Raw genomic sequence first — 66,423 nt, 5'->3', positions numbered from 1 at the left:
CCTTTAAGAGACAAGCCACGCCCACTCCCCCCTCCACTAAGGCAAGCTGATCTTCAGCTTTCAGCCTGAGTACTTCTCTTTTTTGTCTCTCCCTCCGAGACAGCTTCTTCCTTGCTCCATTCTCCCCACTTTTCCCCTTCCCCCCTCTCTCTGTGTGTGTCTCTCTCTGCTCTTCCCCCTTCTTCCCTTACCCCCTCTCCCCTTACTCCTCACCCCTTCTCTTCCATAACAGACTAAATAAATATCCAACCTCATGCCTATCCATGTGTCTGTCTCATGCCTGCTGCATGGCTCCCCACCCGGGACCAGCCACCTTTGGAGACCTGCAGCATGGTCTCATGGCATGCCCATCTTTTGGTCTCTCCTCATGGGACTCGCTGCCCCTCATGGCCCACTACAGCCACTTGGGGAACTGCGCTGTCCCTGCCTGGGACTGGCTGCTCTAGGGACCCACTGCCCACTGCCGCCATTTGGACATCCACAGCATTTTTACATAATCCATTACACCTGGGTCTTAGTCTTGCCCACCAATCCCCAATAAGACAGTTATGCATACACTAATAGAAAATGTTCAAGAGGAGAGAGGTGTACGCAATGTGCTCATACTCCCAAATTCGTCTTGGGTCCTGATGATAAGTAGAAATGGAGAAAAGTGTATAGCAGAACAGTCATGGTCAAAGTGTGGTCTTACCATGATCTCTGCTTGTCTCCCCTGAAAGGTGATCTGACAACTTGACAGAACTGTATGGAATCTCTTTCTGGAAGACAAGTTTCTCCTCTGGTTGGCACCAGCCTTTGGCCTTTTTCTTCTCCCGGCATGGAATTCTTGGGGAAATTCCAATTTCCCAAGGACAATTGTTTCAATTGTCTGATGAGCCATAGGGAGAGGCACAAACATCTCATTAGAATATCTTCGTTCCACCAGAATAATTGCACCTGTCCATGCACTCCCCCATGCCCAGGCTGGTCCACTGCAACCCATGGCCTTCTGGCCATGACTGAAATACAGAGTACACTCTTACTGCTCCTCTGAAGAGGTCTGCCACTGCAAGTTCCCACATGTTATTCATTCCGTCCTTACCACCCCTTGTGTTTAAGATAGTTACCCTGCCTTCTCATAGTCTAGCACCACAGTCTCCCATCCCTCCTTAGCACTATTTGACACCACCTACTGTGTGCTAGTTTGGTTTGTAGCCTATTTCTTCTCCATCTCCTCTGCCTCTAAAAAGCTTTCCCTGAGAACAGAGGTTATTATTTATTTTGTTCACCAGTGTCTTCGAAGTTTGGAAAACAGAGCCTAGCACACTGTAAACATCCTATCAATATTTATTGAAGAAATGAATGCATAAGGAGAACATAGCTGATAAGATATTTAAATCATTTACTAGATCCAATAGTCTGAATCATAATTCTTACAATGTAGGAGAAATACTCTTAACATGCGCAGAAGGTCCGACAAAATGCTGGCCCATTTTCCTAGGAGAAGGGAAACCTTGGGATGCATAACTGCACATAGCACTAGCGAAGCAGGTAAACACTTGACCTCGTTAAAAATATCCCTGTTAGAAAATAAATTATAGTTTCAAAGATTTCATTCCTTTTTGATTGGTAGGAATTTCAAGGAGTGAGGCTAATAGTAGCTGTTATTGCATCATCAAAAATATCCATAGTTAATTAGGCAAAATATACTTGAAGATTCAACCCTTGCCAAAATGTAATTTAAGGTGTCATTCCAAAATAATTTTATGTATGCCTGTCAGTACTACTACTAAAATTATCTCTCTTAAAAGTAATTACTTGAGAAAATGTTACAAACCTACTGGCTGGTGAGGAACTCTTGATTAAAAGATGTTTTTTAAAAACATAAATACACACACATGTGTACACACAAACATGGTCATGATATTGAGGGGGACAGGCCTTCCTCTGTAGTAGACCCGTCTTCATCGCTCATTGCTCAAGCTCTAACAACACCCTGAATTTATACACCTTCCTCATTATACCCCAGTTTTCCTCTTTCACATTTAAAATGAGAACCAAATGAAATGTTGCAGTTATTTTTGTCCAGGCAAGCAGAGTGAAACGAATGACTTTGTTTGTGCCCCCTGCTCTGCAGTTAACATTTATTATTATTCTTCATTAATATAACACCAGAATACCAGACAGCTATGTGCTGTGCCAATGTTAACTTAATATTATTAATATAATACCAGAATACCAGACAGCTATGTGCTGTGCCAATGTTGACTTGCTTGTTCACTAAATAGTAAACTGGGTTTTTTTTTTTCTCTTTTTGAGCAGGGCCTCTTGCTCAGGTTGGTCCTCCTGCCTCAGTTTTCTAGGTGATGCAATTACATTATAAGCTACTAGTCTCTGACAGATATTTTTTGATGCTTCACTCCAACCATCCTAGCAAAAGCAAATACATTCTGAAGAGAGATGCTTGTACCCCTCTCTTGGCTATCATACTATAAGAACTGGAGTTTCTGTAGGATTTTATGCTGGGTCAAGGGAAAGGCTGAACCCTTTGTTCTAGCCAGAGGAGGAACGTACTTCCCAGGAAGAAGTGTCACACAGTTCTGACATTGCAGGACATCCAGAAACCAGGACATTGTGGGGGCCGGGTAGTGTTGGCACATACCTTTAATTCCAGCACTCAGGAGGCAGAGGCAGGTGGATCTCTGTGAGTTTGAAGGTCAGCCTGGTCTACCGGAACTAGTTCCAGGACAGGCTCCAAAGCTACAGAGAAACCCTGTCTCAAAAAAAAAAAAAAAGAAAGAAAGAAAGAAAGAAAGAAAGGGAGAAAGAGAGAGAGAGAGAGAGAGAGAGAGAGAGAGAAAGATGGATGGATGCCCCAACATTGCAGAAGAACTTAGGGTAATTGCCTAAGCAGCCAGATATCTCTGTTGTTAGGTAATATTTCACCCTTCTGGGGACTTTGACAGAGTTGAAGACTAGATAATCATAATTAAGGTTTTTCTTAGTTATGATAAAAAGATAAATTTTTGTATAAAACCTTAAAGGTCACAAAGATAAAATATATAATAGAATATTTTCTCTAATTTTGCTTAATACAAATGAACTAGATATTATAACTATAATTTTTACTTGATAACTGTTGTTTGTATAATTTTACTATGTTATAATTAAAACCCTTTTTAATTAGACAAAAAGGGTAAAATGCTGTGAAATAATCTTTCTGTACACTGTGAATATGTATTACTCTCATCACTAATAAGGAACTGATGGGCCAGTAGTCAAGCAGGAAGTAAAGGCAGGACAAGCAAACTAAAGATGCTGGAATGAAGAATGGCAAAGTCTTGGAAGTTTCCAGGAGATGGAGGGAGAAGCAAGGTGGGCATGTCGTGCTGAGAGAATGCACCAAGCCATGTGGCAAAACATAGATAAGAAATATAGGTGAAATTAAGGTGTTAGAGTTGGCTATCAACAAGCCTGAGCTATCAGAAGAGCATCTATAAATAATAGTAATTTCTGAGTGATTATTTGGGAGCTGCTAGAACACAGAAAATCTCTGTCTACCACAGTACCATGACTCATTCACATTTTCTGCTCCTGGTGAATCTTTTGTTGCTGTTGTTTTATTTTGGGTTTTTTGTTTGTTTGGATTTCCAAATTTGAGCTGTTATTAACAGAGCTGCTTGGTAGTTTTTTGTGTCTCTCCTCTATTCACAGTCCTGCCAGTACAGAATAACATTATTTTTCAGATGGTTAGGTTTTGATCACTTTTCTGTTCTCATAGCTGAGAACAGTGACTCTATCCCCATTGGGAATAATGAAAAAAATGAGATTTCACAGATAGAGGGAAAAGAATGTACAATGAATGCAGCATCAATTTGTAATGGCATAGGCCAACCTAGTGTGTGAGGAAATACCTGTAAGAATAACAATAGTAAACTCTGTAAATAACCAAGTTTTTAAAAGATAATGCAATGAATGCATTTGAAAGAGAGACTTTATAGCAGGAGAATGAGGGTAAGCCTTGTAGGGATGGTGTTATTTACACACAGGATTGTAGGCGGAGTTTTCCTGACCCAGCAGTGGCTCTCAAATAACCACTCAGAGTCTTAATATTAATTATAAATTTTTAGTCAACATATCAGGCTTGTTACTAGCTAACTCTTTCACTTAAATTAACCATATTTCTTTTCTCAGTACGGCTTGCCTACCTTACTTCCCTCTGCATCTCCTCGCTGTTCCTCTGGCTCCATTCTTCTTCATCCCAGCAACCTTAGTCTGCTTGTCTTGCTTATACTTCCTGTCAATTCAAGGGACAAATCTTTACAGTGTATAAAGGAGCATTTCACAGCACATGGTTATGGGTAGAAAGATGATTTATGAGGATGTGGTAAAGACATTCCAAATCAGGAGGAATAACTCAGAATACAACAGGAAGGAAGGCAGGAGTAGGCATGGGAACCTGTGGTAAATTCATTTGGGCAAGTGCATAGAAGACTCTAAAGAGGGCTCTTTCAGTAATCTATTCAATGAATGTTATTTAGCATCCAAAATGTAGGCTCAATACAATTTTAATATTATGGGTAATAAAGTGAGCGATTCCTGACTTCAGGGAAGTTATAAATTATTGGAGAACACTACCAACCAGTAATCACATTTAAAAAAATGCAAAATCTATCCTGGGAGAAATCTGTGGAAAAGATGTAAAATGCATATAAAGGCAACAAGACTGAGTCTCGTTTAGGAAAAAATAAGATTTTCTAAAGAAAAGATTAGTAGAAAAGTATAATGGACTAGCCACAGCAGAAGAATGAACATTCCAAGTAAAAGAAACAGAAGTGCAGTGTGGTGATGTCTTCAGAAGATAGCAAGGATGAGGTACATTGGGTCAGCTTTTGAAATATTTTTAAGTGCCAAACAAAGACAGTCCATCTCAGACATCTCCAGTTCCATGTAGTTGTAGACTATGTTGTATTTAATTCTTTATCAGATATGGAATAGTACCTCAAATGTAGGAGATGTTCAAATTGCTTGCTGAATTGAAGCAAAGATAGATTTTATTTTGTAGCCCATAGAATTCAAGGCAGAGATGGGGAAAAGGAATAGAGAGTGGAGTGAATCAAATTATAATAGAACCTGGGTAGTGGCACCAAGAAACACATGTGTGAGTGTGAGGAGAGATGTCGATGTCCTGGAGGACTGAATACCTTCCAAAAGCCTTGCAAGATGACGAGTGACTGATTATATGCTGAAGGTGGAGTAGAGAACAAAGGGCTTTGTAAATTCTTCAATAAGGAAGCGTGCGTCGCCAATTATACTGCTTCCTACAGCCATCTCCCACCCCATAATCAGACCAAGAAGGAGGAGAGCAGCTGGATTTGTGGACAAACATGTACATGATTTTAGTTTCAGAGAAATTTGGGGACCCCTGTCATAGAGAACATTCCAGGGGAGAGACAATGGCATGTGCAATGGATAGGCACACTAAAGAGCCCAAAAGTCTACTGGCCAGGAGGGAGACAGCGGAAGGAGACAGGGAAGGTTCCTGCACATTGTGAGGAACAGCTGGGGACACACCTGGAAATCTTTACTGAACAAACAAAAGAATTCTGTACCTAATGAGGAACTGAGGAAACATCTATCAGGCAAGAAAGTAACTTTCTACAAGGAAAAATAATCCAGAAAAATTGATATAGAAAGAATGAAACAATGTTTCTAAGGAAGACTCCATTGTGTTTGGTGGCTATTCCAGAACGCAGATAAGAAAGGGCAGGTGGAAAGTGGCTTCTTGGTCTGGTAGACCACTATAGTTAGGGAGGGAATGGCAGTGAAAAACAAACAAACAAAAACCTTCATCTTGCACTTAAGTTTTATTATGAAAGAACACAAAGCAGGTACTTAGGCTGCTAGAAATGGAGAGAGCATATTTCAAAGAATGTTGTCACAATTAAGTATACAGGCAGAGGAGTTTCTGATATAGAAACCATTGGAATTTCATCACTGTGAGGTTGTAGTTAATGAATGGGCCAAGCACAAAATTGGAGAAAATATATGGAGAAAATCGATTTCTGTAAATAATGTGTAAAGAATAATCAGAAAAGGAGACTCAGAGATAAGAGCAGTTGAATTTCGGTCTTAGCTATTCTAACCGTCTAATGCTCTGTGAGATCCTCAAGAACTGAGAAAAATATTTTCTTTTATAATTGGATTGATGAGTTATATATTTGTCACCCATTTAAAAATTTAGGTACAGTAATATTCTAGAAGGCTTGCTGTTGCTTGACTTCACCAGTAAAATAAAACACTAATAAAAACTCAGGTGAACTGTTGAGCCTTAGATTGAAGAAATCTTGAGGGCAGGGGAGGCGGTTTGGTGAGAAAACTGCTTGGTGTGCAAGCTTAAGTACCGACGCTCTCATACCCAGAACGCACTGAAAAAGCGTGGTGTGTGGCAATCATATCCTCCCCACTCTCCGGGAGAATATTGTTTGGGGAATCTCTGAAGTCACATGGGAGACAGTAAATACTTTTCAGATTCCTGTCATGAGAGCAGCTGATGGTCACTCATCCACTGAGTGGTGTCTGGTATCTTGTCAGTGGAATGACAGCCCTGCCTATCCCCACCTACAAGGAAGCGCCTCTTCTTCATAGTTGTTAAGTGGCTCATCGGGCACCAAAGAGCTCCCTTCCTCCTGGGTCATGGCAGCTTGCCTGGGTAGTGAGTGAGTGTGTGCTCTCTACACTGAGGAGCCCTAAGAACTTCACTATATGTATCTTTTTCCTATCAGAATTGAAAAAAAAAAAAACAAGACAAGAAAAAAAAACTTTAAAGTAAAAAACAAAAGTCTAATGCTTCCACTGTGGGAGCATTTACTTCAAACTGAGTCATCAAGACAATGGTAACCAGTGTCCAGGGATGTCCCCCTGATTCTTACATTTTGTGCCGGGTCTGTGCCGACTTCTGGGATTACTTCACTAAGAAAAGCAAGAAATCATCCTGAGGCTGTTGTCGAGTTGAAGGCTCAGCGCGGAGAATAGAGGGTACAGTTTCCAAAAGCGGAGCTGGGTTTTTCTAAAACGTGAGAGCCAGAACCAGGGCTCCAGGAACTGAGGGCTACCAGGTTTCGCCCCAACCTTAAGAAGGCTAGACCTCCTCAAAGCGTGAGACACTTCCGGTCCTCACCCAGGCCCCGCCCCTCCCGTGGGCTCAGCCCCTCAGCCCCGCCCCCGGGTCCTGCACGCTATGGGGTAGTGAACGCAGCGCTTCCCCGTCCCTCCTGTGAGCCCCGGCCCTCAGCCCCGCCCCCGGATTTTGCAAGCTTGTAGCACTGCCCCGCCCCTCCCATGGGCCCCGCCCTGAAGCCCCGCCTCGCTCCCGGGTCCTGCACGCCACGGGTTCGCGAACGCAGAGCTGCTCCGCCCCTCCCGTGGACCCCGCCCCAAGGCCCCGCCACGCCGCCACGCCTCCGAGTCCTGAACGCCACACGTTCGCGAACGCAGCGCTGCCCCGCCCCACCGTGGGAACCTCCCGCCCACAGCCCCTGGGTCCTGCTCGCGGCGCTGCCCCGACCCTCCTATAGGCCCCGCCCCAAAGCTCCGGCGCTCCGCCCCGCCCCCTGGTCCTGCGTGCTATGGTTTTGGAAACGCAGCGATGCCCCGCCCCCCCGTGGGCCCCGCCTCCCAGCCCCGCCCGCGGGTCCTTCACGTTACTGGGTGGTGAACACAGCTCTGCCCCGCTCCTCCCTTGAGCCCCGCCCCGCAGCCCCGTCCCTACCGTGGGCCCCGCCCCGTAGCCCTGCCTCGCCCTTTGGTCCGGCACGCCAGAGGTTCTTGAACTCAGCGCTGCCCCGCCTCTCCCATGGACCCCGCCCCAAGGCCCCGCCCGCAGCCACACCGCCGAGTTCTGCACGCCCGTCCCTACCGTGGACCCCGCCCCTCAGCACCAGTCCCGCCCCCGGGTCTTGCTCCCCTCGGGTTGGTGAACGCCGCGCTGCCCTGCCCCCCATGGACCCCGCCCTGAAGCCCCGCCCCGTTCCCGGGTCCTGCACGCCTCGGGTTGGTGAACGCCGCGCTGCCCCGCCCCCTCCCCCTTCCCCGCCTTTGCGGCGGTGGAAAGATGGCGGAGTTGGACATCGGGCAGCACTGCCAGGTGCAGCACTGCCGGCAGCGAGGTGACGCTGGAAACCCCATCCCCGCCCGCGGGAGAGCGGGGCCGGGTTCTGACGGCCGGGGCGGTGGCGGCGGGTGAGGGAGGACGCGGGGCGCGAGCAGCTCTCCGGGGTGGTGGTGGTGGTGCTTTGTTGCTGCCCCTCAGTTTCCACCCATCCAAAAGCTGACCTTGCAGACTTCTCAGGGCTTCCAAGTCGCTTTGCCCGAGGAGCGCTGGGCCAACGATGGCGTGGTTCAGGGCTCCAGTCCCCCTCGGTCCTTAGCACTACGACCTTGGCGCATCCACTCTCAGACTTTTTTTTAAGTAATTTTTTTTCTCAGACGAATGAGTTGAACAGATCAGTTTTCAACTGTGTTCGCAGGTTTTTAAAAATCTCTGGGTTTCTGACCCCCCCCCCCCCCCACTATTCCAGGAGATCCTTAGGTGCTCTCCCATTCAACCATTGTTTAATGTCACTGTTTGAACAAACAGAGCGTTGATTTTGGTGCCAGATTCACTTAAGTGGTTAGTGGCAGATTAGTACGCTGCATTTTAGAAAGGTTTAATAAATAATATGGAGATGGTCTCTCCATTAAACAGAGACCCCTGGTCATAAACATAAGACCCGTGGTGATCGGTGTTACAGTCCTGTAGCCAGCAAGTTCTTCAAGCCTTAGACTCACAGACTGTGCGGCCTTTGCCTACTGAAGTGCAGTCCAAATGTGTATATAGTTCTTCATCCTGCTGCAGCTTCAATTAGTAGCAAGTTCCTGAATGTTAGATTTGGCCTGGATCAGTGTGACCTGTGGTAAGCAAAGACAACAGTATTTATAGTCATCGTTACTTATGTGTTTACCATTAACTGTAGCTATGAACCACTCAGCAGATCAAAACTTGTTTCCGTGTAGTCCTTTCCTATGGAAACCTAGCCATTTGGCTTTGACTATTACGTTCATTTGGTCAGGCTGACTTATGTCTAAAATGTCTATCATTTGTGATATCCTTCCCAGTTTCACATATCTTTAGTGCCTATTAATTAAGATGAGATTTGTCTCTTGAAATAGCAGAAAAGGGTTAAAGTTAAGTGTGGATGGTAGGAAATTTTTTGATCATAACTTTTCCTCTCAGGCTTCCTTGAATGACATATAATATTTACTTGATCACTCTGTCTCAAAATAGCAAACATGCCTAGTTCTTCACACTGAGGAGTGACATAATGGGCTAGCAAGGTGGCTCCGTGAATAAAAGTTCCCTGGGAGACAGAGCTCGGCAGTGGAACAGGAGGCTCATATGCCGAGGGCACTGGCAGGAGTACGAGAGATCCTGCCTCAAAAACATGACGGAATACAGAGCTGGTTCCCAAAAAGTTATCCTCCGACCTCCACATGTGTGTCGAAGCACAAGAACACATACATGAAATAAATCCAAAGAAAGATACTGAAATTCTGCAGATTCTTCCGTTTCAGTTTCTCATATTGACACATGTATCTCTAACTGCTGGGTTTGGACTTGAAGCTCAAGGTATCATGCTTTGTTTAGTAACAGTAGTGATAGTTCATCAGACCTCAGTTCTGACTGCCCGAGAACTCCCTCTGCAGACCAGGCTGGTCTCGAACTCACAGAGATCCGCCTCTTGAGTGCTGGGATTAAGGGCATGTGCCACCACTGCCCAGCGAAAGAAAATTTTGTTATAGAATTGGCCAGGAGATTCTTTTTGCTTAAGAAAACTAAATCAGATACTCACCAGTACCTACCTTATTTTCCTCCAATTTTAGATTTTCTTCCATTTGTATGTGATGGTTGTTCAGGAATATTTTGGTAAGTTAAGTTTTTATGTAGGATTTGAAATGAATTTTGGTGTTTGTCAACATGGGGTTAATTTCTGAGAATTAGAATGATATGAAAATAGTTGTAACGTTAGCCATGGACAGTTGATATTCAGAATTGTAATCACTTGTGGGAAAGGCAAACTGACTAGTCATAGGTTCTAATTAGTTATGCATATATATCATTAATCTTTCAAGTTTCAAGAAATGCAGTCATAAATGTGGATTGGAAGATTAGGTATCATAATTTACAATGGGAAAATAATGTTCACATATAAAGAACTTAAGTTTTTAAAAATCCAGCCGTGATTGATTATTCTCTGTATTTTAATAAATGGATGAAAAGAGCCCGACCTATAACGATCTTAAAATGGATAGTGATTGACCGCACCGCTTGCGATGTGCGCTGTGCACCACTCAAGGGTTTGAGATACATGCCTTGGCATCGCAGTACTTCGTTCAGCTGATTGCTTTCAGCAGAGACTGAAGTTTGTGTGCACTTCAAAGCACTCGAAGTAAAGAGAACTCGATTGCAGGTGAACATTTCCGTTTGAGACGGTAGATAGTCCTTCTGTCTGTGGATTTCAGGTTCTTGCATGAAAGTCACTAGTGTAGTGACTTAAGGGACCTTAAGGAAGTGAGATACTAGAATAGCTCAAATTGTTTCAGTTATCATTAAGTGAATTAATTGATTGCTCTTAAATAAACTTTTTTGAAATTATTTAAGCCTTGAACACAGAAGCAAGGATGCTCATGGTTGTCCTGAGGTATGTTTATTTTCTCTTCTCTGATATAATTTATATATCTGTACTTGTGTACATTTAGAGTTGTTTAGATTTAAAGCTAGCCGATACGCCAGACATTTAGGTTTAGCATCCTAAATTAGTTCTGTAAAGAGCCTCTTGCTGCATTTCTGACATTGGTCTCTCCGTGAAGAAAATTTACTCCGTTTGGTATTGTCACATTTTTATCCTCAGAATATTTATTCCTACATTTCTGCTTGGGAAGCCCACTCATAGCATTAAGCTGTGTGTTTGTGATCCACATTGGCCTCAGTGCCCACGTCACACTGTCCTTCCAGGTCACTCTGTCCTTCACCGTAGTGTTCATTTTCACTGATGTCTGCTGGTAGGATTCTGTGGCAGTCACGTGTTTGGGCCCAGTCAGCCTTAGAGCACCAAGAGCAAACCCTTATCCGGATTCCAAACAGATGAATAGATTGAGAAGGGAAGCTGAAGATAGAGACCAGACTAACAGCCTTATCACTACTAATGAACGAAACTCAGTGCGGAGCCAGACATCTGGAACAGCTGTCCAAAGCCTCATGCCCAGATACTACCTGGCATTGCTTCTCCCCAAGGCAGACAGACAGGGAGTTAACTGAGAATTCCCCACATTAAATGGAAGCAGCAGCTTATATCTTGAGGTAACTTTCAGTTGGTTTATCCTGCCACCATTCGCCAAGCCCTATTGGAGAATTTTCACTTGTGTTCTCTCAATTATAAAAAAACTAAGGTTGCCTGGGTGTTAGCCCAAATCTTTTGTGTGGTCTATTTGAGGAAAAACAAAAATTACATATCTTGTTAATATTATATAAGACTGAATGGAAGGGATGTATTGTATTTAACATCATAGTAAAATTATTTATATTTCTTTTAAAACGTAAATCTGGCCCTCTATGATTTTTTTCTTATACTATCATTTGATTTTTATGAATAGCTCTTACATTTTCAGATACATATTCAAGTAAAAAATATTTCTATCTTTAGGTCATTGCAGCAAATTTTGGAAGAAAATTTAGGTTTTTTAATTATAATAGATGTTCCTACTGTTAATATAATGAATTTTCCTACGGTTACCAATTTCAAGTAATCCTTTTCTAAGGTTTACTTAACTCTAGGAATGGAATTACTCTATGCTCAATAACGTGGCTAATCTGTTTCTTTTTGTTTCCTTGCAAAAAAAATGTGTTCTGATGTAATGTTTTCCAATAATAAAATCTTTCACATAGCATGGGAACTAGCTTATGATTTTGAGAACTGCCTCATGTCACAGGTGTAATTTTTAAGGGTACTGTGTCCTGAATTGTCCAGTTTCTAAAACTGTCATAGGAAGTCATTGTGACTCCCCATTTGAGGGTTGATGAGTTGACCAGCTGGGCATCTTTGTGTAGCAGTGTTACAGAGCGGAGAGGAAAATTGTAGGCAGTAGACTAGGCACAGTGGTACACCCTAGGATCCCAGCAATCAGGAGGCCAAAATAGAAATCATGCAGCCTCAGAGCCAGCTGGGCTATTGCATAGTAAGACCGAGCCTCAATAAAAAGGCAGGGAAACTGAATAGTCATTTTAATTTTACTTTAAATATAATTACAACACATTAGAAAAAGTTATGCCAAAGTGGAACAATAAGCCTAGTAATCCTTTCTCATAATGGCATAATAGTATATGAGAATATATAACTTAATCTAATAAGTTTAAATCAAAATGATATGGACGATGTCCTCTAACACTGGCTCTTGTGTTATTGGAAATGGGAACTATAGTGCCGTTTCCCCCTCTTACTGCTTTAGGTGAATATCATCAAGGAGAGACCAAAGACAGATGAACACAAACCTTACCCATGCTCATTCAAGGACTGTACTGAAGTAGAGCTCGTGGCAGTTGTGTGTCCCTACTGTGAGAAGAACTTCTGCCTAAGGTAATCACCTAAGGCTTTCAAGCTTTGTGTACCTGCTTAGCTATACGTTAGTGAGTGCCAATTCCTCTGTTTCTTGTAGACACCGTCATCAGTCGGACCATGGGTGTGAAAAACTGGAGACCCCACAGCCTCGAATGACTGCCACACAGAAACTTGTCAAGGACATTATTGGTGAGTCCTAGCATCCTAGGAAGCATGTGGCTGCTGGGCTCCTAGTGTCCATCCCATACTCCACTGTTCCTGCCTCTTGCTTCAGATCGCCGCTTATGGAGGCTTGTTAGCAGCTCCACTGTAGGACTTGCCTTCTTTTCTACCATTTTATTTATTTTTAAATTATTTCTATGGGTATTTTGCCTCCTTGTATATCTGTTTACTGCTTGCATGCCTGATCTCCTTAGAGACCAGAGAGGGTGTCAGATCCCCTGGAACTGGAGTTATATATAGCCATGAGCCATGTGGGTGCTGGGAATTGAACCCAGGTGTTCTGGAAAAGTAGCCAGTACTCTTAACAGCTAACCCATCTCTACAATTTCAAGAACTTGCTTTTTAATGACCTAAGAGTATTTTGTACAAAGCCTTCTTAACCAGTGAAAATTAGAGCATTGTAAGGTTCCCATTGGATGGTCTCACTTGTCGGGCAGCTCAAATCTGGTGCTGACCCTAGCTAGGTGTGTTGATGAGCTGGCATGACGGATGGCTTTGTCTACAGAACACATTCTACTAAGGTTATTTGGCTGTGCTGTGAATGCCACAGATAACGAGGCACCAGGAAAGAGCATGGCCGTGACTTAGCCTAGTTTCTCTGGCAATATATTAGATCAGTAGAACTTTTATCCCACAGACAGAGTGGGGCCTTTGTTAAGACCGGAAGTGTTCTATGAAATCTCTCACCAGTGGCCACTGTAGATTAAATCGCTTATGTCAGAAGAAGCATGAGCCTGTGAAGTTTTCTGAGGTAGAAATTGCTTAGATTGACCATTAGTCAAGTAAATATACTTACTAGAGCTGCCCTGTGCAGTTTATGTAGGCTGATGGCCAGAACGGTAAAGCTGGGCATGCGGTGTACTTCTGTAATCCTATCAGAGCAGGTGGAGCTCAATGAGTTTCAGGCCAGCTAAGGTTACATGGGGAGACCTTGTCTCAGAACAAGAGAAAAGAAAAAGAAGAAAAAAGAAAAGAAAATCTGGAAATTGCAATAAGAAAGTACTTGCAGGGAGCTGGAGAGATGGCTCAGTGGTTAAGAGCATTGCCTGCTCTTCCAAAGGTCATGAGCACATGGTGGCTCATCTGTAATGAGGTCTGCTGCCCTTTTCTGGTCTGCAGACATACACAGACAGAATATCGTATACTGTATACATAATAAATAAATAAATATTTTTTTTTAAAAAAAGAAAGTACTTGCATGCTTTGACTTCTTCCTTAGACTCCAAGTCAGGAGGGGCAGTAAATAAAGGCCGGAAAGGCGCGAAGACCAGCGGCACAGCCGCGAAGGTGGCCCTGATGAAGCTGAAGATGCATGCTGACGGGGACAAGTCACTGCCGCAGGTGAAACAAGCAAGCCAAGCATGTCACATGTGCCGAGGTCTCCTCTCTCTTCCTCCCTCCCATCGAATACAAACGTGAACTTGACATGGGTCACTTCTGAAGACCACTGCTGCCTGTTTCCCCTGGAGGTGGCAGTGAACATGACCTTCCTTCCTGGCCCACTTTTCCTCTGTTTTTAGTATTTCTCTGTGCCCCAGTTATGGCCTAGTTCATTCAGTAACTACACTTTATTCTGTTGTATGCCTTTAACTGAGGATGGTAGAAATTTACCTGCTTCGAGTTGCTTATTTTAGAAGCCATTTTTTTAGCTTTTGTATTTCTTCTTGGGTATCTACACCTTGTTTTATTTCCAGTTGTTTTCATTTTATAACATGATCCTTTTTATGGGAAATGTTACATAATGTCTCTCACTGCATCTCAAATAAGTTTTCTTTAATGCCTTTTTAGATCTTTTAGGTTCCTTACTTCATTTTAAGATTTAAATTTATTGATTTCACAAGTTCATTTTGACTTTGAAGGGCTTCATTTTTCTCTCCCCTTACTTCCCAGCCCCTCCCTGGTAGTTTTCTGCTTTTCCTCTAACCCACCCACCCAGAGCATCGGTTTCAAGATCTCAGCTTGATCTAAATGATGCTTCTGCTCTAGAGAGATTCTGGGGTTGTTGCAGTTGCAGCCCCTGAGCTGGGAGAGCTCAGCTGTATTGTGAAGGAGGCACAGCTGTGCTTTGTGCCTGTCTCTGTGCTGACGTGTGAGCAGTTTCCAGGCCAGTGCTCGGCAGGCAGTCCCTCAGACTGCCCAGAGCCATATTTGTATCTGTTCTTTACTTCCCACTTAGCCACCGTAAGCTCTGCACTACCAGTTCTGAAGCCCTGACAGCCTGTTGTTTGCTTTTGTAGTTTTCTTTCTTATGTGTTCTGTTGTTACTTACTTATTTAGACACTGGGTCTCTCAGACTCTTCTTAAATTCACAGACTTGCAAACCTCCTGCTTCAGCTTCCTGTTGGCTTGTGTTTGATCTCAGACATATTGTTAGAGGCTCTAAGTTTTCCTTTTCCCGTCTCCTATTTGCATCTTGCTGCTTTCCTGTGGGAGCAGCGCTGGTGGTGATGAAGTGGGCCAGAGCTGAGGCTTCCAGCAGATCTCTTTGAAGGTTTTCATCTGTAATACACCCACTGACCTTCAGCGCATCTGAGTTCCTTTCTGCTGAGCTAGGCATCGATCTCACTGTTAGTGCCTAAGGTTGTTCTAGCTGTTCCCAGCATTTCCTGCTAGGCATGCTTCCCTGAGAGCAACACTGTTATTGTCCAGGAGGTGACCTGTGAGGACAATCTCCCTAAAGCAAATTTTAGCAATCAGGGAAGATTCTATTCCCCCTATTATTTTTTTAAAAAAAAATAAATAAAGTTAATTAAGTAACAAAATACAATCAAAGAACACAGTAAGGCACAGACTATAGTAGAGATCCCATCTCTGAAACACTGTTTTATCAATAAATATTTTTCTTTGTTCTCAAAAGTCTTGCTGCCTCCAATAAGCAGTAAAGTCATTCATGTAAAAACGGTGTTTTATATCAGAAGTCATTCACGTAAAAACAGGGTTTTATATCAGAAGCCTTGTTTCTCGGATGACAGGAACAGGGTTCCAAGGAGTACAGTAGAAACCAGTTTGTTTCTGAACAGAACAGATCAGTGGCCCATGTTTAAGGTTCTATGATCTTGAATGACCCATCAGCTTCCCCAATTTCTCTCTGTCTGTGTGGAACTCATTCTTAACTCAGGAGTGGCTGGGGGCTCTGAGGGGAAGCCTCAGTCCAGGTCTGAACCACTGGAACTCAACACAGAAGAGACAGAGCTCCTTCTGCCCCAGGCCCTGAACATAAAACAGGTCACACAACTGTCATAACACATGATCACCTAGCTAGAGTTTGGGATTGGGTCCTTGGGACATACAGTTAGTTAGATGGGCTACCCCGTTGGTTTGCTCACTGAAACTTGTATCATTATGGCGTTTTCCTACTTTGACGAAAAGAAGAAAGGAAAGGGACCACTAGCTGAAAGAAATGTCTTATCTCGTGTGTCTAATCTATATGTTAACTTTTGCTTACACAGACAGAGAGAATTTACTTTCAGGTTTACTTACCGAAGGGGAGCAAAGAGAAGAGCAAAGCCATGTTCTTTTGCCTCCGCTGGAGCATTGGGAAGGTGGTGGACTTCGCAGCCTCTCTAGCCGGTCTCAGAAATGAGAACAACAAGCTGATGGCAAAGGTAACGTGCAGCCACCACCCTTCCTTCCAGCTCTGGCCACAAGTGCGTGTCCCTACCACTGTGTGGTTTGTTTCTCTCTCGACAGAAGCTGCGGCTGTGTCACGTCCCTTCAGGAGAAGCCTTGCCCTTGGATCATACTTTGGAAACCTGGATCACCAAGGAGGATTGCCCTTTACATAATGGAGGAAATGTTATTTTGGAGTATCTTAACGATGAAGAGCAGTATTTAAAAAATGTTGACTCTTACTTGTAATAGTCATTCAAGGATTAGAGCCAGAATTTACAAGCAGAATTCATTCTTTTATGACAGATACTTTTGTAAAAACTCTGGAAGTTGCTTTTTTATAATTTATTTCTATTAGATCATAATTTACATCAGTTGTTTTCTACTAAGTTCCAGGTTTTGTGTTTTAAATTTGAACTATGTATTAGTAGTTATGGCAACGTATTATTTTTATTGCTGTTTTTCCATTCTTATGGCAGAGGAGGACGCAGGTGGCAGATTCTTCGGTACTTGTCGTCTTTGTTTTAACCAGGCCCTACGATTAAGCCTAATTGACTAAGGGGCCAGAATACACAACCTTCTGTATACCTAAATGATGATGTGTGATTGGAATATGCACATGAATTGTGGGATCTCAGCCTTCCTCTCACTCAGTCTTCCAAGGGTTTGGATAAGAAACCTCATATCTGAGAAGGGAAAGTTATTTTCTTGATATCATGTAATTGCACTGAATATATTTCAGGTAATGAATTTTCTCCAATAGGACTCATGTTTTTGTTGGTATGATGTATGAGAATAGAGAAATGAGAAGAGCAATGAATAGACTGCTTTGTTACAATCTCTTTCATTGCACCAAAGCAAAATATACACCAGCAATTATTGCATTTTATCTATAAATTGAAATAAGTCCTTTTGGGGAATGCTTTTTGTCTATACTTGAGAATGAATGTTTCTGTCTGTAGTGTATCAAGGACTGCACTAAAGGAGGAAATAAAGTATTTTTAATTGCCGCCCCTTTTGTGCCAATTTTCATGACTTTAGGTTTAATTAAACGAATAAACTCACATGCTCCTTTGGTCTTCTTCAGGTCTATCTTTTTCATGTCCATGTGATAAACAGTGATAACTTATGGCTTTTATCAGGTTCTGAATCCATTCCTTTACAGAGTTACTTGCATACCTACTTTATACATTAATTGCCATTTTAGGTACAGTGAAGATATGTAGATATACACTTAGAACTGTCACACAAAATTGTAAGGCAAGTTGCAAATAAGTGCACAGACAGTATAGCCACGTCCCAATAGCTGTTTAATGGGAAACTATCACACTAGTGAGAGAAATAATGTTTAAAAATCCATATACCACAAGTTGGTTTGGGTTCATTTTGTTTTGTTTTGTTTTGTTTTTTTGAGATGCCAAAAAGTTTTCCAACCAGTGCCTATATTAATTGTAATTACTTGCACACAATAGGTGGTCAGCCCATATAACTGAATGAAAACTAAATGCCAAAAGAATAATACCTTTTGAGAAGAGGGCAAATGAGGCTGGCAGGAATTGAAACCTAGAAAGGATGAAAAAATGTCTTCTCTCCTTAATCAGACAAAAGGAACAAGGCGATATCCAGAGGGCCCGACAAAGTTAGTACACTGCCTGTAAGCAAGGCCAGGTCCTAGGTGGTGGAGCCTGCAGCTCTGAAGGATGCCAGGAATAAACATCCTGGGTACGAAAAACTGGCAGCTAAAGCATGCGTAGTCTAAAGAGGACAAGGTGTGGATGAGAGTCTCAGTCCCCCTAACTCCCTGTGTCCAAATCACTCTGAAAGCAGAAAACCCAAGGCTTCGAGTAAGTTTGCCTAATGAAACGGTAAGGTTACACTGTCCCCATCCTCCCTGGTGTTTCTGTTGCCGGCAGACAATTAAAATTGTCCTGGGAGACGCAGAAAACATAGCAGAGGAGTGCAGATGAACGGTTGAACTAAATCCCTGATACCAATGGGCATCAGCCTAAAGGACGGGCAATACATGAGAGAGCTGGGCCATGGGATTCTTCCAACTGCAGTGTTCAGGTGTCAGTCCCAAACTTTTCAGTATGAAGAAAGGTTGGGGGAACCTGAAAGAGAAACAAAATAACAACTCTATCTAAAGCACATGAGAAGAAATACTTCATATTGCTTGGATCTGGTCATCAAAGTTGTGACTTAAGGTACTAGGTCATATATTGTAAGGGTACGTGTCATTTTCTCTTCTAAGTCACATGCCACAGCATGACTTGGGGATCTGGTTCTTTACTACTATGTGGGTCTTGGGGATCAATCTCAGGTGTTCACCCGGGCAGTAAGTGCTCTATTCACTGAGCTATCCCATCGGGCTCTTTACTCATTTTGACAAGTTTTTACTGTGTAGCCCAGGTTGGCCTTAAGCTTGTGACTCCCTTGCTTCCGTCTTCTCAGTGGCAGGTGTTTCTGTCACTTTAAAGTTCCTTGAGAAACCGGGTGGCTGCCATGCCTTAAATCCCAGTACTCAGACGGCAGAAGATGGATCTGTGAGTTTAGGACCAGCCTGATCTACATAGTGAATTCCAGGACAGCCAGCGAGAGATTCATAGTGATACTCTATTCTTAAAGTTCCTTTGGAAAATTACTGCTGTCATTGAGCAGAGCTTAGTCCTAGTCCCTGTTCTTGCCACTGGTAAATATGTCTTTGGTTTTTCTTAATGTCTTACATGGAAATAAATTAATAATGCCGAGTGACACCTACATACTTTTCTAAAACAATCTGTCAAACTGAAAATGCCACAATGACACTCATTACTTTCTATTCTACCACAAAAGTAAAATATGCATTTGTAGTAATGAGTTTATTTGAATTCTCACTGCTTGGCATCCTCTCATTTGGGAAGTGCACAGTTGAGTTTGTGAATTGCTTTTCCTTATCCATAGAAGCGGAGGCATGTCTGGGTTAGTTGATAGCTGCCCGTGGCCCTAGCTGCCCACAGTAAAAGACTAGAGCATTAGAATTAAGGTTAGTGCCTTTCCACTCTGGAATTCCAAATGCCCAGTAGCAACAGTTCCCTAGCCAGGCTACCTTCTTATGTCCTCAAGTTACCTGGTGACCACACCAGACGTTTTTGAGCAACATATAGCAAGGGTAGTCTAAGGATTTATTTTGCTGGATAGAATTGCTCTAGAATTGCAGAAAACTCTTAGCATCAAGGAAGCTCTTGAGGTTAGCCCTTGTAGTCACTGATGGCAGCCACATGACTAACGTCAAGAGAGCAAAGTTGTACTTCCCTTGGTCACTATGGCTTTCAGTGTAGGGCCCGAGTGTTATAGGCATGAGTCAGGGTGCATAGTGCAGCTGTTTCAACTTCCAGTTATTTGTGTCCCTGAACAAGGAATTGGACTAGAGATGGACACATGGATGGTGGTCAAAAAAGAGACAGTTTATTTAAAAAGCATTTCCACGGGTGGAAGTGGGCCAGGGATAGGGAAGGGCTAGGAGTTCAGCCGCTCCTGTTCAGAGCAGACTGGCACATTTGTACCTCATGTTGTTTGTTTTCCTTCTGTGCAACTCCGTTGGATGACAGCCTTGGCAGGAAGGGACTTCTAGTCTTTCATAACTGGCTTCATATGTCAACCTTCACTAATTCCCTCTTTGTCTGCCCCCTTCTCCCCTACAGCCTTCCCTCTTCCTCTCCCTCAACCCACCTCCCTCCTTCTCTCTCCCCAATACTCACTCTCTGGTCACACCAGCATGTAAGTAGATAGACTTGATGGGATAGTGATAATGATCTCCAAGCATTAGTATCTATCGTAGATACCTCTGGCTGCTTTTATTTTTATTGTTTTCCTTAGGACAAAAGAAAATGAAAAAAGAAATGGCTCTAAGACTTTATCCCCAAGTAATAAGGCACTCAGGAAAAGAGATCCAGTGGGTGCTTGTGGTGGTGACACCTGCTAAATGCAAGGGTTGGCTTCTCAGTTTCCTTAACTACAGAGAAACTGGCTGTGTCACTCACTAGGGAGCTTTATATTCGTTACAAGCACAACGGTCCCTCCTCTTGGACCTTGACCCACCAAACCCCAGCTGTTGCCTAACCCACATTTATGCATTCTGCCACTGGAGACCTGCAAGAATGCCCGTCTATTTCTGAAAAAAAAAAAATCTTGAGTTTCCACGTACTGTTTATCAAACTTTTCACAATGTTTGGAAAATCTTTTGTAATCCTACTTTTGTTGGTGACCCCAGGAGAAGCAAGGAAGTCATTTCTCAGTTTCCTGAATGTACAAAATTCAGAAATACTGTCATTTACAAAGACAAAGGAAGCTGTCATCGTAAGGTCCAGTTACAAGGACAAACGGCCAGACTCCAGCTACCTTTTTGTGAAGGTAGAAGATCCAAAGGTGCTGCAGGTGGTCAACGTGACCAAGACCTCGTGGGACGTTACAGACTTTACCCTCAGCCTAAAGACTTTCCCGGGAGAGACGAACATGACCATTCAGCTCTGGACTTCTGAAGGTAGGCACAAAAGACTCATTGAAGAGATAACAGATGTTAAAGTCAGAGTGCTCGGACAGACGGAAGACAGCCTCTTCCAGGCACCAGTGCATGTCAATCAGTATATCTTGCTGCTTGTTTTATCGATGATCCTTTTAAATAAATGTGCCTTTGGCTGCAAGATCGAGTTCCAGGTACTTCAAACCGTATGGAAACGACCTCTGCCAGTAGTTCTCGGGGCAGTGACACAGTTTTTTCTGATGCCATTCTGTGGTTTCTTTTTGTCTCAGATTTTGGGACTGCATGAAGCACAAGCTTTTGGATTTGTAATGACCTGCACATGCCCAGGAGGAGGTGGGGGCTATCTTTTTGCTCTCCTTCTGGAAGGAGATGTCACTTTGGCCATTTTGATGACTTGCACATCGACATCCCTGGCCCTGATAATGATGCCTGTCAATTCTTACATATACAGTAAGCTATTAGGGTTAGCAGGTGTCTTTCATGTTCCTGTTTTAAAGATTGTGTCTACACTCCTGTTCATTCTTACACCAGTATCAATTGGTGTGGTCATCAAGCACAGATCACCCGAAAAAGCAGTCTGTTTAGAGAGAGTAGTTCGGCCTCTGAGTCTGACGTTAATGTTTGTAGGGATCTATTTGGCTTTCAGGATGGGACTGGTGTTTCTGAGAATGACTAACCTAAACGTGCTTCTTTTGGGGCTTTTGGTTCCTGCACTGGGCTTTATGTTTGGGTATTTCTTTGCTAAGGTCTGTATGCTGCCTCTTCCTGCTTGCAAAACGATTGCTATTGAAAGTGGGATGTTGAATAGTTTCTTAGCCCTGGCTATTATTCAGCTCTCTCTCCCACAGCTCAAGGCATATGAAGCCTCTGTGGCTCCTTTTACAGTAGCCATGTGTTCTGGATGTGAAATGTTCCTGCTTTTTCTGACCTACAAGGGTAGGAGACTAGGAACCCTTAGCACAGAAGCTGAGAAAGCTCCCCTAGTCTAGAACTCTAGCACTCCTAATCCTTGCCCTGGTTCAAACCGTGCATCAACAATGCCTGCTCTAAAGTCTCCTTTCATCTGCTCGAAGGCTTGACGTGGAGGTGAGAGTATTTCTTCTAATACTTGTATGTTTTACATATTTGTGTGTGTAATATGTTACACATCTATATTATATAAATATGTTATATAGAACACACACATATGCTACCCATAGTAAACACCCACTGACTGCTACAGTACATATTGAGAAGGGGCATTAAGATACCCTTGCAGTTGTTAGTTTGGTAATGATTTTACAATCTCTTAATGAGGAACAGCAATGGAAATAACAAGTGAATCTTGTATATCCTGAGTTTTAAGGAAAGGCTGTCCTTACAATGGGTAGCAAATGCTTACTCGGGGAATGAGCATGCAGATTTCTGTCTGGCCTCCCCACTAGCTCATTGGGAAGCAGCCTGTCTTGAATAAACACAGCAAGGCTGTTTTCACAGCCGCGTGTGCTTCTGACTTCTATACTACACACCAAAGGCACGGGAACTTATCTGGAAAGCTTGTCTCTCCCTCGCTGTCTTTTTAAACAGTCCACCTCGTTACTGTGAAATGTTTCATCAGTGTCTGCAGCAGCCTCCTCCCCGTTCCCAGCGCTGCTTCCCAAACCTTCCAAATGGACTTTGACTTCTCTCTGCCATATTAATCTTAATGTTTTATTTGGATTACGTTACATTTTCCTGCAAAGAAACCCTATTGTATTTGCTACATACACTATGTCTTTCATATGCTTATTCAAACAAATTGTTAAAGCACAAGCTAGTACTCAAATGAAGACTATGCTTCAAAAAGTAATCGATTGGTCTTTGGTCAGGGGTGTGCAGTTTAGTAAGAGTGCTTACCTGGCATATTTGAGGCTTTGGATTATAATTTATCACACTGCAAACGCACGCACACACACACACACACACACACACACACACACACACACACACACCTCTATATAAACTTCATGGGATACATTTTTGCATCATAAAAAATTTATGACTGAAATTTTCGATGCATTTTTTAGTACTTATGACCAGTCTGTATTCTTGTCCACAGACAATGTGGCCATTAACCCTAAAAAGAAATACCAGTCTTAAGGATATGCCTTTCCCTATTTGCCTGTTTTCTTGTTGTTGAAGACAAAATAATTATCCCACAGTCCAATTCTCTTATTTTAAGAAGGTGGAAATAATGATGCCAACTCCATTGTTGTCGTGGGAATTATATTTAACCACACATTTACTGTGCTTCCTTAGTTATTATTACTGTTTTGTTTGATTTTAAACTGTTGACACTGACAGATACATACTGGTAGTTTGAAATATCAATTAGATAGCTGTGTTTGGAGCCTAAGCCTTTAATATTTTCCTGTCAATGTTCTTGCCTATAGTATTGTAGTAGTAGGGAACTTCTGTTTTCTGCTGATACAAGATAGACAAATCTGTTCTTTCTTATGCCACTAAGTCCCATGTATAAAAAACAGGATTCATAAAAGACCTGGTGGTGTGATGATGGATGGCTATCCTGATCTTAAAAATAATGATTGCCTCCCTGGAGTATTTGACTCCTTTAAACAGCAATGTCCATTCAGAGGCTCACAGTATAAACGTTATCTATAAAATACAAACTTAACTAGGCATCTCTTAGTGAATATAATCTGCCAATTGCAAGCCAGGAAACCTGTCTTTCTAATTGTGGCTTATGATCAACCTTATGACACCTAGAATGTGTCAGTTTTCAGATCTGTAAAACCCAAGATCAACAGAGACTTCACGTTCTCTCTGTCTCTGTCTGTCTGTCTCTTTCTCTCTGTTTAAAGTTTATCATCTCAGAGTTTTTCTCTCATCATGTATGGAGGTCTCTACAACCATCAGAAACAACTTTCATACACTCAATAGCAGGGTTTTGTGCTTTGTGATGCCAGCTTGCAGCACTGCCGTATCCGAATCAGAACATCAGACACTGCTGTGCACTTCCCGTTCAGAAATCACTTGGCAACAGAACGGACCACTTGTGCTGAAATCCCTGAGTTACCTGACAGTGGTTCTGAAGAAGCAGCTTAGGCTGCTATAGACAGACAAACAGAACAAAACTGGAGTTCCTGCTCATCTGCTGGAGGAAGCTAGCAACAGCTTTGATGTAGACGAATCCTGTATGTAGTCCCTCATTTATCTTCCTTCAAGATTGATTTTATCAGCTTTACCAAGTCATGAGAGATTTAAAGATGCCACTTCTTCACGTGCCTAGAGAATTCATTTGCTCACATATCTATGCCTGTCAGCAGACATTTGATAAGATTTTATTCTATTTTAAAATGGTTGAAGACCTTAAAAAAAAAAACCAAGAGTATTTGATAGAGGTATCCAAATTAGTTTCTTTCTTTCATGGTTTTTTTTTTTTTGATTTTTTGAGGCAGGGGAGGGAGGGGCAGAGGAGAGTGTTGTTGTTTTTGTTTTTTGAGACATGGTTTCTCTGTGCTGATGGAGGAAGATCATTGGTTAAAAAAATAAAGAAACTGCTTGGCTGGCCCTCATAGGTTAAAACATAGGTGGGAGGAGTAAACAGAACAGAATGTTGGGAGGAAGAGGAAGTGAGCTCAGACTCGACAGCTCTCCTCTCGGGAGCAGACGCCTCAGAGAGAGACACCATGCCCTGCTCCCGGGCAGACACACGCGATGAAGCTCCGACCCAGGATGGACGTAGGCTAGAATCTTCCCCCTAAGACCAGTGCTCACAGATTATTAGAGATGGCTTGATTGGGATATCAGAATTAGCCAGTAAGGGCTAGAGCTAAAGGGCCAAGCAGTGTTTAAATGAATACAGTTTGTGTGTTGTTATTTCAGGGCATAAGCTAGCCAGGCGGCCGGGGTGCTGGGGACGCAGCCCCGCCGCTCTTATTACTACACTGTGTAATATTCCTGGATGTCCTGGAACTCGCTTTGTAGACCAGGCTGGCCTCAGATTCACTGAGATCTGCCTGCCTCTGCCTCCCAAATGCTGGGATTAAAGGCATGAGCCTCCACTGCCCAGCTTCCAAATCAGTCTCTTAAGGTTTCATTCCTCAGAAGAGCAAGGACAAGTTTTGGCTCTTTGTGATAATTGTTTACAAGTTGGGTTCACCATTCCTGCCACTCATCGCTGAGACATGTTGCACATCATTAATAATTTCTTGTCTTTTGATTAAATCAAGAGAGGCAATGAATTCACAAGGAGTTATGCAGGGACATTGTAGTCCTCGTGTGGAGGGTCATATGTGTAGAATTTTCCAGTTAAGAGTAACATACCTGTCATCATGACCTACCATTTGCTGTGAAGAAACATTTGAAGAGCCATACGTGAGCCTCTGTTGCCCATATGGAGAAAATTGGTCTTTGTATGTGGATTTTGGAGTCAGGGTGCTGTGTTCATGCTGTGTAAGTTTGGGACACATCCCTTAATTTCTCCAAGCCTCAGTTTCATTATCTGTATAATAAAGAGACTCTTCATGAAATTGTTGGAACACTTATGTTTAAGCATGTAAGAACACTGCTGCTGCCTGATGTGGTGGCACACGCTTGTAATCTGAGAACTTTGGAAGTAAAGGCGTGAGATGAGGATCAAGGACTTCAGGAGCCAACCTACGCTACCTAATGGGACACTGTTGAAAATTCATATCTGGGAAGGTAGCTCGGTGACAGGGTGCTTGTATACTATTTACAAAGCCCTAGGCTTTATCCTTAGAACTGAGCATTGGGGTGGGTGGGAAGTACAACTGCCTGTAGCATGTCAAGACCTCAGCAAACAACAATAGGTATCTAAGTGGATTGCTGAGAAGAAGAGTGTTAGTGCTGACAACCAATTATCAAAAATTAAAATCTCCTTTAGGTGTGGTTTATCAAATAATAAGAGCTGCACAATGACAATCACAATACCAATGTATTGTGTCAAAGAGCAGGATGGACCAGACGGGAGAAAGGGAAATGGGAAAACTTGAAAAGACAAAAGTGGAGATTTGCATAATAAAAAGGGGGTTCTTAAAGAAAGGGAATGCAGGAGAATGCGAGAATACACCAACTTCAACCTGACCAAGCTTTGCAGTGCCAAGGACATTCAAGCTGGCAACTCCAGGCGGAGTCCAGACGTGAAGGCGGGGTTCCTAGAGGTTCCGGCTCTGCCCGAAGGCTCTCAGGGGCGGGACTTCCTGTGCGAGCAAGACCCGTTACCTCCGGAAGAGCCGAGCCCTCGTCCCCGGCAGTTGCGCATCGCTGTGCGCTCACGCGAGGTAAGTCCCTTCTGTCCCTACATCCCGCACCCCGTTATTCGACAGCCGGGGCGCGGGCTGTGGCGAGCTGCAGGCGAGCTGCCCCCATGCTGGGCCGGGGCGGCGGGCGGGCGCTCCTGCCTGGTATGCTTTCCGTAGTACTCCGGAAACAGCCGAGCGGGTTCGCCAGGCCACCTTCCTTGATCGCTGAGGTTCTGGGTCGCAGAACAAGCCCGACTCTGCGGACCTATCTGGCAAGTTCCCTGGGTCAGGGGTGGACAGGCCCAGATCCGGTGATTTCTTGCGTCTGGAGCGGTGATAGGGGAGTGGAGCGGCTTTACAGGACAGAAACAGTTTTAAGTCTGTATGGCTTTGTTCCCAAAGTGAAGACTATGACCCCCGAAAAACAGGTCCTGGGGCAAAGAGGTCTTTGAAATAAAAGGGCTTATTAAATATACTAGCTAGGAAAAGGGCCAAGACTTGGGGCACATTTTGTAAACTACCAGCAACAAGGCTAAAAAGTGCGTCTGTGATCTATAGCTGGCGATATTTTTGGATTTCAGCTCACAGGCTTCTTAGTTCTCCATTATTGCCCCAGTCCCGTCCCCGAGAAAAGAACAAACCCCAACAACTGTTAGCTAATTGACTTCCTTTATTTCTTCCCTCTTCTGGACCTCCGTCCATTTCAGGGCATCTCAGAAAAATTCATTTATCAGTCCCCTTTTCCTCAAGAAATCTCTTCAGACTGGTTGAAAAGATAGCGCATGCCTAGAACTGACTAAATGCTGAGGAGCAACAGCAGTTTTTGTACAGATATCTCTTGGCTGACATCTGTTCCCTGGATGGTCCTTTGAAGATAGGATGGATGTCTTTTGAAACAGTGTTCTGTTAGTGTTGAGACAAGATGGCTTGTAAGAGGCTTGAGCTGACCAGCCAAGTGTCAGGCTGCGAGGAGACAAGAAGAATGATAAGAACAAGAATGATAAAGTTTGCAAAGCATTTTTGAAGAGCTCTAAGCAGCTTACAACTCACAAAGGGTCTGTTACACAGTTACACGAATGCTTGTATCATGGGGAAAAGGCATTTAGTCATGATGGCATATGCCTGCCATCAGTCTGGAAACTTGAAGCCCACTTGTCTCAAGTAGAAAGGAAAACAAAGCAACACCCAGTAGATACTCCGTGTCCCCGCGTTTCTCTGCCTGTGCAATGAGGCAGAGATTTCACACGCTTCTAAAGAGGAACACGGTGTCCTTTGCTCTCAGTTGTGAAGCAGAGTTAGTGTGGCTTTATAAAAAAAGACCACCTTTTCTGAGTGTGACTGTTTCTATGAACCTCTGTGCTAGGAATAGTTAGCGTGTGGTCAAGTTGTGGTGTCACATGGTTATGCTTCCCCCTCCCTGAAGCCCACCCAGGAAGTAAATGGTGCCTTTACTTCTATAATTATATTTTTAGACCTAGGAATCCCCCTCCCCTCACCAAGAGTGCTGTAACAGAAAGCAAGGAACTTTCCAATCAGAATTGAGTATGTATTCTGTAAAGTCTGCCCATATAACATTGGCAAAGTGTTTCTGATCTGTGCACCTTAAGTTCTTCACTTTTACAACCTTATTTTTTGAAAAAAAAAATTCCATGTGCAAAGCACTTCCTGAATGTAGTTAACACAGACATCTTTTGCTCCTTTGTCTTCAAAACTACTTTTATTTCAGCCTTCCTGGGGCTCTTTATCGTGTTCCCCACCTAGTCATACACCTAACCTTTAGACTATTTCTTGACCGTATCTATTACCTAAGCTTCAATTGGATCCCCACCACCCCAACAATGTGACATGGTATGGCCACTCCCCAAAATTTGATATTGTATGGACACTTTGGAAGACAGCTTCCTAGAACTTTTTTTTCCCCTCTTTGGTAATTCTTATATTAATTGGGTATAGTGGCATATGCCTGTAATCCTAGAACTTGGGAAGTAGAGGCAGGGGGATCAGGAGTTTGAGACTAGCCTAGACTATGAGACACTGTCTCAAAACAATAACAGTAAAAAAGGTTTCTGCTATGCAGGTGAAATATGTGATAATTCAAAATGATTTTTACTAGGCCTATATCTTGGGGAAAGCATTGAACTGTAAACCAGGGAAGGTGAATCAGAGGTGAGTTTCTAGTTGAGATGCTTGCAGAGTTTGTAACTGTCTGTGCTTGCCTGTGTTGAACTTGTTCAGAAGATGGCGGACCCCTGGCAGGAATGCATGGACTATGCGGTCACCCTTGCAAGACGAGCTGGAGAGGTATGGACTAGTTTCGTGCCAAGAATGGGATGTGTGTAGATTGCAGTACAGCCTTGTTTGCCAAAGCATATTCAGATTCATATTAGCTGTTTTACACTTTAAATACAGTGTGTGTGTGTGTGCATATGTGTGCGTGCTCGTGTGTGTGTGTGCATGTACATATGTGTGCATGTGTGTGCATGTGTGTGCGTGCTCGTGTGTGTGTGCGTGCGTGCATATGTGTGCGTGCTCGTGTGTGTGTGCATGTACATGTGTGTGCGTGCGTGAATGCATGTGTGTGCATGTGTGGCACTAGGGATGGAACTTAGGACTGTGTGCGTGCTGGGCAAGCACTGGCACTACAGCTGGGATTTTCAGTTTGTATTGTTAAGCTTTAGATTCAGACATTCCTGAATCTAAAATAGGATATGTAATTATGTAATATTTTACCTAGAAGGTCATAACTCTAAAATTACCTTATTTCATTGACATTTCTGAAAGAAAAACTTAAGAACATCATGTAAGACTGATTGAATGCTTGAAATTATTTTTGTAATTTACCTTTTGTTTGGTCTAAAATTACTTACATCTTTTTTTACTTGCTTACCAAAAACTTCTTTTTAGATGATTCGTGAAGCTCTACAAAACGAGATGAATGTCATGATTAAAAGTTCTCCAGCTGACTTGGTTACAGTTACTGACCAGAACGTTGAAAAAATGCTTCTCTCTTCAATAAAGGAAAAGTACCCATCTCACAGGTATTTCTGGCACCAATTTAAAGTGATAAAATTAAGCCTAGGTTGTAATCTGTGTGCAAGGCTAGTGCTATGTCAAACTGTGGGTTGACTTAGGCTTGAATAGGAGCTTAACTGAGGGTGCTGGGCAGGGAGAAGACACCTGGGGTGATGTCTGGGCCATTGTTTTGGATAGTGTGTGTGGTCTCAGGGAACTCCAGCCTGGAAACAGTCAGCTGTCGAGCACTCTGTGTGTGTGCCAGTCCGCGAGTCTGATCCCCAGAACTTTTAAGAATTAAAAGTTACCTTCTTGTGGCATCAGCCATTGCCAGTCTTTTAGCCACCGAGAAGGAGAAATGTTTTAGAGTTGTGACTGAACATACTTCCTTAAATAAAACAGCTTAGAAGTAAGAGGAAAGGGAAGGAGGACAAATATTTATTAGGACAGTTGAAACAATAAACAAGTCAAAAAATAAAACAGGAGAGAAGCAAGCCAGTGAAGTCAGACGCCATTTATAAACTCAACTTATGGTAGCATGGACAGTCATTTTTGTCAGTAAATTTATATTCTCATTAACTTAGTGGCTCTTCTCTGTCACCTGTCACTCTTATTAAAATAATTCTAAGTGACAGACATACTGCTTCACAATTTTGCCAGAGTTGGGAAGATGGGAGTAGCTGGGCTGCATGACCTTGACTGAGGTCTCTGCTCCTTTTAGTCAGTGGTCCAGAGGTGCCGCCACCACAACGCCAGTAGGTCGGGAGAATCCCTTGGCATCTGTGGTTGCTGGCAGCTCCATCACCGTGTGGGCTGTCTGCTGTGTCTGCTGGCAGCTCCGGCGCCCTGTGGGCTGTCTGCTGTGTCTGCTGGCAGCTCCGGCGCCCTGTGGGCTGTCTGCTGTGTCTACTGGCAGCTCCATCACCGTGTGGGCTGTCTGCTGTGTCTGCTGGCAGCTCCGGCGCCCTGTGGGCTGTCTGCTGTGTCTGCTGGCAGCTCCGGCGCCCTGTGGGCTGTCTGCTGTGTCTACTGGCAGCTCCATCACCGTGTGGGCTGTCTGCTGTGTCTGCTGGCAGCTCCGGCGCCCTGTGGGCTGTCTGCTGTGTCTGCTGGCAGCTCCATCACCGTGTGGGCTGTCTGCTGTGTCTGCTGGCAGCTCCGGCGCCCTGTGGGCTGTCTGCTGTGTCTTCGGAGACAGGGAAGGAGAGACAGTATGAACAAGATGACAGCTGCCAGGCCAGTGCTGAGGCCATGCAGCTGTCACTCCTGCTGTCATCTAAGTTAGGAGGCAGCCTCACACTCAAAGTGCTCTATGGACTCTCCATCTTGATAGGAACTAGAGAAGTTGTGCTCTTCTTATTTGTTTCAGTTTGATTTTAAGACAAAGTCTCACTCTTGCCCAGGCTGGCCAGGAGTTGATTATTCTCTCTCCTGTACCTAGAGTGCTAGGATCCAGGCATCTGCAGCCCTGTGCTCTTACTTTTGAAATCACTGTATTTCCTTAATTTCTCATTTTATGGATGACATTTGCAGATGTGCGTGTGTTTCCCTGCGTTTATGCCAGTATTGTGTTTAGGATTTTGTACTGTTTCACATGCCTTTGTTCTGGGGAAAGTAGAGCTTTGTTACGTTTGTGTGTGTGTTTTTTATTTTTAGAAAGAAACTAGGCCAGGTGGTAGTGGTGCACATGTTTAATCTCAGCCTTTAGGAGGCAGAGGCAGGTGGATTTCTGTAAGTTCAAGGCCAGCCTGGTCAACAAAGCGAATTCCATGACAGCCTCCAAAACTATGGAGAAACCCTGTCTCAAACCTCCCCCCCCCCCAAAAAAAAAAGCTACGTTAGAATAATAGTCTAGGCTTGGCTTGTGCTTAGTGGTAGACCTTGGAGCTTAGGAGATGAAGGTTAAAGTCTTGAATCCAATGTAGAGGTTAGAAGTTTGTGTTTCTTGCTTTCAGTTTCATTGGGGAAGAATCTGTGGCAGCTGGGGAAAAGACAGTCTTCACCGACAAGCCCACGTGGATCATTGACCCTATTGACGGCACGACCAACTTTGTGCATAGGTACACCTTTAATGTCATTACTGCTGTGTTTTGGGGAGGGAGAGTAGGGGACAATTCTCTTGTCAAGGCAACACGCACTTTAGGAAATTGTATAAATTGTTTTAGAAACCGTCCAGAAAATGTAGTGAAGGAGCTAAGTGCACTGTGCAGTGTTTTCTGAGATGTGGATGAGTGAAGCAGTGGTGCCGGCTGGCCTTGTGTGGTGTACCTGGCCTCCACTCCTTGTTACTGTGATGATCTAAACGAGTGAGGAGTGCCACGGGCGCTTGAGATCAGTAAAGGAGCTGGTAACTGCACTGATCACAGTGTACAGAGTTTACTCAGAGAGAAAAGAGGGTGCAACAAGGGGTGTGGGCGTTAGGATCTGCAGGCTGAGATTTGAATCCTCCAGCTTATTCACTGGCTTGTGACTTCGCACAAGTTAGTCTTTCTCAGCCTCAGTTTTAAAACTACTTAAACCCAGGGAGGAGAGATGGCTCAGTGGTTAAGAGCACTGACTGCTTTTCCAGAGGACCAAGGTTTATCTCAGTTATGTTTGAACCTATTTTGCCTAATTTTTTTTTTTTAGAATTCCAGTGAGAATATAATATCTGTGTACAAACTAGAAGCCGTAAAAATCACTGTGGCTAACGGTTTATTTTTCTAACATTCAGCTCCAAATTTCATGTGAGAATAGGAACAAACAATTTATTTCTCCCTGTGTTTATTGCTGGTGGGGAAAATGGGAGGAATGTTTTCTTTTTACCTGTGACCAGCATTAAATTTGCATTTTGAAAATAAAGCCTGTACATAGCTACTTTATTTACAGTATTTGACATTCAAGAGCTGTAGCGTGGTGTGTAGGACAGTTTCCGCCCCACTTCTGTCTCCCTGCTACTGAGGGAAGTGACATTGTTGCCAGGTCCTTATGACCCTTTCAGTCATGTGAATATGTGAATGTCTGTAGAAGCATCGTGTGTGTGTGTGTGTGTGTGTGTGTGTGTGTATAGATCGTGCATCTTTCTCCAATTTATATGCATAACTTGCGACATATTCAATCTTAAGGGTTATGAGAATTAATTTGAAAACAATCTTATAAGTACTTGTTGAAATTAAATTCTGTCTTGGTTAGTTTGTGAATTTTTTTTTTAAGGTTTCCTTTTGTAGCTGTTTCAATTGGCTTCGTTGTAAATAAACAGGTATGTCTTAAATGTATGTTCCATCAAATATCTTGCTTTCCTTTTTTGATAAAAAAAAAATCTTTCTTGTGCTCTGTGCCACCGCATCACTATAAATGTAAACCACAAGACTGGGCATCTTCACATGCATCCCCAGGGGATGAGGTTGTTTCCCGCATCACTATAAATGTAAACCACAAGACTGGGCATCTTCACATGCATCCCCAGGGGATGAGGTTGTTTCCCGCATCACTATAAATGTAAACCACAAGACTGGGCATCTTCACATGCATCCCCAGGGGATGAGGTTGTTTCCTGCATCACTGTAATATAAACCACAAGACTGGGCATCTTCACATGCTTCTCCTCCAGAGGATGAGGTTGTTTCCCGCATCACTATAAATGTAAACCACAAGACTGGGCACCTTCACATGCATCTCCTCCAGAGGATGACATTGTTTCCCGCATCACTATAAGTATAAACCACAAGACTGGGCATCTTCACATGCATTTCCAGGGGACGAGGTTGTTTCCTGAGAAGACGTAGTTGGAAAGAGAACTTGAACACAAGTGAAGGAAGCACAAGCCACCACCATACTTCTGACACATGGAGCTATGACAGGGGTTAGTGTGACTTTAAAATGTCTCAGAGATGAGTGGGACATTTCTAAGCATGTCTTCATGATGTTAATGCAGGGAGACATTGAAAGATGATGATATGTCAGGGGCCAGAGAATGGCTGGACATAGCAGGGTATGTTAGGAACTTAGACATAATTGAATACTTTCATACCAAACCCAGTAGAGTAAAATCTGTTAGCTACTGTGGTCTCTTTGTTCCCTGCTGTTTGACTGCTATCTTCAAGCAACTTGTGCACTGCATTTGATCAGCATGAACAAAAGTGTATTTCAGAAATTTCTGAAATAAAAGCCTCAGGCTAAGTGCTAGGGCCTAGCGTATATAAACCTCTCAATTGAATCCTTAGCAGCATGCACGCACGACACACACAACACACACACACACACACACACACTTAGTACAAATGAGCCCTTGCTTATAGACCGCATTGTTCCTGTAGCATGCCCAGTGGTCCTAAATCAGCCTTTACAATAGACTCAGCCTGAGCAGAATGTGGTCTCTGCTTTTGAATCCGTCCTTTGTTGCAGTCAGGTGTGTCCTCAGCAGAAGGTAGCGTGTAGAGGAATGCAGAAGAGAATATACCAGCGCTGTCTGTTGTGCAGTGGGCGGCTTCCTAGCAGAAGTTGTCTTACAAGTTGGCTATGTTAGTTGCCACTTAGAAAATTTAAAGTTTTCCAGAAAGAAAGACAAGTCTTACCACAAAGAACAGTTTTTTGGACTCTTTAAAAGAGGTTTCTGCAAGACAGTTACAACACATAGACTCCTGTAATGGGATTTGTTGGAGCCAACATTATTGTTAGTAGTTGAGTCTGTGGACTTGGAAGTACCTGAGAATTGAAGTGCTGGAAGGGAAATGGAAGCGGTGCAAGATGGGTAGAAAGCCTGAGGGGTCAACTTCTAAGGGACACCTCAGGGAACGTGGAGCTTTCGAGTTAAATCTTGAAGAGCTTTGAGGATGACCGTCCGTCTCCAGTTCTTTATAGCAAAGCCTTTGGGGTCAGCAAAGGTTGTTACACATGCCGGAGACTGGCTGGTCAGTGCAGATTGCAGACTGCAGGGCGTGGAGAGAGGGGCTGCTTTGACGGAACTCAGCACACAGTGGGGGCGGGGTGTAGGGAAGTGTCTGGTGAAGCTGTTCTCCTGAGGCTGTGTCTCTCGTGCTGCTGGGGAGGAAGAAGGCTGAATCCTTGCCTGGCAGAAGGCAGTTGCCTCTTCAAGGCCAAACCTCCCGGTACCATTGTGTTAGCAATTAAATTCAGCATGGAGGTATTGGGGGCAAGAATTCAAGTGAGCAATATGGACGGGAGATGTTTAGTGAGAAGGTACCAGAAGAGAAGGAGGATCTGTGGATAGTTTGTCAGAGAATGGATGACACAGTGTTCATACAGAAAGCTGCCTGCGTCTAAGGCTTGGAGAGAGGGAGGAGTGGGACTGAGGTCTGATGACCTACTGTGTTTGGCTGTTTGAATAGGGTTTGTTAGTATTTCTAGATTTTCTTGTCACTTTATTCAGAAGCAGATACCAATTAATTGATAAGTACTGAGGTTTGCTAAAAGGCTTGTTTCCCTCTGCAGATGGAGTTTGGAGTTGTGTATAGCTGTGTGGAAGATAAGATGTATACTGGCAGGAAGGGAAAAGGAGCCTTTTGTAACGGTCAGAAGCTTCGGGTCTCACAACAGGAAGGTAGGTGTGTTCTCCGGTGCCTGGTGCCCTGAGCCAAGTGTGCTTGCAGTTTACATGTTTGTATGGTAACCTCTGCACTTAGCTACATTAGCTGACTCAGGACTGTACTATTTTTCCTTTCCCCTTCTGACCTCATTTTTAGTGTGATAGTTGGAGCAGGAGAAGCAGATGGCATGGAGCAAGTGCACTCGGTGTTAGGTGACGTTGACAGAAATGTGTTATCTACGTCAGGGTTTCTCTTCTAAGGGTTCAGGACATAGTGCTTCAGCCACAGTGTCTTATCCTTCCTAGAATTTCTGGATTTTACTGGATGCCACTCAGTCCATTATTGGTCAATAAATCATAAATAATGCATGTTAAAGCTGAGATCAGTTGGGCATGGGGGAATATTCCTGGAATCCCAACACTCAGGAGGTAGAGGCAGAAGGATCAGGAGTTTGAGGCCAGCCTGGGCAAAGTAAGTTCTAGAGCAACCTATGCTTTGTAGCAAAACTTTATCAGAGAAAAAAATTATGTACCTTTTCCCAGCAACAACAACAACAACAACAAAAATCACCTGAGAATCTTTAAGAATGATACACAGTAGTTTCTCAGTCTATGTGAGGGTCAAGTTCCTCATATAAAATAATGTATTTACATATACCCTGTCCATACACACTTGTTTTCTCTGTCTCTAGGTTAGTTATGGCTAGTACACTATTGATGCCATATAAATGGTTGTTATAGTCTGTGGCCTCTGGAGGGAATGTGGGAGAAGTTTCCATATTCAGTAGTACAGGGTTTCTTTTGGGGAGTGGGATCGGGGGTTGCCATCTGAGAGGGATTACGTGTGTGAGTGTGGACCCTGATAAGTGTGTGTGTGTGTGTGTGTGTGTGTGTGTGTGTGTGTGTGTATACATACGCACTCACTGAGTAGAACTGTTTCGGTGTGACAGGTGGCTGGTATTGTATGTCACCTTTCTTCCATCACGTCAGTCCTGCATCTCCAGCCTGCACCTTCAGCAGCCTTGCACTTTAGCAAGTGCTTTAAGCTTGTGAACAGTCTGGAGGTTGGAATCTTTGTGGACTCTCGTAAACTAACCAACCAACCAACCAACCAACCTTTCTTCCTTTCTATCCTTCCTGCTTCCCTCCCTCCCTCCCTCCCTCCCTCTCTCCCTTCCGGTTTTGTTTTATTTTGAAGCAAGGTCACACTGTAGCTCCTGCCTGGAACTGGGTACTGGCTGTGTAAGCTAGTTTGACCTTGAACTGAGAGAGCCACCAGTCTCTGTCTCCTGAGCACTTGGGTTAAAAGATGCACGCCATTCTGCCCAGCCATAACCTTCTCTTAAACACTTAGGTTGAGGGCATGATTTCTGTTCATTTCCTTTTTTGTTGTTTATTTTTATTTTTTAATTACAGGGTTGTATTGAGCACCATACCTAATTTTATGTGTTTTAACACTTTAAAGCTTGGAAAATGGGAAAATGTTTGATAAAACTAGGAAAAAGGATTTAAATATCCCATTTTATTCTGAATTGTGTTAGATTTATTCTAGAGTTTTGGTTATTGACATCCAATGGTTTATTTGAAATAACTTCTCTTTTCAGATATTACCAAAGCACTCTTGGTGACTGAGTTGGGCTCATCCAGAAAGCCAGAGACTTTGCGGATTGTTCTTTCCAACATGGAAAAGCTTTGCTCCCTTCCCATCCATGGGTAAGCCTTCTCATTCCCATCACACTGCCAGATAGCTGCACTTTTTTTAAGGATTCACTTTGATTATTTCTCTCTCTCTCTCTCCCTCTCTTTCTCTGCATGTGAATGCATGCGCGCTCATGCGTGCTGGCGTGTGCGCATGCACGAGTGCCCTTCGTGTACGTCTGAGTCCATTTTGTTTGTGTGTAGGCTAGAATTGACCTTGAATATCTTCCTCCTGGTTTTAGATGAATTTTGTTTGTTTTGTTTCTGATGTTTCCCACGTAGTTTTGTTGTGTATCTCGGGCAGGCCTTGAGTTCACGGTCCTGCTGCCTCGGCCTTCCCAACACGGTCCTGCTGCCTCGGCCTTCCCAGTGCCTCAGTCTTCCTGATGCTCGGCTTAGAGGTGTGTGCCACAATGCCAAGCCTTGTCTCTCTATTTTTGTCTCTCCATTTTAAACCTATCCCTTGTGCAAAACATAGAATGGAGTTGAATTTATAAGTTAATGTATAAATGTTTTTAATAGGCAAAGTTATTAATGAGTTGATACTGCTCTTCTACTTTCATCCTGCTTTGTGCTGTGATAGCTGTTGTTTTTTTCTGACCTTTATTATAGTTGTCTCAGTAAAAATTATCATTTAAAAAGCCACTGTTATAAGATGTGGTCGAGCATACCTGTAACCTTGGCCTCTAGGAAGCTGAGACAGGAGGACTGTAGAGAATCGTTCAAAGGCAGCTGAACTACATAAGAGACTGCCAAATGAACGGAGGCTAGCAGACTGGGTTACATAGTGAGAACTCATTCAAACAATAAAGACAGGCATTTGAATAACAAGAGAATTTTAGGATTCTCTCTTATTGCCAACTCTGCTACTTTTTCTCCTGAAACATCCTCAGGGATGTCTCTAAGAATTCACCAAGGATCGTCTAGTAACCGAGCCTTGTGTATAGCTGAGTTCAGAGGCTCAGACACGTGCAGATCACACAGCGAGGTGGAGATATGACCATAGCCATGACTTCCAGATCATTCTCTTCTTCGGTATTTACCATGTCTTTTAGGAGTAAGATGTTCCAAGTATGTGTTGACCATGCTGCCGACTGTGATTTGGGACTTTAAATCTGTGGTCTGTGTAGAAGGGAGTAAGGTAACTGAGAGTCTGTTGTCCTTGAAGCAATGACAGGCGCTGCTGGAAGTTGCTTCTGCCACTGCCTATTTTAGAGTGGCTCTTTAACTGTGGACAGTAAACAGCACAGGCCCTTTGTGAGCAGTCCTGGTCATTCCTCCTACAACGTGAGCTCTCACTGCCCCACGTCCTTGTCTGTCCTTGTCTTGTGTAAAACCAGTTATCATCTGCCAAAAGGAGTCATTTCCCTTATCTGGGCTTTGTTTCAGATTGTTTCCTCTAGGGCATTCTTATCAGATAGTATCAGCCTCCCAGTGCTTCTGCCTGGGCCTCCTCAGTTCCTAGATTCTGGCCATCACCTTGTGCTTAGCTCACCTTGTCATTTGGAATTGGATTGACCCATCTTGCTAAATTATAAAACACACTCCAAGTCAAAGGTATTCTGTTCAAGGAGGAGGTGACAAAGAAGCTGCCTACATGACTGCCCATTGTATGGTTAAGGTTTGATTGTGCATTTGAGAGAAGGAAGAGCCAGGGGCACCTGGAGGTGTCCACAGCAGAGAGTAGACTGAACATGGCTGGGAGTAGGAGCCAATACTGGAGATCATGAGAGAACAGAAGGGCACCCAGGGATACAGAGTGCAGTGAGAATCGTGTTGAGGAGGGCACGGAGTCAGGGACGGAAGGGTCAAGGGATTGGCGTGGGGCTTTGAAATGTGTACTTGTGAGTAGGGACTGAGGGAGCCTGGAACCTGGCATGGCCTTTGGCACATAGCCACAGGTGGATACACACCAGTGAAGCCTGTGTCCCTTCTGCCAGATAAGGGAAATGACTCCTTTTGGCAGATGGAGACTGGTTTTACAAGTTCCTGAGGGTTGTTGGCTTATGTCTAACTGCCAGACATCCTATAGTCCAGGTAGAGCTGGGCCTAGGCTCCATGTTGGATGAGTCAGTGGGTTTGTTCTTTTTTGGGGTGTGGGGAAGCAGGGAGTGGAGCACACTTTGGACCTGACAGGTGTCATGTCATTCCTGTCCTTTTTGAAATTTGGCTTTGTGAAAGATACTAGGTTTTGGTTTTTTGTTGTTGTTTGTTTTTAGATACAGAAAAAAAAAATACCCACACAATTCATCAATTCTCCAGTACTTTTGAAAAAGTATAAACTTTGAGAGAATGATTCTCTGCCTATTTCCAGAGGTTGAAATATTAGTTACAATAGGAATTTGAAGCAGATACGGTGATCCCCACCTGTAACCTCAGCATTCAGGAGGCTGAAGCATTAGTGGAATCCTGTCTCAAAACAACAGCAACAACAACAACAGCTCCCGCCCCCCAAAAAATCAAAACAAATAAAAAAGGAAAAAGAACATTTGAGTAAGAAGTAACTTACGGACATTATGTTTCCTTCTCCTTGGCTCCTTTCTGTCGTGGTTGTTGCTGTGTTTGTTTTTGAGACAGTGTCCTCTTCTGCCTAGGCTGGCCTCAGCCTCCTCCTCCCCACTCGAGAGCAGCGGCCTCCTCCTCCCCACTCGAGAGCAGCGGCTCTTAACTTCCAGTGCTGCCACCCTCACTGCAGGTCCTCACGCTGGGCTTTCTTTGTTCCATATGCACTCTGTACGTCTATAACAGGCTTTATTTCATGGCTACCTTATAACCATAATTTTGCTACTGTTAAGAATTGTAGTGTGAATATTTTTGGAGGTAGAGATTTGCCACAGGAGTTGTGGCCCACAGGTTGAGAACTGCTGCTCTACCATGTTTATTTCTTAGTAAAAGATTCAGTAACATAACCACATCAAACCCGAGTGCTTCTGTTTCTGCCTGTGCTTCAGTTCAACCATGAAGATCACAGGACGGTGTTTAGGAGTCAGTTCCCCCTCCGCTGTGGGCTGTAGGAATTGGACTCAGGTCGTCAGACTTGGTGACAACACCTTGACTCACTGAGCCATCCTGAGAGCCCTCTGTTTTTGAGGGTCGTTCTTACACACTGCAGCCCCAGCTGGCTTTGAACTTAATGTGCAAAGACTTGACCACCAATTTTAGCATGAGTCCATGATTTCCTTTGTCCTCCCGAGTGCAGAGATTAAGTGTGTGTCAGTATACACAGCCTAATTCTCGTTGCCCATCCATTTTTTGGAAGTTGTTTCATAGTCTTCCATTTTGTTTTGACCTTGACATTATTGAGCATTTTAAAGCTCCTATTAATTGTAGAAAGCAAATGTTCATGCAGAGCCCAGCTGGCCTGTTGTGGGTTCAGGCACAACCATGAGGCCTTTCTAGTTGGCAGTGAACAGTAGCATAGTGTCTCACACGGCCTGGACATGGTTGCACTGTGTCTATGTAGAATAAATGGTGCTGGGGTCTCACACAGCCTGGAGATGGTTGTGCTGTATTGTCTATGTAGAATAAATGGTGCTGGGGTCTCACACAGCCTGGAAATGGTTGTGCTGTATTGTCTATGTAGAATAAATGGTGCTGGGGTCTCACACGGCCTGGAGATGGTTGTGCTGTATTGTCCATGTAGAATAAATGGTGCTGGGGTCCAGACAGGAATGCGGAATGCACACAAGGGTCACTGTTCTTCAGTGTTTGTCTGGTTTTGTTTTTTGAGACAAAATCATACAATGTACTTCAGGCTGGCCTTGAACTCCTGGTCCTTCCACTTCAGCCTCTCTCAGGTAGTGTGATTACAGGTATGTACTGTCATGCCTGGCTCTCTCTGGTATTTTGTTTTGTCTCCCCTTAAAGACTTTGTTATCATGTTTGTTTGTCTTATTAGATGGTAGCTTTGTGATAAATTCCTAATTTACACAGTACATCGTGATTACATTTTAAGAGATTTTATTTATGTGTATGAATGTTTGCTTGCATATATGTGTGTGCACCACATACGTGCAGTGACTGCAGAAGCTAGAAGAAGAGGACATTAGATCCCTCTGGAACTGAGCCACCATGTGAGTGCTGGGAACTGAACTCAGGTCCATGCAAGAACAGCAAGGATATTTAAATTTTATATACTTCATTTTTAAGTATATAGAGAACATTTTTATAGAGAAAGTTTAAAGTATATGGAGAATACTTCTATCCACAGTTATTCTCTAGATTGAAGGGAGCAACCACAGTTGGCGTTGAAAGTGACCTTAAACAGGAATACGTTTTCTAAGGGGTTTTTCCCACCTATCTTTACTTCTCGCGCTAGAATCCGGAGTGTTGGAACAGCTGCTGTTAATATGTGCCTTGTGGCAACTGGAGGAGCGGATGCTTACTATGAGATGGGGATCCACTGCTGGGACATGGCAGGAGCTGGCGTCATCGTCACCGAGGCAGGCGGAGTGCTGATGGATGTGACAGGTGAAGTCATGGCACCCCGAAGCGTGTTCTTCACATCTGTAGGCTTCCTTTCTGTGTGGGCTCTAAAAAGATGGCTGATACATGTCCTGATAGAAAAATGGGCTGTACAATTTTCTATAAAATCAGACAGTAGAAATAGAAGCAAAGACAGTAGCTAGTTATAATACACACTGAGAAATGATTGTGACTCTTCAAGGATGAATACCAGGAGATCCTGAGAGGCTTTGGGAGGTCTACTCTTTTCCAAAGCTTGTTCCATGAACTTTGAAGAGGCCATAGTGAGAGTGGACAGCGGGCTTTGTCCACCGTGTCTCTTGCTCTGGTCTAGGTCAGTTAAATATTAACTTTGAGCAGTAGGAGAAAGTGGAGAGAATAAGCCTGGGTTCCAAGAGTTTACTAAGGAGATGTCGCAAGGTGAAGCAGGAAATGGGAAGAGAGTGATGTGCAAGAGAATCGGAGTCAGTGTGTGTATGTGCAGATGCTCAGACAGTGCAGAAGTGTAAGAGTGCCCACAAGAAACCAAAAGGGAGGATGGCATTCCAACTTGAAATCCCTCATGTTGGTACTTACTAGAAAAGATGCCTAGAAACTTCCATCATCTCAAGACTGAAATGCTGTCATCGAGTGATAGATTCTTTTTTCTCTTTGAAAACTAAGCCTATTAAAATGGCCATGAGATACAGCTGTGCACTTGCTTTTCTCCTAATTGGTTTTCCATGTTTGATTTGATTTCAGGTGGACCATTTGATTTGATGTCTCGGAGAATAATTGCTGCAAATAATAAAGCATTAGCCGAAAGAATAGCCAAAGAAATTGAGATAATACCTTTACAAAGAGATGACGAAAGCTAGTTGGCACAGGACAGTGTCCAGCTCCATCACACTGGCTGACCCTGGGATGTTTGTGATGTATGATGTCATTGGTTTAAATTTGTCTTTGAGGTCCTGATTTTAAAATGGGAACATTTCAGATGGCATACGCAAAATTAGATGGAATATTTGATTGTTGAAAGAAAATCTGCATGTGAGAATCTCTTGGGGAAAGGATCCAGGAAATCTAATTAATGAACTTGCCGTGGAATAATCACCAGTCCACACGATCCCCTTAAATTTTAATATGCTATTTATATGCACAATTCTCAAGTGTAAAGTTTTTGTTTTGTAAAAGTCTTTCTTCCAAAAGCCATATTTAGTTATGTGTGTGACTACAGCAGGCTCTGTCCTCACAGAGACCTTTTGTTGTGTTATTCTCTGTAATTCGGCACTGGCACATATTAACAAAAAGAAGACAGCGGGCCGTCTAAGTCAGCAGCTTACGTGAGTGCCTGGAGCTGCAGTTCCTGTACTGATGGCACCTGTTCTGAAGCTGGCTTACCTCTCTGTTCTTTTTATATTCCATATTGCCATTCACAGGACTTCCAGAGACGGTTGCTTATTGTGGACGTTTCTGCAGTTAATACAGTATTGTGCGCTGCAGGCTCTGTCTAAGCCCCCATGCTGGAGAGATTTTCAGGTATCTGCTGTACTTAGTTGCTGGAGAGATTTTCAGGTATCTACTGTACTTAGTTACAGTGTAACGTTTTACTAAATGCAGTATTCACAGTCAGATACTTCAACTGATTTTGGCTGTGCTGACGATGTATTGTGGCATTAATGGTGAACTATTTGATTTCTTTCCAAACTCCTTGCTTAATTCCAACACTGCTGTCTGTATACTCTTTAAGGATCTTGGGCCTCTCAAACCCAAGAAGAAAATTTAATGGTTCCTATTCCTTTTGAAAGGATTAATTTATTGTTTAGTTTATTGTTTTAGCCTTGGCCCTTGGCATATGAACAGATCTTTCTTTTTGTTTTGTTTTGTTTTGTTTGTTTGTTTTTCAAGACAGGGTTTCTTTGTGCAACAGTCCTAACTGTCCTGGAACTTGCTCTTGTAGACCAGGTTGGCCTCGAACTCACAGAGATCTGCCTACCTCTGCCTCCCCAGTGCTAGGTTTAAGGGTGTGTGCTACCACTGCCAGGCTATGAACAGATACTTTGTTCTTGTATGTTTGAGCCTGGCCTTTGATAAAATAAAGTGTTCTTATAAGTTTGAAGGCAGAAATTATTTTATTATTGGGCGATTTAATTTATTAGATCTCTGTGACACTCTGATTTGGACTCTGTAATTGATATATTTCTGCTGTTAGCCATATGACTTAAACATCACATACCATTAAATCCTATTATAAGACAGGTTATTTTGGAGATTAGATTTATTTTAAGACTATTACGAATAACATTTTATTTTTCTGTATGTGTTTATGTATCCCAGGCTGGCCTCAGAATTGTTATGTAGCTGATGATGAACTTGAACTCCTGATGTCTCTGCCCTTACTCTCTCTAAGTTCTGCGATACAGAGAGAACAGCAGGGCAGCATCATGTAACTAGTGCTGAACCCAGGGCCTCATGCGTGCTACATCAACATCCCAGCCCATGATTAACGTTTAAATTTAAAGTGTATACATAGTGAATAAATAAATCTTTAAAAGAAATTAAAAGTGTAATTAATGATATATTATCAAAGTCTATGGTCTGAACTCTTTTTAGGGGTTTTGAGTTAAGTTATAAATACTTGAAACTAATGTATATGATTGGTTATGTATTTTTACCTTTTGCATATAGTTTACCCAGTATAGGTAAACACTTGATATTTCCCCCATGACTGTTTGTATCTTTTTATTCTATGTGCAATTAAGTATTATCTGCCTGAACATTACTTAGATGTTTAAAAAAGGATGATTAGAAAGTAAATTACCCCAAAATAATTGGGAAATCTTGTTTTATGTGACAGAACGTCCTCTGTTTAACCTGTTGCTGTGTCCCAGTATTTACTTCTCCAGTTCTCATTCTCAGGGCGTTCCTTCCCTGGTCTCTCTGCTTTTGAGAACCATTAACTCTGATAAGTGATCCTCTGTTTGGGAGTGTTTTAAAGCTGGTTTGCTGCAGCTTGAAGCTGTGTATAAATGCAAGGCAAAGAAACAGTGATTGGTCGGACTGAGTTTTACTTCGATGTTCATGTGATTAGAAAATACAGAAGAGTCTGCAAAGGGATTATTAAAATTAATGATGTCACTGGAGATGAGGCTGGTGCCACTGCTGTCTAAGCACGAGTGTGTGCAAAAGCACTGAATGAATACTCAGCGTAAGGAGTGGTCAGGTGCTCCCAGACTGCTCTAACGGGAACTGTAAGAACTATGCACACAGCAACTCTAAAGCATTACTGGGGAAAATGCTGAAGATCTTTTAAAATATTATATGGGGGGTGGGGCTGTATGCACAAGCTTCAGTGTGCTTGTGGCTGTCAGACGGCACCTGCAGGAGCTCTTTTCATTGTGTTCTGGGGATCCAACTTAGGTCGTCAGGCTTGGACAATCCCCCTTTCCACCAGCCCATATTGCCAGCCTGAAGTTTTGATAAACGTAATGTATACTTTGGAGCCCTTAGTATTGCTCTGATGTGAATTCTCCCAGGTGGATGTATAGTTTCAGTGCCTTCCCATTCAGAATCCAGGTGGTTTGCTGTGGCTCACCTCGGGGTTTTAGTCCGTGATTAGTTAGCTTGTGCCTTTATTGCTGTGGCAAGACAGCAAGCGCATCATGTCTGGCTTGTGTTTTACAGTGACCGTGCTCACTCGTGGCCTGGAAGAAACGGAGGGAAAGACTGGCATTCCACAGTTGCCCGTGAGGGCTTGGCCCAAGTGGCACTAGGATCCCACGAGAGCGTGGCCCAAGTGGTATTAGGGTCTTGCCTAGGTCCCACCTTTTCACTGTCTCTGCAGGCTGTCACTCTGGGAAACAAGCCTTTGATTATTTAGGGTTTTCCCCCAAAATAATTTATTGTTATTTTGTGTTCATTGGTATTTTGCCTGCTTGTATGTCTGTGTGACAGTTTCAGAAGATCTGGAACTGGGGTTATGGACAGTTTTGTGTAATCAAACAGCTTTTTTGTTTCCTGGACACTCAGACCCAAATAATCACAAAAAACTGTATTAATATATTGAAAACTATATTACAGTACTGTTTGGTCAACGGCTCAGGCATATTCCCAGCTAGCTCTCCTATCTTAAATTAGCCCATTTTTATTAATCTGTGTATCGCCACAAGGCTATGGTTTACTGGTAAGGGTCTGGCATCTTCTCACTCGGTAGCTAGATGGTATCTGCCTGACTCCACCTTCTTTCTTCCTGCATTCGGTTTAGTTTTCCCACCTACCTGTATCCTGCCCTGTTATAGGCCAAAACAGCTTCTTTATTAACCAATGGTAATAAAACATATTCACAGTATACAGAGGGTAATCCCAAATCATCTCCTCTTTTCCGTCTAAATAAAAAATAAAAAGGCTTTTAACTATAACAGTAAAATTACATAAAACAAAACAGTTATCAAGAAAGAATTACAATTATAATATTTAGTCTTTGTATTAATCAAAATTAAAGAAAATACTTTATCTTTATGAGTATAATGTTTTATATCTAATTTATCTTTTATTTTAACTAAGGAAAACTATATCTTCAATTCCATCAGAGACCCCAGAAGGATATATAATATTACCTAAGTAAACAGGAAGTGAATTGTAAGTGACTTGTAAAACTCTGGAATTGACAGAGATGTCTTGCTGCCTGAACAGTCACCCAGAGTTCTGTTATGTTGGGGCACCCATCTTCAGCCTACAGGCCCATAGTATCTGGAAGACTTTTCCATAAAGCAAGGAATTTGAAAGACTGTTTAGCTTATATTGGCAGCTTGTCAGTCACTTTCTTCTGTGTCCTGCAGAATGTCTGACATACTCATGAAGCAGGAACCCTGAAGGACCGTCTCACCTTTTGGCAAGTTCAGCAGTCATTTTTCTGTGGGTTCTGCATGTAAAGTTTATATAATATACTGTCAAGCAGTTCAGGCAAGCTCTATAAGGAGCCTCTTTGATGCCCATCATCCTCTTGAAGTAGATTGGTGCTGCCAGAAGCAGACATGTCTCACTGTTGAAAAAAGTCTAAGTTCTTAAAATATTTTAAATGCCATATTCTGTAGTCTTTGAAGTATTGAAAATTATCTAACTGAATTATATCTCTGTATATATTGAAAACCTAACTAACACAATTACAAGTCTGACTATTATAAATGACTATTTAATTTGTAATTTTAAATTATGCATTACATTTTTAAATGAGCTATATAAACATAATACTTTAAATAAGAGTAGAAATATACGTATAACAAAACTGACCTTAAATTTGTATCCATAAACCAAAGTCCATACCATTGTAAAGTATTCATTTCTATACCATATTGTTATGCTGGAGTTGTAAGACCCCCCAATGAGATCACCACAGAGCCGACTTTCTGATACAATTACACAAGGTTTCTTTATTGTTTTACAGGCTTGCAAGCAGGGGCTGCTTTGTCCCACACACTGATGCAGTGGGTGAGGGAGAATGGCCCTGAGCTCACAGTGCAGGGGGTCTTTAAAGGGAAAAACCCCAAGCAGGGAGTTGTATGCCTTCCTGTTACCTGATTGGGTAGGATTGGGTAGGGGATAGTTGGCTCTGAATCAAGAAAGGATTTTTGTAGCTTTCCACAAAACCTCCCAAAAACTGTTTTAAAAAAAAAGTTTGTCTATCTTTCCATTGGCTATCCTCCAGTCTCTGGGCAGCCAGGCAGTTTTTGGGTCGGTTGTGACTTTTCTCTGAATTTACAGGTACTTGGAATGGGGTGCCTGCTAAATCCCACAAAGATGGGCCTTGGGTTTAAAATGGCTTTAGTCTTGTCTCTTCAATTACCCCCCCCCATTTTTTTTTAGAGATTTACTGTGACCATTAACTACTTAAAGTCAACCCCCTTTAAGTGAAAACAAGCATTTATAAACAATCATTTCGGGGATTTGGCTATTGTTTTTTACAAACTGCTTCTTGCTGTTAGTTGGGCAAAGTATTTGTAAAGTTCATGGAGACCTTTTGTGGTGTCTTGATCCATCAAACCATATTAACCTGGAAGGAATCCATAGAGAACCTCTTTGCAAAGTGACATCTTTAGACTCAAGTTTTGAAGTCAAGATACCTTTAAAATATATATGCTGGCTTATCTTAGCAGCTCCCAGAATCAAGTGTGTTTTAGCAGTTGACTCATTCAGTCCAAAGAAAACACAATAATACACATAATCCAGATTCTCTGTGTATTTTCCATTTTTATGTGGCTTATTTGTTTTATTTTTACTGTCTCTTAAAGACTTTGTTTTATTTTTTAAAACTTTCTTTTTATAACTGTCTATAATCGTTTTCCTCTTTCTCCCAAGCCTATGTACATTTTTAAAACTGTGTTTCGTTTGGAGGTGTTCTATGTCTGAATCTGCCCTACTGTGCATCTGAAATCCTTTTCTGACAAGGAGCTTTTTTTATTTTCAGTGGTAAATGGTGTGGTCACTGCAGCCCTGGGTGCTGGTTCCAGCCCTTTCAGCCTTTCAGTATGGCAGAGGTATGTTTACTACTGGCTCTCAACCACTGAGCCTCCTCTCCCTGCATTTAGGGTTGTTTTGAGGCAGGTATTGCCATGTAGTCCAGGCTGGCCTAGAATTCACAGTCTTCCTATATCTGCCTCCCTTATGCTACCATTACAGGCGTGTACTGCCACACTTGCTGGGACCAGCCATTTACTACACGTGCTTTTGGAGGATAGCCAATTTCCAAATGCTAACAAGAGGTAAAGCAAGAAAGTCAACAACTATTACAGAAATGCAGAGAGCCCTAAATGGCGAAACCACTGTGAAGTGGAAGGCAAAGTTAGAGCCTGATCACAAGCAAAGTGCCGAAATTAATGCAGTGGTGTTTGCCCAAGGTCACACAAGCAGGCCTGTGAGGTCCGAGTCCCAGTTAGACGTGGTTTAGTTTATGAAAGATAGCATTGCAGTTGGGTAAGGGAAAGGTCTGTCTTTCCTTCAGGTGACACGCCGTTGATGTCCCCGGAGAGAGGAGAAATACTGACTCCTTCCCATCAACACAAGGATCCATTTTTAGAACTAAAATAATACAGGAAAGTAAACTAAGGCTGCCGAGATGAGTCAGTGTGGGTAAAGGTGCTTACCTATGTTTGATCCTGGCACTCACGTGGTGGAAGGGGAGAGCTGAGTCCTGGAAGCTGTCTTCTGATCTAAGCTCCTGCCATGGCTTGTGCAAACTCCACCCTAGAGTAAGTTTTTAAATAATGAAACAGGTGCTGAGAGAGCATGTTTTCTCTCACGTGGTCAACTGCGCACATCCAATCCACTCAACCTAGAGAAAGATGAATCAATGGAAGTTAGTAACCATTACTGAAACACCACCAAGGTGTCCTGCAATGCTGGCGCTCAGAAGGTGCAGGCAGGAGGATCAGCAGTCTCAAAAGAACTACAGCTCAGGAAGTTTGCTCTACGAATACCTATATGGTAGAAATGGTCTATATAAAAACTTCACAAATGAAGGACAATGCCTTTGCAAATGTAAGCAAATGTGCACTTCACAAAACAAGCAAACATAAAACTACTCAATATAGTTATTCACCCAAGAAATGAACTCACTAACACCCCAACACCAGAATGGTTAAAACAAAAAAGCCTGGCAAAACCAAATACCAGATACTTACCTAGGAAGATGGCATGGATTGGTAACCATGTGTAACACCACAACTACCGTGTACCACTGCAGTGCGCTTTGATGTAAGTATTTCATGAGACTCAGCCAGTATCCAATCAGGAGAGTGGTGTTTGTCTCAGAACTCAGTCTCCGCTCCTTGGTATATACCTCACAGATGCATACCTCAAATACCCACCCTGCATGGCCAGAGCTGCCCTACACCTAAAACTGACTCTATCAACAATAGACTGGCTTTAAAGAGTGGGGAGGAGTCCCCTAAAATACTAGACAACACAGAAAAAAGGTGGAGGGAGGTGATAATTACTCAGAAAAATATGACAACTTCTAGTCTGTCTCAGCCACTGTTTCTCAAAGACATACACTCTGAAGCCACCATCAGTGACCTAATTTAAAGAAGCCAAATTGTGCCGTGCCCAAATCGTTCCTTTAAGTTGGTCTGCATTTATTCCCCCTTGTTCTGTTTTTAGAATCACCTTGAAAGTTTACTCTGTCCACTTCTCTGTTTCCTGTCCCCTTTTTTGCTCTGATATGTCACCATCCCTAGGCTACACCCTTGGTCCTCTTGTTCACAACCAAGGGAGTCACACATGTCCATGGATTTCACCATCTCATCTGCACTATGGACTCTCTGGTCTTGACCTTCAGCCACGTTTCCCTCCTGAAAGTTCACCTGAATGTATTTCTGGCTCCCTCCCGAGTTCCCCCTCCAGAAGGTCCTCTGTTGTAGCTGCCCTGGGCTTTTCTCAGGGTGTGATGATATGTTCTGTGCTCTCCCCTTTTGTACTGAAACTCGTTTACTTGCTCTCTCCTTTCCCCAAGTCTCCTACATTCCAGTCTGGCATAGCCAGGCGCTTTAGCTGTACCCTTGGACATTCTCATTGAACACTGCAGCCACACTGGGGACTCATTGCCAGCTGCCACTGCACCTGTCCAAATCTGTAACTAGATCTTCCATTTTACGCTCATAAAGATGCCTGTATGTCACAGTGGTTCTTTTTTCCTGGGCTCTACCCTTAGCACATAGGCTGTGCCCATATTTTGCACTTGTAGATAGTGTATGTATCTTTGCCTGCAGAAAGCCATGAGGCCACCAGACCTACTCACATAGGGTAAATATAATTTGTAAGGAAATTGGAGGGTTAGGAATAGTGGATACAACTAAGTCACAAAGTGTTTAATGTCAGCACTGGGTAAGAAGTAACACTTAGGTGTGATCCTAGCACTTGGACAACCAGGCAGAGGGATTTCAAGTTCTGGGCCAGTAGGGTCAACACAGAAAGACAGCTCACACTATCAACAAAAGCGAAGAAACTGCTTCTTGAGAGCGACAGCCCTCATCTTGAGTTGGGTCTGAGCTTTCAATCTCACACGTCAATCTGTTTAGGAGGAACAGAAATGTACCATGTAACTGTGGCTTTAACATGCTCTACCCCTAGAGTTACATATACTATGTTCATTTGTCTTACGTATTTTATTCTTTCAAATCTACCATGCGCAACACCGTCCTCTGGGCTGTTGAAGGAGTAAGTCAGACAATGTATTGGCTACAGTAATGTCTGAAAGTGACTGGCCATGAAACCTCAGCACACATTCATTAGAAGGGCACGCTCCTTGAAGACAGCTAATTTGGCCGTTTTCATGCGTGTCAGAGTGGTTCAGAACTCTCAATGTAACCTCTGTCGCTGGTTCTCTTTGGGCGTGGTGCATTCTTCCCTCTTCTTCGCAGGACCTTCATCAAGTTTCAGCACAGGACAGAGTTTACTTTTGGATGCTGTGGTCACACAAAGCATAGCATCTCTCAGCAGCATGTCAGGCCTTGATGACAAGGAGGAATCTCTTCTCTAGTCTGGATCTTCTTTTAACATTTTCTTTAGTGTCTGCAGGTTTAACATTTTGTGTGACCTTCTCTGAGGGTCTTTCTGAATGAAATCTGTATCTTGGCTGTGGTGTCACTGCAGGTGGTCGATTTGGAAGGAAAAACAATCTGAGGGCCACAGGGTTTCCAGGCCAGAGATCTTTAAAATTAACTCAAAGTATTTTCTTTGATAATAATGTTATTAATACCTTTTATTAAAGCAAGAGGTTCTTATGTTCAAGGCCAATCTGGGCTTGTATTCTAGGCTAGAGTTCTGTTTTAGCTAGGGTTCATAGAGAGACCTTGTCCCGAAACTAAAGGTTTGCATTTATTGAGCACAGCATACCATGCATTATGCAAAACACTGGATAGGTAATGTATTTATTACTCATAAAATGCCAGGGATGGTGGTGCACACTTGTAATCCCAGCATTTGAGAGACTGAGGTAGGAGAATTGCCATGAACTTGAGGCCAGCCCAGGCTACATAGTGAATACCCAGCCTGACAAGGCTACCAGAACAAGATCCATCTCGATAAATGACAACAAACAGTAATCCTAGGGGAAGCTATAATTTCTGTAAAAACAAAGATGCTATTCAATCAGCCAACTTTCTCCCTGCACAGATAACTCAGCTAAGCCAGGAGCTCCTGTAGAGCCCCCTGGCTGCACATCAAAATCATCTGGGAGCTTTGGAGACATGCCGCTGATGAGATGCTAGCCAGGGACCCTAATTTTCCAGGCCGGAGTGCTTGTACCATCCATATTTCCATTTCCCAGGTGATGTCATCAAGCAGCCAGGATGGAGAAGCGTTCTGGTTCCCAGAAAGAACTGATGCTTACACGTAGCCAGGTTACTCGTGCACTACACTCTCCCATCCCACAAACGCAGACTTTCATGGTTCAGTTTGGTACCTTCATGTAGAAACGTTGTTGAGTCAGCTCTTTGCTTAAAAAAAAAAAAATCTAATTAGCTTTTCTGAGTTCCAAAAATGAACGCTAGATGGCAAACAAACACATAAGAGATCACTGTGCTGTTCCAAGTGTTTATTTCTGAAACATTTTCTTTCTCATTCAAATAACGACCTCAGCAGATTTTGACGTCAGTAATGTAGTATTCAAGCCAGTGGTGCTGATCCTTCATCACTGCAAAACAAACAAGCAGATAAATAGCCAAGTAAACAAACAACACGGGATTCTTTCTGAGTTGTGCTGTGGGCTGGCTCACATTCCTTCACCCAGAGCTGGGGGACCCATGTATGTGATGCCCTGGATTTTAGCTGCCTTGCGCATTCATTTTTTTAAGGTAGCTAATTTATCATAAACATACGAAGTGCAACACCTGTCGTTTGTTGTCGTAGTTGAGAATTCTTTCCCTATTCGTGTATTTTCATAGCCTTCTTAAGTAATTGACCCACTTAGGCAAAACATTTACCCATCTGATTTCCTTTCCCGGGTCGCTTGTGGCAGCCTCAGCAGTATACAGCAGAGGGCGCACACGCACCACTCTCCGCCACTTCAACGGCTCTAGAAACTTCCTGTGGAAGATTCAGACTCAGGCGAAATCTGTGAGAAAAACCAAGAACTGCACGGACTGCGTTGCATTAAAGAATAGCAACATCTTCACTGCCGTAGTCTCAACTCCCCGATACCCTCAGCTTCCACTCCTCCAGATGGCTGCAGCTGCCCAGCGCCCTAGCAGGTGGCACTGGCTTCTCCAGGAAGGCAGTGTTCCGTTCCGTGTTTCTTTACTGTCTTCTCTTTTCAAGTGTGGAGCTCACCCATCACACATCAACTTTCTCATAAGGACTGGGAAAGTCTGGGCTTGCAGAGGCTCAAGCACCAATGTACAAATGGCCACATTCTACCAAAATACTGTCTAAATTGTTTAACCTGGACTGCAGAGCCATTCAAGATGGTAGCAACACCAGACAGAGGGTCCAGCTGGATGCTTTTAAGCTTCAGCAATATACCTATCTTTTCTCACACGAATATTCACAGCAAGCTGTGTTTGGAGTTGCTCTTATTTTTGCTAATCCTACCCCCACCTTTCTTTGTGAGCCCACCTGAACTCTTGTTTGTCTAACTTCTGTTTACATTGACGCACATTCTTGATCTTATGTTACCTGTGACTTCCTCCGGGAACCCTAACTTCTGAGGGTCTGCCTTTCTTCGTTCATAATTAGTACTTGGCCAGCCGTGAGATCAGTGTTAGAGTGGAACTTAGCTTTCACAAGGCTCAGAGCTCAATCCCTGGAAGAGGAAGAACAGTCAAACATGGCGGCCCATGTGTAATCCCAGCTGTGAGGAGGAAGAAGCTGAAGGATCAAGGATTCAAAGCCATCATCCTTTACCATATCCATACGTATGTCCACCCTGAACTAAAGCAGAGAACCCTGAACACAGTGCTTGCTGCACTGCAATACTAATTGTTCCTATTAGTATTGGAACTAATGCCTCCTTTGTGCCATTATCAATAACTCCTCCTTTGCCTTCTCATTATCGAAGCACAGGACTTGGAAAACGCCAAATTGATCAGCATTTAATGACATATCTTATGCCACTCACACTGAGATCTGAGAGCAGGAACGGTGAGCATGCCTGCAAACCATAATTGGTCTAAAATCCCAAACTGCCTCTCTCCCAGAGACACTAAAGACCATGCATTTAGTACTTGATATGTGAGAAACCAAAGACAGCGAAATTCTATGGAACACCCCAGAACCTTGCAGATCACTTCAAAATCAAAAGTGACAGACAGGAGAGACAGGAGATATAAAAAATATGATAAACTTTCTCTTCTGCTACAAAATTGAACAAAGCTGTGTGATCATGTAGCTCACAGGTAGTGAGAACTTTGGGTGGTCAGCATCAGACTTAAAAAGCCAGTCAGTCTTTGGTTCTCCGGGGGAGCAATTTGCATGATTACGATAAGCCCCACCCCACTGTCTCTCCCTTCTCCCCTCCACCACTCAAGGCTGGAGAAAGAACACACTGTGAAGATAAGATTAAACGGAGTACATCCCTCCTAAACCTCCTGCGAGTTCCCAGCTAATCCTCCGTACTGACTGGACTCTGAAGCCTGGCTGCTTCGTGACCTATTTACCAAGAGCTGCTTTTTTCTGTTTTGATAGAAAGACACAGCTAGGTCCTTCTTAGTCCCTGCCCTAGCTCAGACCAAACTAGCAAACATCAAGGCACCAGAGACGATCATTACGGTTCTTCCTTCCGTTTCACCAGTCTGGACAAAGCACAGAACTGTGGGAAAGCCTAGCCTGAAGGTCACATGACCAACCTCCTGCAGATCCCTATGTTTGTGCTGTGTCCAGTGTGTTCCCAAGCTTCTCTTTGTCACTGCCTAGAACACTGTCCCCTTTGGGTTTAATGTAGACACTGTTATCCTGAATTTTCAATCTCTCGCTTTTTCTCTCTCTTCTGAAAGATCAATGGGAATATATCGCATGACAAGCTTCAGGGTCTCACCTTATATCTATAAAATTTTGAAAGTGTGTAGCTGACCCTGAGTGAATCTAGCTTTGTGGGTTCTTCGAATAACTCAAATCCATAAGTGCAGGCGCCTTTCCCAGCGGAGCTAGTGTCAGCACCAGGTTTCCTCGTCAGACGTCATAACTGGGGTGTTAAAAACGTCAGTGACTCGTGACTAGCTAGGTAGACTAGAAAGCTTTTTTGTTCTTGGTCTTCCTGTATCACCCGTGCTTTTATCTTTGGTTTGCCTTTATTCTTTCTTTGACCTCACTTGTAATTTATATTGCATATCCAAATAAGTCACCTTAAGCCTGTTTTACAACATGGCAGGGAACAGATAACTAGACAAACACGTTAGTAATTATTATATCCAACTTCTGTAGAGAAAATTATATTCTTGGCAATAAATGCCCAGTTTGAACCTTTGAATGTGCTGGAGAAGGCGGTGTGTGTGTGTGTGTGTGTGTGTGTGTGTGTGTGTGAGAGAGAGAGAGAGAGAGAGAAAGATATATATACAAAGAGAGAGAGAGAGATTGCAACTCTTCTGCTTAACAGGAAGGAGAAAATTGTACACGTGAATTAAAAGACTACCTATTTATTAGTCATTTTTACATTTTTCATAAAAGAATAATTGCACAAACTGGGCTTTGGGTCCTATACCTGTAACTCTGGCTTTCAGGGGTCCAGGGTAGGGCTGTCTTGAGTTCACAGGCAGCCTGGGATGCATAGGGAATTCTAGACCAGTCTGAGTTATAGGGCAAAACTCTGACTCAAAAAACTACCCTCCCCACAAAAAACAGGGGGACTTTGAACTTTCCTATTTCTCCTCACTGTGCTAATTGTATATGAACAACCTGAAATGCTCTCATTAGAAACAATGATTTGAATGCCTGGGAAGGACACACCCCTCTTTGGTGCTCCTTTGACCCTCAACTCTTCCACCATAATCCCCGTGTTAGTGTTCATGCCTAGGTCACTAATCCCATGAAAGGCATTGATTATGGGTTCTTCGGTGTGTGGTCCTCGGGTTTGATAAAGTTCCATGCAGGAATTCATTCTGCCTTCCACTGGTGTGGAAGCTTTCATGAGTCCCAGTAAATGGGGCCAATTAAGCCCAGGATTTCCAAACACGGTCTGTGTGCTTTATCTGGTGTGTGTGTGGGGGTGGGGGTCAGATGCAGACATCAATAAACTGAACCACTAGGAATAAGAAAACAGGGAAAACAAGGTAGGAGGGCAATGAGCATGTGCCGTAAAGATCTGGAAGAGCCTGGTGTTCACTCCAGAGGCTGAGGCTGAGGCTGAGGCACCTGGGCTACACAGTGAAACCCTGCCTTGGGCACACACATGGATAATAAATTATACACTTTCTATATCATAGTTTTACACACATATACACGGTGAATTGAGAAACATCTGACATAAAAACCCATTGTTGAACAGAGGCATTTTCTCAGGCCCTGGACTGGTGAGCCTGTCACACCCTTTCAGTCATCTAGGGACAAAGCTGCAACCTGGGCAAACATTTGTTCCACCCAGAAGCACTCAAATGGTCAGATCATTCCTTCAGTATCGACTCTTCCACCTCTGGCAAAGGGGCCAGAGTACTTCAAGCGGGAGAGAAAGGTTAGCAGATGTGAATGACACTTGCCACCCTCTCAGGTCACCTGGCAGGCAGAAAGCTAATGGTATAGGAATATCAGGAGAAGGGAGAAGCTAGCATACACCCAACAGAAGCAGTCCTGTGGAATCTACTGGAATAGGTTCCTGGGTGCCAAGGGTGGGGCAGCTGAGCTCTACCGTCCTCACTGTTACCCCACAGCACCAACGGCCATTGATGGAAACCCATGGAATTCAAAAGCAATAGCCATGGGCTGGAGAGATGGCTCAGTGGTTAAGAGCACTGCCTGCTCTTCCAAAGGTCCTGAGTTCAATTCCCGGCAACCACATGGTGGCTCACAACCATCTGTAAAGAGGTCTGGTGCCCTCTTCTGGCCTGCAGACATACACACAGACAGAATATTGTATACTCAATAAATAAATAAATAAATAAATATTTAAAAAAAAAAAAAAAAAAAAAAAAAAGCAATAGCCAATGAGTATCTGTTGAAAGATTTTGAATTTCCTAGGTAATCAAATTGTTTCTTTTACACTCACTATTCTTCATTGTTGAAAATAGCAGAGTCCTGCATCTCCACAACGGTATCTTTGGCCAGGCGACTATCTGCTTCCTTCCCCCCCCCCCCCCGCCCCGTGGTGTCCAGTGACCAAGGACTTTGGAGTCAAACACACCTGAATTTGGCTCTGTGTTCATTTAATTTACTTTATTATCTAAGGTCTTGTGTGTGTGTGTGTGTGTGTGTGTGTGTGTGTGTGTGTGTGTGTGTTGGAGCTGGGAGGGGTGAGCTTCAGGAAAGACCAAAGTGGGGACTTTGGCTGTTGGGTTTGTGGAAATGTCAAACCAGCTGGCCCTCCTCATTCGAGTTGGTGGAGACAGTTGTGGAAAAGGTCAGGTGATGCTCAGAACTGGATCCAAAGCTCAGAGTCCCTGGGCAGTTTTCTTGACGGAGTGGCTGTGTGAGGAAAGCTCTTGATAGTGTTCTTGTCTCTCCAACTGTTGTGTGATCTTCGGCACATTCTGATTCTTGGCTGATTTCTGCCTAGTGTTGGGCGGTTCACTTCAATTTTGACTTTAGACAACGGTGTCACAGTCTGGCTGTTTAGGGGGCACAGGATGAAAGTCGTCTGATGTTTCAGGTTCCCTAGAGCAGGATTTGGAATTGTTTTCTTGACTCTGGGGCTTCCAGACATTTAGTAGAGCTGCAGTAGAGGCAGAAAGACTTTGATAACAAAGGACCAAGTTAGAAAAATGACAATAATGTAGATAAAATGAAATACAAAGAAGTAACTTCTTAAGGGAAACTAAACCATGAATAGTCAATGCTCAGAAGTTATATTTCTACTTCATCTTCTGAGGAAGGAACCCAGCATGTTGCTCACCTTCTTCCTCCACTAGAGGGAGCATATTATTTAACACAGCAGATTCTCCCTATGAGACCTGGGTGTGGCAGCTGACTTCTGAAAAATCTCCACAACTGGGAAAATGAAGCAGAACCGTCACTCAGTCCAGGCCAATCTGGGCTACAGAGTGAGGCTTTGAAAATAAAACAGAACAGTAAAATAACTAGAGTAAATTACCTACCCTGAATCCTGAATATTTTTCCTTAGATGATGGAGGAAAGTCATTGGCCAATAAAGAAACTGCTTGGCCCTGTGGGTGGAGTAAACAGAACAGGATACTGGGAGGAAGAGGAAGTGAGCTCAGAGACTCGACCGCTTTCCTCTCGGGAGCAGACGCCTGAGAGAGATGCCATGCCCCGCTCCTGGGATGAAGCTCCGACCCAGGATGGACTAGGCTAGAATCTTCCCGGTAAGACCGGTTCTCACAGATGATTAGAGATGGGTTGATCGGGATGTGAGAATTAGCCTGTAAGTGCTAGAGCTAAAGGGCCAAGCAGTGTTTAAATGAATACAGTTTGTGTGTTGTTATGTCGGGGTATAAGCTAGCCGAGCAGGCGGCTGGGGTGCTGGGAATGCAGCCCCGCCGCTCTTATTACTTCACTTAGAGGTTTAAAAGATTGGAGGGTGTCCGCTCACGGGGGAGCAGGCAGGGGAAATGATTCAAACGTGATGATTCCTATAGTCTTTTAACTTTGGAACATAAGAGTCAAAATCCGAGGAATAGATTTGCATCAGTTTTACTAAAGTCACAAGCAAGGTGGCATCTGTGGATTTTAATCCCTTTGCGCTCAGATTATGAGGTCTTTAAAATCACATGGAAATGTTTGCACTTCCTGTCTTAGAAAGCTGGAGCCAGGGTTCACTTGTGCTTGTGATCCTGCATAAGGGTTTCATCCAAACTTACGTCTCTCTCTTACACTCTTGGGTATAGTTTGTAAAGCATGTTTGGTCATATTGAAAGCTGGATAGAATACATGTTGAGATGATGGGGTAGGAGGCACAAGCAGAATGCTAATCCTCTCACAGAGCACGGAAATCCTTCCACTGTAGGGTGTCTGGGCTAAGGCTGCCTCTGCATCATGAGACAGTAGAACCCCAGGCCCCTCCTCGGTTGATTTGTGTGCCTTCATGGGACCCACAGGTTGAGACACTTGCCTAAATGCTGATTATTATTTTATCTTAGTGAGAACAATTTTAGAAACACCTGTGAAGTTGGTTATATAGAAATAACGGTGTGCGTGGTAGCACAAGCCTGTAGCCAACATTTGGGGGACTCAAGCAGGAGGATCTTGAGTTTCAGGTCAGCCTGTGTTACATAGCTTGAGGCCAGCCCGGGCTACACAATAATATCCTTTCTCAAAAAAAAAAAAAAAGAAAGAAAAGAAAAGAAAAGGAAGGATAGAAGGAGGAGGAAATGGGGGAGAGAGAAAGTAAGAAAGTTGTGTTGAGTCCAATTTTTCAGATTGTTTGAAATTCTAGACACTCAAGTTTTATCAAAGTCATGCTTTGGCTCCAATTTAAGGCATCCACTTCCCTAGTGCTGGGATTACACCAAACCTAGACAACAACTTTGAAATAAATGCGCCTTTTTTCCTAGTATAACATTTCAGTTTGTACGTGAGTATCCGTTTTTCATAATTCATTCTTATCATGTATGGTGTATTTACAATTGCCATGAATTTTGTCAAATGGGAGGAAATCTATGTCTGGCCAACTTAGCCCATCTGCTTTCCTTTTGGTTGAACATATGGATCAAGTTTTCTGAGACTTGCTCTTATCCCTGACCTTTGACCTCCTCCTGGATTTTTCTCTCTGGTTGCCAGATGTCCTCTAATAGAATGGCTCATAATCCTGAGTTAACACAACCAACAAACGTGTTTCCAGCTCTGCATGGTTTGGGAGACGCTCTGCTCTTGAACAGCCCACTCAGAGATTTCCTCAAACCAGGGCTTGGCTGTGTTCTCCAAATCTTTCGGCTTCATTTGGCTCCTTAGCTCTCCGAATGTATACACGGCTTCCCTTTCCACTAAGCTCCTTTTTATGCTGTCTTTTTCCCAGATCCGAAATGAAGTATGTGTGGCGTGTGTGTGAGGGGGGAGGCTTTTATGTGTTCACATTAGATAATCTTAGTCATGTGTGACGCCTGTAGCAAACTCTATTAAACTGCTGAATTAACATAAATTTTCTCTCACGTAGTTCTGGAGATCAGAAATTTGAACTCCATTATCACTTGACCCTAAGTTAAAATTCCATTGTGGGTGGGTGTGTCCTCAGAGAGGGCTCCCTGGGAAGCTGATCCCTTGCTTCTTCTCACTTTGGAGGCCTCTGGCTGTGCTCCTTGGATTGAGCTCAACAGCCCTGCCTCTGCTTCTGTGTTCACATGCTCTTCTCTGTCCCATGATGCTCTCCCTGTCTCTTTAGAGCACCTCAGAAGTTCCAGGAGTGACCTTTTCCAAGATTCTAAATTTAATAAAATCTACAGGTTCTCCTGAACCCTGTGTGTGCTGTGTGTCTGTATCTAGAGAAACACCATTCACCTTTAGTGAGTGCCCTGTTGACTAAAGGCTTGAGTTTGTTTATACAGTATAGTGGCTGTTGACCTTTTGTGTGCACACTGCACCACCACAGGCCTGTGGACATGTCCCTCTCATCTCTGCTGCATCATCACAGGCCTATGGACATGTCCCTCTCATCTCTGCTGTATCATCACAGGCCTATGGACATGTCCCTCTCATCTCTGCACCACAGGCCTGTGGACATGTCCCTCTCATCTCTGCATCACAGAACTATGGACATGTCCCTCACATCTCTGCACCACAGGCCTATGGACATGTCCCTCTCATCTCTGCTGCATCATCACAGGCCTATGGACATGTCCCTCTCATCTCTGCACCACAGGCCTATGGACATGTCCCTCTCATCTCTGCACCACAGAACTATGGACATGTCCCTCACATCTCTGCACCACAGGCCTGTGGACATGCCCTTCACATCTCATCTCCAGAGCTGCTGCTACCTCTTTTGTGGCCGAGTTCACCATGTGTTTCGGTGGTTTATTAATTACTTGCCCAAAATACTTGATAGAAACAATATAAGAGGAAAGATTGATTCTTGAACTCCAGTTTTCATCCATCATGGTGAGGAACATGGTGGGTTTCGTGGTGGTGGGAGTATGTGGTGGAATCTCCTCATATGATGGTGGACTTAAAAACAGACAAGGAGGAAAAAGGGTTCAGGCTGTAACCCTCAATGTCCCATCCATAGTGACCTGATTCTCGAGCTAGGTCTGCCTCTGAAGGTTCTATTGCTTCTAAACCTACTGACACCAGCTAACAGAGGTTAAAACACGAACCTGTGGAGTATGTTTCTGGTCAAACTTGTAACTACTGCTTGTTCTCAGGTCAGAAAACAAACAAAAAACTATTGGTTGTGAAAATTTCAAAGTGCAGAGAAAGCCAGCTTCAACTGCCCCGTAGTGTCACCTGACTGAAGTGAGCCTTTCTTGGTGCTGAACCCACTGGCCTGTGAGGCTATCTAGTTCAGATCGTCTATGCTGGCAGGACACCAGGGGCACACACTCAGGGGCTGAGCCTCCACCTTTAGGAAATACCATTTCTTAGCTCACAGGTTGGCTGCCTATCAAGCACTAACCTCACTCAGATCTGGCAGACCAGGTAAAATGTTAAGATTGCAGAAATCCCAGCACAGTGGAGCATGTCTGCAATCCGAGCACTTGGAAGCTGAGGCAGGAGACTCATGAATTGCAGTCCAGGGTGGGCCATGGAGTGAGACCTGGCTTCAAACCTCTGTAAAAGCAACCAGTAGCTGAGAACTCTGCAATGTGGCTTTGGGTGTGTTGTGAGGATAGGAGACTCGGCCTGCACCAGACAGTTGTGGAATGAGTGCCAAAACAAACACATGCTCAGCCTTAAGGTCGGGGTATAAGTGGGCTGAGCGCACCTTTTTGTGGTGAGCCCACACACACCCTCTTCTGAACCCCAGCGGAATAAATACAAGTAAGATACACTATAGAGTATAGTATAGTATAGTATAGTATAGTATAAGTACTAAGCTCCTAAGGGACTGGAGAGAGAAGGTGAAGGGGCACCAAGGAATAACCTCTTCACACAGTGAGTGACTTGTAAGTAGTATTTTATTTTATTGAGACAGGGTTTTTCTGTATAGATTTGGAGCCTGTCTTGGAACTAGTTCTTGTGGACCAGGCTGGCCTTGAACTCACAGAGATCCACCTGACTCTGCCTCCTGAGTGGTAGGAGTAAAGGCTTCAGTAGTAATTTTAAGGACTGTCTTGCTGATCCTCGGGAGGCTGGCACAGTTTTAGTTCACTCCACTGCGTCACACCCAGCCTGGCTAGCCTTGCTGTTTGTGTGGTGTGGTAGCTTCAGCGGGAAGCCAGAGGTATAGTCACAGGTTTTATTCCAGTCTTCTCTGGAGAGTAATTTTGGCTCCTTTCCTGGTTCCAAAAAGTTCACAATTTTTGTTCATTTGTTTTGTTTTTATATTTCTTTCCAAGACAAGGTTTCTCTGTGTAGTCTGACGATTTATCCTGTAAACCTGCTTGACCTTGAACTCAGAGATCCCTATAGGTGTTAAAGTAAATTAATGATGAGAACCTTTTGAAAAAGACATAAAAATTATGGCTAAAACATAGCATAAAATACTCTGCTTTATGGAAATTAATGTTCATTCTGAGCCAAGCATGAGCGACACAGCCCCCAAACATAAATTTAAATTACCTCGTCTGGCACGTTCCCTTGTGGAAGAGGCAACACAGACTCTATAGGCACAGATGGGAAGTGATAAACTGTTGTGCTTATGAAGAAACACATAGGTGGGTCACCATACGTGTGCGTGTGAAGGCAGAAAAATCTCTGGGATTCGAAATCCTCTCCATCACCTGCAGGGCTGGTGACAGCTCGGTGAGTCAGATTTGGGAGAGCTGCCGGGAATACTGCGGGAAAGTTAAAGGGAAGTTAGTTCAGGTACAGGGCTGATAGCAATAGTTACTCAAGGCGTTACTACTGTTCTGCTCAGGTAACTTACCAGTCACATGCACAAAAGTTATCTAAAAATGACTGTGTATTAGTCTAAATAAGACCGTGAGAATAGCAGTACAGACTTAGTGTAAGCAAAGGGAAATGCTCATGAGAGAAAACCTACATCTAATAATTAAAAGAACATATATTTTTCATTTTTGTAAAGATTTCTTCCTAAATGCAACCATCTGTTTCTACTTGGAAAACAAAAGAGGAAAATGAGTTTGCTTTTGAAACGGACAGTTTCTCTATTTTTTTTTTCTTTTAAGTAAAAAGATAAAGAGGCCTTTGACCTATAGGCCTAGCCGAGGAGGTAGAGGCCGGAAAATCACCACTTCCATGCCCGCCTGAGTGACTGACTTCCAGCAGCTGGGAAGCTGTGGTTTCAAACTCTTCTGAACTTCGATTCCTTTGTATACAGTGTGTCAAATAACAATAAAGCTTCTCTACAGTTATAGTGCAGAACTGTCTGAGTCCAGAACGCTCTCGGTAAGTCTCAGCAACCCTTTCTTTCAGTCCAAGGCACTCTTTCCCTGTGTCATGAGTTATGCTCTTTCCATTTAATTAAGAAATCAGAAATTTTGAGGCACGGTATCTCCCAGTAGCCAGGATACATCCTTCTGTCTTTCCTCCCAATTACTGGGATGTAGACTTTACCACACACAAGGACACAGCTTGGCTAGGATGTAACATGATCGTCCCTTAGCTTGAGTCCCAAAAGAATCCTTGTTCTCCTTTGAATTGTGACCACAGCCTAGACTGTGCATGTCCACACATCTATCAGTACTCTGGTCTTCTTCATGCCAATCAAAGCACCATTAAACCCTACTCATAGAGTTCCAGTGTAGTGATGAGGAGGAAGGCTGCGGCCCAGCTCCCAGCTAGCTTTACCCAAAATAATTACATGGAAACTGTATTCATTTAAACACTGCCAGGCCCATTAGTTACAGCCTCTTATTGGCTAATTCTCACATCTTGATTAACTCATTTCTAATAATCTGTATAGCACTACAAAGTGGTGGCTTACCAGGAAAGATTCTAGTCTACATCCATCTCAGAGAGGAGAGGCATGGCGACTGCCTCACTTTCCTTCTTCCCAGCATTCTATTCTGTCTACTCCACCTTTCTAAGCTGCTATCCTATCAAAGGCCAAGGCAGTTTCTTTATTAACCAATGAAAGTAACACCTAGGCAGAAGTCCCACCTATATCATTCCAGGGGTTTTGTTGTTGTTGTTTGTTTTGCCTATTGCTCTAAACTCTTCCGTATTCCTCCTGCAAGCTGATTCCAAACGCCTGCAGACTTTTCCAGGTTCATCACAGCCATGCACATCTCACTGAATTATTTTTGCATTTGTCTTTGTCAGGATTTGTCAGGATTATTACTGCTGTGATGAGACCCCATGGCCAAAAGCAAACTGGGGAAGGGTTTATTTGGCTAACCCTTCCACATCACTGTTTATCAGTGGAGGAAGTCAAGACAAGAACACAAACAGGGAGTCGGGAATCCGTGGAGGAGTGCTGCTTACTGGCTTGCTCCTCAGGGCTTGCCAGGACTCAGAGGTGACATCACCCACAATTATTAATTAAGACAATGCCCTACAGATTTATGTACAATCTGATATTATGGAGGCATTTTATACATATTGAATATATTGAAAATAGATTCTTCTCTCATATAATACGTCCTGACCACAATTTCCCCTCCCTCCACGCCTCCCAGCATTTCCCTGCTTTCCCTCTTTCCAGGATCCACTCCCCCTTCATCTCCCATCAGAAAAGAGCAGGCTTCCAAGAGACAACTCCAAATACAACAAAACAAAATACAATTTTTAAATCAAAGCAAGAGCTGTCATACCAAAGCTGGACAAGACAACTTCCAGGAGGAAGAGTACCAAGAACAGGCAAAAGAGTTAAAAACAAACCTGCTCCCAGGTTTAGGACTTCCATAAAAGCACCAAGTCAACAGCTACAACATATATGCAGAGGATGTGGCACAGGCACACGCAGGCTCCATGCTTGCTTCTTCAGTCTCTGTGAGGCCATATGAGCCCCGCTTAGCTGACTCAATGGGCCTTGTTCTCCTGGTGTCCTTCAATCTCTGCTTCCTCCTAGAATCACTTCTTCCCTCTCATCTGCAGAATTTCACAATCTCCAAGGGGAGGGACCCAATGGAAACCTCCTATTCAGACTCTCTCTTTACATAGTGTTTGACTATGGATCTCTGGCTGCGTTCCCATCTGCTGCCAGAGGAAGCCTCTTTGATGACAATGTCATTAATCAATGAGTGTATCAGAATATCATCAGGGGGGCTGGAGAGATGGCTCAGCGGTTAAGAGCATTGCCTGCTCTTCCAAAGGTCCTGAGTTCAATTCCCAGCAACTACATGGTGGCTCACAACCATCTGGAATGAGGTCTGGTGCCCTCTTCTGGCCTGCAGGCATGTAAACAGACAGAACATTGTATACATAATAAATAAATAAATACATATTTAAAAAAAATAAAAAAAGAATATCATCAGGAATCATTTTATTCAGTTTTCTATTTGGTTGTATTTGGTTCTCCCCTAGGTTTCTCAGCTGCCCAGTCTCTCCTTCTTGGCCATTCAAGCAGTGTCATGAATGGGTTCCCTCTTGTGAAGTGATCCTCAAATTAAACAAGATATTGGTTGGATCACCCTTGGTTGACAAAGTGAATGTAACCCTGTCCTGATACTGGAAGCCTTGCATGGTTACAAGAAGTTGCCAGTTGATACTTTATACACCCCGCTACTAGAAGTTCTCACTAGGGTCACCCTCACAGATTCCAAGAATTATCATTTCACTACACTTCCACACAATCCTCCAAGTGCCCCCCAATTCGAGACTCCCCTCCCCAACAATTTCTCTCTCACATCCCCATGTGACCCCGGCCCACCTACAGAATCTTTTCTCTTTCCCCTTCCCAGGGTGATCCATGACTCCCCTCTTGGGGCCTCCTTGTTTCTTAGCCTCTCTAGGTCTATAGATTGTAGCATTCATTGTAGGTTCATTTAATTTATGTCTGTTAGCTTCAGTATTTCTTGTTTAGTTTTTTCTGGATGACTGTCCATTGGTGCCAGGGGTGTTGAAGTCTCCTACTATCAGTGTGTGAGCCTCAATGTGTGACTAAGCTGCAATAGTCTTTCTTTTATAAAAGTGAATTCCCTTGTGTTTGGTGCATCAGTGCAAAGAGTATGAAGTCACCATTTCTTTTGATTAGTTTTGATTTGAAGTCTAGTTCACTAGATATTAAAATGGCTAAACCAGCTTGCTTTGTAGGTTTGTTTGCTTAGAACACCTTTTTATTCAACCTTTACCTTGAAGTAATGCCAATCCCTGATGTTGAGGTGTATTTCTTAGATGCAGCAGCAAGATGGATCCTGTTTTCGCATCCATTCTGTTAGCCTGTGTTCTTTTTTTTGGGGCGGGGTGGAATTGAGACAATTGATCATGAGACATGACAATGACCAATGATTGTTAATTTCTGGTTTTCTTTTTTTGTTATTGTTGTTGTTGGTAGTGATGTTGGTAGTGGTGTGTATGTGTGTGTGTGCACATACATGCATCTGTGTCTCCCTTTTCTTGTTTTTGCTGGTGTAACATTTTTATTTCCTTTGTTTTCATGGGTGTAGCTAATTCCTTGGGTTGGAGGTTTCTTTCTCAGACTTTCTGTATGGCTAGTTTCTCAGATGACATTGTTTAAATTTGACTTTGTCATGAAACATTTTATTTTCCCCATCTATGGTCATTGGAAATTTTGTTGGGTATCATAATCTGGACTGGCATTTGTGGTCTCTGAGAGTCTCCAGCACATCTGTCCAAGACCTTCTGGCTTTTAGAGTCTCCACTGAGAAATCAGGTATAATTCTGGTAGCTCTGCCTTTATGTGTTACTTGGTCTTTTTCCCTTGAAGCTTTTAATATTCCTTCTTTGTTCTGTATGTTTAGTATTTTGGTTATTTATGTGCCTAGGGAACTTTCTTTTCTGATCCAATATATTTGATAGTCTCTTTGCTTCTTGTACCTTTATAGCATCACCTTTTTTAGGCTAGGGAAATTTTCTTTTGTGATTTTTGTTGAAAATATTTTCTCATCTTCTTATAATTCTTAAGTTTTTTTTATAGTGTTCCAGATTTCCTGGATGTTTTGTGTTAGGAATTTTTGAGATTTGACATTTTCTTTGATATATCCATTTCTTCAACTGTATCTTCAATGCCTGAAATTCTTTCTTCATCTCTTGTATTATGTTGGTGAATGTTGCCTCTGTAGTTCCTGTTCAAATTCCTAAATTTTTCATTTCCAGAATTATTTCATTTGTGTTTTCTTTATTGTTTCTATTTTCAGGTTCTGAACAGTTTTATTTGTTTCCTTCAAATGTCTGGGTTTTTGTTGTTGTTTG

At 43.2% G+C, this 66,423-nt stretch overlaps 3 protein-coding genes across 10 annotated transcripts; all 3 read left to right on the top strand.

Moving 5' to 3' along the window:
• Positions 1-8,081: 8,081 nt before the first annotated feature.
• Positions 8,082-17,529, top strand: LOC121458342 (AN1-type zinc finger protein 1). 4 transcript variants are annotated; one of them, XM_041667554.1, is made up of 8 exons: positions 8,082-8,147; positions 9,901-9,943; positions 10,679-10,718; positions 12,523-12,650; positions 12,730-12,821; positions 14,074-14,195; positions 16,325-16,459; positions 16,545-17,529. In XM_041667554.1, the coding sequence occupies exons 1-8, from the start codon at positions 8,093-8,095 to the stop codon at positions 16,710-16,712; spliced, it is 783 nt and encodes a 260-aa protein (XP_041523488.1). In that variant the 5' UTR covers positions 8,082-8,092; the 3' UTR covers positions 16,713-17,529. The 4 variants fall into 4 exon arrangements, with proteins under 4 accessions (XP_041523488.1, XP_041523487.1, XP_041523489.1 ...); XM_041667553.1 differs by having other exon boundaries at positions 16,304-16,459; XM_041667555.1 differs by lacking the exon at positions 8,082-8,147 and adding an exon at positions 8,756-8,933 and having other exon boundaries at positions 16,304-16,459.
• Positions 17,530-20,666: 3,137 nt separating this feature from the next.
• On the top strand, positions 20,667-22,701 carry Slc10a5 (solute carrier family 10 member 5). Its single transcript, XM_041667810.1, has one exon. It carries the CDS (start codon positions 20,667-20,669, stop codon positions 21,969-21,971), a length of 1,305 nt encoding a protein of 434 aa, XP_041523744.1. The 3' UTR covers positions 21,972-22,701.
• Positions 22,702-25,005: 2,304 nt separating this feature from the next.
• Impa1 (inositol monophosphatase 1) lies at positions 25,006-43,895 on the top strand. 5 transcript variants are annotated; one of them, XR_005975846.1, is made up of 10 exons: positions 25,007-26,264; positions 28,461-28,526; positions 29,130-29,263; positions 31,193-31,297; positions 32,430-32,475; positions 34,668-34,776; positions 36,366-36,474; positions 40,778-40,929; positions 41,665-41,837; positions 43,240-43,895. XR_005975846.1 is itself a non-coding variant. In XM_041667782.1 (9 exons), exons 1-9 carry the CDS (start codon positions 26,040-26,042, stop codon positions 41,778-41,780), a joined length of 1,059 nt encoding a protein of 352 aa, XP_041523716.1. In that variant the 5' UTR covers positions 25,006-26,039; the 3' UTR covers positions 41,781-43,876. The 5 variants fall into 5 exon arrangements, 3 of the variants coding, with proteins under 3 accessions (XP_041523716.1, XP_041523715.1, XP_041523718.1); XR_005975845.1 differs by having other exon boundaries at positions 25,650-26,264; positions 41,665-42,441; positions 43,240-43,889; XM_041667782.1 differs by having other exon boundaries at positions 25,006-26,264; positions 28,464-28,526; positions 41,665-43,876.
• The last annotated feature ends 22,528 nt before the right edge of the window (positions 43,896-66,423 follow it).

The sequence above is a fragment of the Microtus oregoni genome, unplaced genomic scaffold (assembly GCF_018167655.1).
Source record: "Microtus oregoni isolate MIOR12 unplaced genomic scaffold, Mior012 000017F_ref0000208, whole genome shotgun sequence".
Classification (NCBI taxonomy): Eukaryota; Metazoa; Chordata; class Mammalia; order Rodentia; family Cricetidae; genus Microtus; species Microtus oregoni.
The sequence above is the reverse complement of the archived record's forward strand: the minus strand, read 5'-3'. Positions and strand labels throughout refer to the sequence as shown.

Bases quoted from the DNA above. Each gene is read 5' to 3' on its own strand.
- LOC121458342 (XM_041667553.1), top strand. From the start codon at position 8,093: ATGGCGGAGTTGGACATCGGGCAGCACTGCCAGGTGCAGCACTGCCGG. The intron at 12,651-12,729 runs GTAATCACCTAA...TGTTTCTTGTAG, and splicing joins GAGAAGAACTTCTGCCTAAG to ACACCGTCATCAGTCGGACC. The intron at 14,196-16,303 runs GTGAAACAAGCA...TTGCTTACACAG, and splicing joins GGGACAAGTCACTGCCGCAG to ACAGAGAGAATTTACTTTCA.
- Impa1 (XM_041667781.1), top strand. From the start codon at position 26,040: ATGCGAGAATACACCAACTTCAACCTGACCAAGCTTTGCAGTGCCAAG. The intron at 32,476-34,667 runs GTATGTCTTAAA...TTCCCTCTGCAG, and splicing joins GCTTCGTTGTAAATAAACAG to ATGGAGTTTGGAGTTGTGTA. The intron at 40,930-41,664 runs GTGAAGTCATGG...ATTTGATTTCAG, and splicing joins AGTGCTGATGGATGTGACAG to GTGGACCATTTGATTTGATG.
- Slc10a5 (XM_041667810.1), top strand. From the start codon at position 20,667: ATGTTTGGAAAATCTTTTGTAATCCTACTTTTGTTGGTGACCCCAGGA.